Source organism: Nomia melanderi, unplaced genomic scaffold, assembly GCF_051020985.1.
Source record: "Nomia melanderi isolate GNS246 unplaced genomic scaffold, iyNomMela1 scaffold0030, whole genome shotgun sequence".
In the NCBI taxonomy this organism is placed as follows: Eukaryota; Metazoa; Arthropoda; class Insecta; order Hymenoptera; family Halictidae; genus Nomia; species Nomia melanderi.
The window spans coordinates 395,977-468,065 of record NW_027475145.1 but is presented as its reverse complement, the minus strand read 5'-3'; positions in this window follow the sequence as shown (position 1 = coordinate 468,065).

Below are 72,089 nucleotides of genomic sequence, written 5' to 3'. Positions count from 1 at the left end.
GTGCTATTACAGATAGCGCAATAAACCAAAGTGCATTGTCTGTAGGAGGCCCAGGCGAATGAATCTGTGCACCGGGAACGACCTCGGACCACCAGGTACCGAGAAAATTACAGATATTCGGAATCCGTCACCCAAGGTCATGTAAAAATCCAGCAAATATCTGGTGATATCTCGGGTGCTATTAGAGATAGCGCAATAAACCAAAGTGCATTGTCTGTAGGAGGCCCTGGCGCATGAATGCGGTCAGCGGGAACGACCTCGGACCACCAGGGGCCGAGAAAACCACAGTCTCATGGGGCCGGACACTCAGGGTCAGGGAAAAATCCAATATATATCTGGTGATATCTCGGGTGCTATTAGAGATGGCGCAATAAACCAAAGTTAGTTATCTGCAGGAGGCCCTGGCGCATGAATCTGTGCAGCGGGAACGACCTCGGACCACCAGGGGCCGAAAAAACCACCGTCTCATGGGGCCGGACACTCAGGGTCAGGGAAAAATCAAATATATATCTGGTGAAATCACGGGTGCTATTAGAGATAGCGCAATAAACCAAAGTGAATTATTTGCAGGAGGCCCTGGCGCATGCATCTGTGCAGCGGGAACGACCTCCGACCACCAGGGGACGAGAAAACCACCATTTCATGGGGCCGGACACTCAGGGTCAGGGAAAAATCAAATATATATCTGGTGATATCTCGGGTGCTATTACAGATAGCGCAATAAATCAAAGTGCATTGTCTGCAGGAGGCCCTTGCGAATGAATCTGTGCAGCGGGAACGACCTCGGATCAACAGGGGCCGAGAAAACCACCGACACATGGGGCCGGACACTCAGGGTCAGGGAAAAATCCAATATAAATCTGGTGATATCTCGGGTGCTATTAGAGATAGCGCAATAAACCAAAGTGAATTATCTGCAGCAGGCCCTGGCGCATGAATCTGTGCAGCGGGAACGACCTCGGATCACCAGGGTCCGAGAAAACCACCGTCTCATGGGGCCGGACACTCAGGGTCGGGGAAAAATCCAATATATATCTGGTGATATCTCGGGTGCTATTACAGATAGCGCAATATATCAAAGTGCATTGTCTGTAGGAGGCCCAGGCGAATGAATCTGGGCAGCGGGAACGACCTCGGACCACCAGGGTCCGAGAAAACCACCGTCTCATGGGGCCGGACACCCAGGGTCGGGGAAAAATCCAATATATATCTGGTAATATCTCGGGTGCTATTACAGATAGCGCAATAAATCAAAGTGCATTGTCTGTAGGAGGCCCAGGCGCATGAATCTGGGCAGCGGGAACGACCTCGGACCACCAGGGGCCGAGAAAACCACCGTCTCATGGGGCCGGACATTCAGGGTCAGGGGAAAATCTAATATATATCTGGTGATATCTCGGGTGCTATTAGAGATACCGCAATAAACCAAAGTGAATTATCTGCAGGAGGCCCTCGCGCATGAATCTGTGCAGCGGGAACGACCTCGGATCACCAGGGTCCGAGAAAACCACCGTCTTATGGGGCCGGACACTCAGGGTCGGGGAAAAATCCAATATATATCTGGTGATATCTCGGGTGCTATTAGGGATACCGCAATAAACCAAAGTGAATTATCTGCAGGAGGCCCTGGCGCATGACTCTGTGCAGCGGGAACGACCTCGGACCACCAGGGGCCGAGAAAACCACAGTCTCATGGGGCAGGACACTCAGGGTCAGGGGAAAATCCAATATATATCTGGTGATATCTCGGGTGCTATTACAGATAGCGCAATAAACCAAAGTGCATTGTCTGTAGGAGGCCCTTGCGAATGAATCTGTACCGCAGGAACGACCTCGGACCACCAGTGGCCGAGAAAATTACAGATATTCGGAATCCGTCACCCAAGGTCATGTAAAAATCCAGCAAATATCTGGTGATATCTCGGGTGCTATTAGAGATAGCGCAATAAACCAAAGTGTATTGTCTGTAGGAGGCCCTAGCGCATGAATCTGGGCAGCGGGAACGACCTAGGACCACCAGGGGCCGAGAAAACCACCGACTCACGGGGCCGGACACTCAGGGTTACGGGAAAATCCAATATATATCTGGTGATATCTCGGGTGCTATTAGAGATAGCGCAATAAACCAAAGTGAATTATCTGCAGGAGGCCCTGGCGCATGCATCTGTGCAGCGGGAACGACCTCGGACCACCAGGGGCCAAGAAAACCACCGTCTCATGGCGCCGGACAGTCAGGGTCAGGGAAAAATCCAATATATATCTGGTGATATCTCGGGTGCTATTAGAGATAGCGCACTAAATCAAAGTGCATTGTCTGTAGGAGGCCCAGGCGCATGAATCTGGCCAGCGGGAACGACCTCGGACCACCAGGGGCCGAGAAAACCACAGTCTCATGTGGCCGGACACTCAGGGTCAGGGGAAAATCCAATATATATCTGGTGATATCTCGGGTGCTATTACAGATAACGCAATAAATCAAAGTGCATTGTCTGTAGGAGGCCCAGGCGAATGAATCTGTGCAGCGGGAAGGACCTCAGACCACCAGGGGCCGAGAAAATCACCGTCTCATGGAGCCGGACACTCAGGGTCAGGGAAAAATCCAATATATATCTGGTGATATCTCGGGTGCTATTACAGATAGCGCAATAAACCAAAGTGCATTGTCTGTAGGAGGCCCTTGCGAATGAATCTGTGCAGCGGGAACGACCTCGGATCAACAGGGGCCGAGAAAACCACCGACACATAGGGCCGGACACTCAGGGTCAGGGAAAAATCCAATATAAATCTGGTGATATCTCGGGTGCTATTAGAGATAGCGCAATAAACCAAAGTGAATTATCTGCAGGAGGCCCTGGCGCATGAATCTGTGCAGCGGGAACGACCTCGGATCACCAGGGTCCGAGAAAACCACCGTCTTATGGGGCCGGACACTCAGGGTCGGGGAAAAATCTAATATATATCTGGTGATATCTCGGGTGCTATTAGAGATACCGCAATAAACCAAAGTGAATTATCTGCAGGAGGCCCTGGCGCATGACTCTGGGCAGCGGGAACGACCTCGGACCACCAGGGTCCGAGAAAACCACCGTCTCATGGGGCCGGACACCCAGGGTCGGGGAAAAATCCAATATATATCTGGTAATATCTCGGGTGCTATTACAGATAGCGCAATAAATCAAAGTGCATTGTCTGTAGGAGGCCCAGGCGCATGAATCTGGGCAGCGGGAACGACCTCGGACCACCAGGGGCCGCGAAAACCACCGTCTCATGGGGCCGGACATTCAGGGTCAGGGGAAAATCTAATATATATCTGGTGATATCTCGGGTGCTATTAGAGATACCGCAATAAACCAAAGTGAATTATCTGTAGGAGGCCCTCGCGCATGAATCTGTGCAGCGGGAACGACCTCGGATCACCAGGGTCCGAGAAAACCACCGTCTTATGGGGCCGGACACTCAGGGTCGGGGAAAAATCCAATATATATCTGGTGATATCTCGGGTGCTATTAGGGATACCGCAATATACCAAAGTGAATTATCTGCAGGAGGCCCTGGCGCATGACTCTGTGCAGCGGGAACGACCTCGGACCACCAGGGGCCGAGAAAACCACAGTCTCATGGGGCAGGACATTCAGGGTCAGGGGAAAATCTAATATATATCTGGTGATATCTCGGGTGCTATTAGAGATACCGCAATAAACCAAAGTGAATTGTCTGCAGGAGGCCCTGGCGCATGAATCTGTGCAGCGGGAACGACCTCGGATCACCAGGGTCCGAGAAAACCACCGTCTTATGGGGCCGGACACTCAGGGTCGGGGAAAAATCCAATATATATCTGGTAATATCTCGGGTGCTATTAGAGATACCGCAATAAACCAAAGTGAATTATCTGCAGGAGGCCCTGGCGCATGACTCTGTGCAGCGGGAACGACCTCGGACCACCAGGGGCCGAGAAAACCACCGTCTCATGGGGCAGGACACTCAGGGTCAGGGGAAAATCCAATATATATCTGGTGATATCTCGGGTGCTATTACAGATAGCGCAATAAACCAAAGTGCATTGTCTGTAGGAGGCCCAGGCGAATGAATCTGTGCAGCGGGAACGACCTCGGACCACCAGGTACCGAGAAAATTACAGATATTCGGAATCCGTCACCCAAGGTCATGTAAAAATCCAGCAAATATCTGGTGATATCTCGGGTGCTATTAGAGATAGCGCAATAAACCAAAGTGCATTGTCTGTAGGAGGCCCTGGCGCATGAATGCGGGCAGCGGGAACGACCTCGGACCACCAGGGGCCGAGAAAACCACAGTCTCATGGGGCCGGACACTCAGGGTCAGGGGAAAATCCAATATATATCTGGTGATATCTCGGGTGCTATTAGAGATAGCGCAATAAACCAAAGTGAATTATCTGCAGGAGGCCCTGGCGCATGAATCTGTGCACCGGGAACGACCTCGGGCCACCGGGGGCCGAGAAGACCACCGTCTCATGGGGCCGGACACTCAGGGTCAGGGAAAAATCCAATATATATCTGGTGATATCTCGGGTGCTATTAGAGATGGCGCAATAAACCAAAGTTAGTTATCTGCAGGAGGCCCTGGCGCATGAATCTGTGCAGCGGGAACGACCTCGGACCACCAGGGGCCGAAAAAACCACCGTCTCATGGGGCCGGACACTCAGGGTCAGGGAAAAATCAAATATATATCTGGTGAAATCACGGGTGCTATTAGAGATAGCGCAATAAACCAAAGTGAATTATTTGCAGGAGGCCCTGGCGCATGCATCTGTGCAGCGGGAACGACCTCGGACCACCAGGGGACGAGAAAACCACCATTTCATGGGGCCGGACACTCAGGGTCAGGGAAAAATCAAATATATATCTGGTGATATCTCGGGTGCTATTACAGATAGCGCAATAAATCAAAGTGCATTATCTGCAGGAGGCCCTGGCGCATGCATCTGTGCAGCGGGAACGACCTCGGACCACCAGGGGCCAAGAAAACCACCGTCTCATGGCGCCGGACACTCAGGGTCAGGGAAAAATCCAATATATATCTGGTGATATCTCGGGTGCTATTAGAGATAGCGCACTAAATCAAAGTGCATTGTCTGTAGGAGGCCCAGGCGCATGAATCTGGCCAGCGGGAACGACCTCGGACCACCAGGGGCCGAGAAAACCACAGTCTCATGTGGCCGGACACTCAGGGTCAGGGGAAAATCCAATATATATCTGGTGATATCTCGGGTGCTATTACAGATAGCGCAATAAATCAAAGTGCATTGTCTGTAGGAGGCCCAGGCGAATGAATCTGTGCAGCGGGAAGGACCTCAGACCACCAGGGGCCGAGAAAATCACCGTCTCATGGAGCCGGACACTCAGGGTCAGGGAAAAATCCAATATATATCTGGTGAAATCACGGGTGCTATTAGAGATAGCGCAATAAACCAAAGTGAATTATTTGCAGGAGGCCCTGGCGCATGCATCTGTGCAGCGGGAACGACCTCCGACCACCAGGGGACGAGAAAACCACCATTTCATGGGGCCGGACACTCAGGGTCAGGGAAAAATCAAATATATATCTGGTGATATCTCGGGTGCTATTACAGATAGCGCAATAAATCAAAGTGCATTGTCTGCAGGAGGCCCTTGCGAATGAATCTGTGCAGCGGGAACGACCTCGGATCAACAGGGGCCGAGAAAACCACCGACACATGGGGCCGGACACTCAGGGTCAGGGAAAAATCCAATATAAATCTGGTGATATCTCGGGTGCTATTAGAGATAGCGCAATAAACCAAAGTGAATTATCTGCAGCAGGCCCTGGCGCATGAATCTGTGCAGCGGGAACGACCTCGGATCACCAGGGTCCGAGAAAACCACCGTCTCATGGGGCCGGACACTCAGGGTCGGGGAAAAATCCAATATATATCTGGTGATATCTCGGGTGCTATTACAGATAGCGCAATATATCAAAGTGCATTGTCTGTAGGAGGCCCAGGCGAATGAATCTGGGCAGCGGGAACGACCTCGGGCCACCAGGGTCCGAGAAAACCACCGTCTCATGGGGCCGGACACCCAGGGTCGGGGAAAAATCCAATATATATCTGGTAATATCTCGGGTGCTATTACAGATAGCGCAATAAATCAAAGTGCATTGTCTGTAGGAGGCCCAGGCGCATGAATCTGGGCAGCGGGAACGACCTCGGACCACCAGGGGCCGAGAAAACCACCGTCTCATGGGGCCGGACATTCAGGGTCAGGGGAAAATCTAATATATATCTGGTGATATCTCGGGTGCTATTAGAGATACCGCAATAAACCAAAGTGAATTATCTGCAGGAGGCCCTCGCGCATGAATCTGTGCAGCGGGAACGACCTCGGATCACCAGGGTCCGAGAAAACCACCGTCTTATGGGGCCGGACACTCAGGGTCGGGGAAAAATCCAATATATATCTGGTGATATCTCGGGTGCTATTAGGGATACCGCAATAAACCAAAGTGAATTATCTGCAGGAGGCCCTGGCGCATGACTCTGTGCAGCGGGAACGACCTCGGACCACCAGGGGCCGAGAAAACCACAGTCTCATGGGGCAGGACACTCAGGGTCAGGGGAAAATCCAATATATATCTGGTGATATCTCGGGTGCTATTACAGATAGCGCAATAAACCAAAGTGCATTGTCTGTAGGAGGCCCTTGCGAATGAATCTGTACCGCAGGAACGACCTCGGACCACCAGTGGCCGAGAAAATTACAGATATTCGGAATCCGTCACCCAAGGTCATGTAAAAATCCAGCAAATATCTGGTGATATCTCGGGTGCTATTAGAGATAGCGCAATAAACCAAAGTGTATTGTCTGTAGGAGGCCCTAGCGCATGAATCTGGGCAGCGGGAACGACCTAGGACCACCAGGGGCCGAGAAAACCACCGACTCACGGGGCCGGACACTCAGGGTCACGGGAAAATCCAATATATATCTGGTGATATCTCGGGTGCTATTAGAGATAGCGCATTAAACCAAAGTGAATTATCTGCAGGAGGCCCTGGCGCATGCATCTGTGCAGCGGGAACGACCTCGGACCACCAGGGGCCAAGAAAACCACCGTCTCATGGCGCCGGACACTCAGGGTCAGGGAAAAATCCTATATATATCTGGTGATATCTCGGGTGCTATTACAGATAGCGCAATAAATCAAAGTGCATTGTCTGCAGGAGGCCCAGGCGCATGAATCTGGCCAGCGGGAACGACCTCGGACCACCAGGGGCCGAGAAAACCACAGTCTCATGTGGCCGGACACTCAGGGTCAGGGGAAAATCCAATATATATCTGGTGATATCTCGGGTGCTATTACAGATAGCGCAATAAATCAAAGTGCATTGTCTGTAGGAGGCCCAGGCGAATGAATCTGGGCAGCGGGAACGACCTCGGACCACCAGGGGCCGTGAAAACCACCGTCTCATGGGGCCGGACATTCAGGGTCAGGGGAAAATCTAATATATATCTGGTGATATCTCGGGTGCTATTAGAGATACCGCAATAAACCAAAGTGAATTATCTGCAGGAGGCCCTGGCGCATGAATCTGTGCAGCGGGAACGACCTCGGATCACCAGGGTCCGAGAAAACCACCGTCTTATGGGGCCGGACACTCAGGGTCGGGGAAAAATCCAATATATATCTGGTAATATCTCGGGTGCTATTAGAGATACCGCAATAAACCAAAGTGAATTATCTGCAGGAGGCCCTGACGCATGACTCTGTGCAGCGGGAACGACCTCGGACCACCAGGGGCCGAGAAAACCACAGTCTCATGGGGCAGGACACTCAGGGTCAGGGGAAAATCCAATATATATCTGGTGATATCTCGGGTGCTATTACAGATAGCGCAATAAACCAAAGTGCATTGTCTGTAGGAGGCCCAGGCGAATGAATCTGTGCAGCGGGAACGACCTCGGACCACCAGGTACCGAGAAAATTACAGATATTCGGAATCCGTCACCCAAGGTCATGTAAAAATCCAGCAAATATCTGGTGATATCTCGGGTGCTATTAGAGATAGCGCAATAAACCAAAGTGCATTGTCTGTAGGAGGCCCTGGCGCATGAATGCGGGCAGCGGGAACGACCTCGGACCACCAGGGGCCGAGAAAACCACAGTCTCATGGGGCCGGACACTCAGGGTCAGGGGAAAATCCAATATATATCTGGTGATATCTCGGGTGCTATTAGAGATAGCGCAATAAACCAAAGTGAATTATCTGCAGGAGGCCCTGGCGCATGAATCTATGCACCGGGAACGACCTCGGGCCACCGGGGGCCGAGAAGACCACCGTCTCATGGGGCCGGACACTCAGGGTCAGGGAAAAATCCAATATATATCTGGTGATATCTCGGGTGCTATTAGAGATGGCGCAATAAACCAAAGTTAGTTATCTGCAGGAGGCCCTGGCGCATGAATCTGTGCAGCGGGAACGACCTCGGACCACCAGGGGCCGAAAAAACCACCGTCTCATGGGGCCGGACACTCAGGGTCAGGGAAAAATCAAATATATATCTGGTGAAATCACGGGTGCTATTAGAGATAGCGCAATAAACCAAAGTGAATTATTTGCAGGAGGCCCTGGCGCATGCATCTGTGCAGCGGGAACGACCTCGGACCACCAGGGGACGAGAAAACCACCATTTCATGGGGCCGGACACTCAGGGTCAGGGAAAAATCAAATATATATCTGGTGATATCTCGGGTGCTATTACAGATAGCGCAATAAATCAAAGTGCATTATCTGCAGGAGGCCCTGGCGCATGCATCTGTGCAGCGGGAACGACCTCGGACCACCAGGGGCCAAGAAAACCACCGTCTCATGGCGCCGGACACTCAGGGTCAGGGAAAAATCCAATATATATCTGGTGATATCTCGGGTGCTATTAGAGATAGCGCACTAAATCAAAGTGCATTGTCTGTAGGAGGCCCAGGCGCATGAATCTGGCCATCGGGAACGACCTCGGACCACCAGGGGCCGAGAAAACCACAGTCTCATGTGGCCGGACACTCAGGGTCAGGGGAAAATCCAATATATATCTGGTGATATCTCGGGTGCTATTACAGATAGCGCAATAAATCAAAGTGCATTGTCTGTAGGAGGCCCAGGCGAATGAATCTGTGCAGCGGGAAGGACCTCAGACCACCAGGGGCCGAGAAAATCACCGTCTCATGGAGCCGGACACTCAGGGTCAGGGAAAAATCCAATATATATCTGGTGATATCTCGGGTGCTATTACAGATAGCGCAATAAACCAAAGTGCATTGTCTGTAGGAGGCCCTTGCGAATGAATCTGTGCAGCGGGAACGACCTCGGATCAACAGGGGCCGAGAAAACCACCGACACATAGGGCCGGACACTCAGGGTCAGGGAAAAATCCAATATAAATCTGGTGATATCTCGGGTGCTATTAGAGATAGCGCAATAAACCAAAGTGAATTATCTGCAGCAGGCCCTGGCGCATGAATCTGTGCAGCGGGAACGACCTCGGATCACCAGGGTCCGAGAAAACCACCGTCTCATGGGGCCGGACACTCAGGGTCGGGGAAAAATCCAATATATATCTGGTGATATCTCGGGTGCTATTAGAGATAGCGCAATAAACCAAAGTGCATTGTCTGTAGGAGGCCCTGGCGCATGAATCTGTGCACCGGGAACGACCTCGGGCCACCGGGGGCCGAGAAGACCACCGTCTCATGGGGCCGGACACTCAGGGTCAGGGAAAAATCCAATATATATCTGGTGATATCTCGGGTGCTATTAGAGATGGCGCAATAAACCAAAGTTAGTTATCTGCAGGAGGCCCTGGCGCATGAATCTGTGCAGCGGGAACGACCTCGGACCACCAGGGGCCGAAAAAACCACCGTCTCATGGGGCCGGACACTCAGGGTCAGGGAAAAATCAAATATATATCTGGTGAAATCACGGGTGCTATTAGAGATAGCGCAATAAACCAAAGTGAATTATTTGCAGGAGGCCCTGGCGCATGCATCTGTGCAGCGGGAACGACCTCGGACCACCAGGGGACGAGAAAACCACCATTTCATGGGGCCGGACACTCAGGGTCAGGGAAAAATCCAATATATATCTGGTCATATCTCGGGTGCTATTACAGATAGCGCAATAAATCAAAGTGCATTGTCTGTAGGAGGCCCAGGCGCATGAATCTGGGCAGCGGGAACGACCTCGGACCACCAGGGGCCGAGAAAACCACCGTCTCATGGGGCCGGACATTCAGGGTCAGGGGAAAATCTAATATATATCTGGTGATATCTCGGGTGCTATTAGAGATACCGCAATAAACCAAAGTGAGTTATCTGCAGGAGGCCCTCGCGCATGAATCTGTGCAGCGGGAACGACCTCGGATCACCAGGGTCCGAGAAAACCACCGTCTTATGGGGCCGGACACTCAGGGTCGGGGAAAAATCCAATATATATCTGGTGATATCTCGGGTGCTATTAGAGATACCGCAATAAACCAAAGTGAATTATCTGCAGGAGGCCCTGGCGCATGACTCTGTGCAGCGGGAACGACCTCGGACCACCAGGGGCCGAGAAAACCACAGTCTCATGGGGCAGGACACTCAGGGTCAGGGGAAAATCCAATATATATCTGGTGATATCTCGGGTGCTATTACAGATAGCGCAATAAACCAAAGTGCATTGTCTGTAGGAGGCCCTTGCGAATGAATCTGTACCGCAGGAACGACCTCGGACCACCAGTGGCCGAGAAAATTACAGATATTCGGAATCCGTCACCCAAGGTCATGTAAAAATCCAGCAAATATCTGGTGATATCTCGGGTGCTATTAGAGATAGCGCAATAAACCAAAGTGTATTGTCTGTAGGAGGCCCTAGCGCATGAATCTGGGCAGCGGGAACGACCTTGGACCACCAGGGGCCGAGAAAACCACCGACTCACGGGGCCGGACACTCAGGGTCACGGGAAAATCCAATATATATCTGGTGATATCTCGGGTGCTATTAGAGATAGCGCAATAAACCAAAGTGAATTATCTGCAGGAGGCCCTGGCGCATGCATCTGTGCAGCGGGAACGACCTCGGACCACCAGGGGCCAAGAAAACCACCGTCTCATGGCGCCGGACACTCAGGGTCAGGGAAAAATCCAATATATATCTGGTGATATCTTGGGTGCTATTACAGATAGCGCAATAAACCAAAGTGAATTATCTGCAGGAGGCCCTGGCGCATGCATCTGTGCAGCGGGAACGACCTCCGACCACCAGGGGCCGAGACAACCACCGTCTCATGGGGCCGGACACTCAGGGTCAGGGAAAAATCCAATATGTATCTGGTGATATCTCGGGTGCTATTACAGATAGCCCAATAAATCAAAGTGCATTGTCTGTAGAAGGCCCTGGCGCATGAATCTGTGCAGCGGGAACGACCTCGGACCACCAGGGGCCGAGAAAACCACAGTCTCATGGGGCCGGACACTCAGGGTCAGGGGAAAATTCAATATATATCTGGTGATATCTCGGGTGCTATTAGAGATAGCGCAATAAACCAAAGTGAATTATCTGCAGGAGGCCCTGGCGCATGAATCTGTGCAGCTTGAACGACCTCGGACCACCAGGGGCCGAGACAACCACCGTCTCATGGGGCCGGACACTCAGGGTCAGGGAAAAATCCAATATGTATCTGGTGATATCTCGGGTGCTATTACAGATTGCCCAATAAATCTACGTGCATTTTCTGTAGGAGGCCCTGGCGCATGAATTTGTGCAGCGGGAACGACCTCGGACCACCAGGGGCCGAGAAAACCACAGTCTCATGGGGCCGGACACTCAGGGTCTGGGGAAAATTCAATATATATCTGCTGATATCTCGGGTGCTATTAGAGATAGCCCAATAAACCAGAGTGAATTATCTGCAGGAGGCTGTGGCGCATGAATCTGTGCAGCGGGAACGACCTCGGACCACCAGGGGCCGAGAAAACCACCGTCTCATGGGGCCGGACACTCAGGGTCAGGGAAAAATCCAATATATATCTGGTGATATCTCGGGTGCTATTACAGATAGCGCAACAAATCAAAGTTCATTGTCTGTAGGAGGCCCTGGCGCATGAATCTGGGCAGCGGGAACGTCCTCGGACCACCAGGGGCCGAGAAAACCACCGACACATGGCGCCGGACACCCAAGGTCATGTAAATACCCAGGATGTATCTGATGATATCTCCGGTGCTATTAGAGATAGCCCAATAAATCAAAGTGCATTGTCTGTAGGAGGCCCTGGCGCATGAATCTGTGCAGCGGGAAGAACCTCGGACCACCAGGGGCCGAGAAAATTACAGATATTCGGAATCCGTCACCCAAGGTCATGTAAAAATCCAGCATATATCTGGTGATATCTCGGGTGCTATTACAGATAGCCTAATAACCCAAAGTGCATTGTCTGTAGGAGGCCCTGGCGCATGAATCTGGGCAGCGGGAACGACCTCGGACCACCAGGGACCGAGAAAATCACCGTCTCATGGAGCCGGACACTCAGGGTCAGGGAAAAATCCAATATATATCTGGTGATATCTCGGGTGCTATTAGAGATGGCGCAATAAACCAAAGTTAGTTATCTGCAGGAGGCCCTGCCGCATGCGTCTGTGCAGCGGGAACGACCTCGGACCACCAGGGGCCGCGAAAACCACCGTCTTATGGGAACGGACACTCAGGGTCGGGGAAATATCCAACATATATCTGGTGATATCTCGGGTGCTATTACAGATAGCGCAATAAACCAAAGTGAATTATCTGCAGGAGGCCCTGGCGCATGAATCTGTGCAGCTGGAACGGCCTCGCACCACCAGGGGCCGAGAAAACCACCGTCTCATGGGGCCGGACACTCAGGGTCAGGGGAAAATCCAATATATATCTGGTGATATCTCTGGTGCTATTAGAGATAGCGCAATAAACCAAAGTGAATTATTTGCAGGAGGCCCTGGCGCATGAATCTGTGCAGCGGGAACGACCTCGGATCAACAGGGGCCGTGAAAACCACCGACACATGGGGCGGGACACTCAGGGTCAGGGAAAAATCCAATATATATCTGGTGATATCTCGGGTGCTATTACAGATAGCGCAATAAATCAAAGTGCATTGTCTGTAGGAGGCCCAGGCGAATGAATCTGGGCAGCGGGAACGACCTCGGACCACCAGGGGCCGAGAAAACCACCGTCTCATGGGGCCGGACATTCAGGGTCAGGGGAAAATCTAATATACATCTAGTGATATCTCGGGTGCTATTAGAGATACCGCAATAAACCAAAGTGAATTATCTGCAGGAGGCCCTGGCGCATGAATCTGTGCAGCGGGAACGACCTCGGATCACCAGGGTCCGAGAAAACCACCGTCATATGGGGACGGACACTCAGGGTCAGGGAAAAATCCAATATATATCTGGTGATATCTCGGGTGCTATTACAGATAGCGCAATAAACCAAAGTGAATTATCTGCAGGAGGCCCTGGCGCATGAATCTGTGCAGCTGGAACGGCCTCGCACCACCAGGGGCCGAGAAAACCACCGTCTCATGGGGCCGGACACTCAGGGTCAGGGGAAAATCCAATATATATATGGTGATATCTCTGGTGCTATTACAGATAGCGCAATAAACCAAAGTGAATTATCTGCAGGAGGCCCTGGCGCATGAATCTGTGCAGCTGGAACGGCCTCGCACCACCAGGGGCCGAGAAAACCACCGTCTCATGGGGCCGGACACTCAGGGTCAGGGGAAAATCCAATATATATCTGGTGATATCTCTGGTGCTATTAGAGATAGCGCAATAAACCAAAGTGAATTATTTGCAGGAGGCCCTGGCGCATGAATCTGTGCAGCGGGAACGACCTCGGATCAACAGGGGCCGTGAAAACCACCGACACATGGGGCGGGACACTCAGGGTCAGGAAAAAATCCAATATATATCTGGTGATATCTCGGGTGCTATTACAGATAGCGCAATAAATCAAAGTGCATTGTCTGTAGGAGGCCCAGGCGAATGAATCTGGGCAGCGCGAACGACCTCGGACCACCAGGGGCCGAGAAAACCACCGTCTCATGGGGCCGGACATTCAGGGTCAGGGGAAAATCTAATATACATCTAGTGATATCTCGGGTGCTATTAGAGATACCGCAATAAACCAAAGTGAATTATCTGCAGGAGGCCCTGGCGCATGAATCTGTGCAGCGGGAACGACCTCGGATCACCAGGGTAAGAGAAAACTACCGTCATATGGGGCCGGACACTCAGGGTCAGGGAAAAATCCAATATATATCTGGTGATATCTCGGGTGCTATTACAGATAGCGCAATAAACCAAAGTGAATTATCTGCAGGAGGCCCTGGCGCATGAATCTGTGCAGCTGGAACGGCCTCGCACCACCAGGGGCCGAGAAAACCACCGTCTCATGGGGCCGGACACTCAGGGTCAGGGGAAAATCCAATATATATCTGGTGATATCTCTGGTGCTATTAGAGATAGCGCAATAAACCAAAGTGAATTATCTGCAGGAGGCCCTGGCGCATGAATCTGTGCAGCGGGAACGACCTCGGGCCACCGGGGGCCGAGAAGACCACCGTCTCATGGGGCCGGACACTCAGGGTCAGGGAAAAATCCAATATATATCTGGTGATATCTCGGGTGCTATTAGAAATGGCGCAATAAACCAAAGTTAGTTATCTGCAGGAGGCCCTGGCGCATGAATCTGTGCGGCGGGAACGACCTCGGACCACCAGGGGCCGAAAAAACCACCGTCTCATGGGGCCGGACACTCAGGGTCAGGGAAAAATCAAATATATATCTGGTGAAATCACGGGTGCTATTAGAGATAGCGCAATAAACCAAAGTGAATTATTTGCAGGAGGCCCTGGCGCATGCATCTGTGCAGCGGGAACGACCTCGGACCACCAGGGGACGAGAAAACCACCATCTCATGGGGCCGGACACTCAGGGTCAGGGAAAAATCCAATATATATCTGGTGATATCTCGGGTGCTATTACAGATAGCGCAATAAATCAAAGTGCATTGTCTGCAGGAGGCCCTTGCGAATGAATCTGTGCAGCTTGAACGACCTCGGACCACCAGGGGCCGAGAAAACCACCGTCTCATGGGGCCGGACTCTCAGGGACAGGGAAAAATACAATATATATCTGGTGATATCTTGGGTGCTATTACAGGTGGCGCAATAAATCAAAGTGCATTGTCTGTAGGAGGCCCTGGCGCATGAATCTGTGCAGCGGGAACGACCTCGCACAACCAGGGGCCGAGGAAACCACCGTCTCATGGGGCCGGACACTCAGGGTCAGGGGAAAATCCAATATATATCTGGTGATATCTCGGGTGCTATTACAGATAGCCCAATAAATCAAAGTATATTGTCTGTAGGAGGCCCTGGCGCATGAATCTGTGAAGCGGGAACGTCCTCGGACCACCAGGGGCCGAGAAAACCACCGTCTCATGGGGCCGGACACTCAGGGTCAGGGAAAAATCCAATATATATCTGGTGATATCTCGGGTGCTATTAGAGATAGCGCAATAAACCAAGTGAGTTATCTGCAGGAGGCCCTGGCGCCAGAATCTGGGAAGCGGGAACGTCCTCGGACCACCAGGGGCCGAGAAAACCACCGTCTCATGGGGCCGGACACCCAGAGTCAGGGGAAAATCCAATATATATCTGGTGATATCTCGGGTGCTATTACAGATAGCGCAATAAACCAAAGTGAATTATCTGCAGGAGGCCCTGGCGCATGAATCTGTGCAGCTTGAACGACCTCGGACCACCAGGGGCCGAGAAAACCACCGTCTCATGGGGCCGGACTCTCAGGGACAGGGAAAAATCCAATATATATCTGGTGATATCTTGGGTGCTATTACAGGTAGCGCAATAAATCAAAGTGCATTGTCTGTAGGAGGCCCTGGCGCATGAATCTGTGCAGCGGGAACGACCGCGCACCACCGGGGGCAGAGGAAACCACCGTCTCATGGGGCCGGACACTCAGGGTCAGGGGAAAATCCAATATATATCTGGTGATATCTCAGTTGCTATTAGAGATAGCGCAATAAACGAAAGTGAATTATCTGCAGGAGGCCCTGGCGCATGAATCTGTACAGCGGGAACGACCTCGGACCACCAGGGGCCGAGAAAACCACCGTCTCATGGGGCCGGTCTCTCAGGGTCAGGGAAAAATCCAATATATATCTGGTGATATCTTGGGTGCTATTACAGATAGCGCAATAAACCAAAGTGAATTATCTGCAGGAGGCCCTGGCGCATGCATCTGTGCAGCGGGAACGACCTCCGACCACCAGGGGCCGAGACAACCACCGTCTCATGGGGCCGGACACTCAGGGTCAGGGAAAAATCCAATATGTATCTGGTGATATCTCGGGTGCTATTACAGATAGCCCAATAAATCAAAGTGCATTGTCTGTAGAAGGCCCTGGCGCATGAATCTGTGCAGCGGGAACGACCTCGGACCACCAGGGGCCGAGAAAACCACAGTCTCATGGGGCCGGACACTCAGGGTCAGGGGAAAATTCAATATATATCTGGTGATATCTCGGGTGCTATTAGAGATAGCGCAATAAACCAAAGTGAATTATCTGCAGGAGGCCCTGGCGCATGAATCTGTGCAACTTGAACGACCTCGGACCACCAGGGGCCGAGACAACCACCGTCTCATGGGGCCGGACACTCAGGGTCAGGGAAAAAACCAATATGTATCTGGTGATATCTCGGGTGCTATTACAGATTGCCCAATAAATCTACGTGCATTTTCTGTAGGAGGCCCTGGCGCATGAATTTGTGCAGCGGGAAGAACCTCGTGCCACCAGGGGCCGAGAAAATTACAGATATTCGGAATCCGTCACCCAAGGTCATGTAAAAATCCAGCATATATCTGGTGATATCTCGGGTGCTATTACAGATAGCCTAATAACCCAAAGTGCATTGTCTGTAGGAGGCCCTGGCGCATGAATCTGGGCAGCGGGAACGACCTCGGACCACCAGGGACCGAGAAAATCACCGTCTCATGGAGCCGGACACTCAGGGTCAGGGGAAAATCCAATATATATCTGGTGATATCTCTGGTGCTATTAGAGATAGCGCAATAAACCAAAGTGAATTATTTGCAGGAGGCCCTTGCGAATGAATCTGTGCAGCGGGAACGACCTCGGATCAACAGGGGCCGTGAAAACCACCGACACATGGGGCGGGACACTCAGGGTCAGGGAAAAATCCAATATATATCTGGTGATATCTCGGGTGCTATTACAGATAGCGCAATAAAACAAAGTGCATTGTCTGTAGGAGGCCCAGGCGAATGAATCTGGGCAGCGGGAACGACCTCGGACCACCAGGGGCCGAGAAAACCACCGTCTCATGGGGCCGGACATTCAGGGTCAGGGGAAAATCTAATATACATCTAGTGATATCTCGGGTGCTATTAGAGATACCGCAATAAACCAAAGTGAATTATCTGCAGGAGGCCCTGGCGCATGAATCTGTGCAGCGGGAACGACCTCGGATCACCAGGGTCCGAGAAAACCACCGTCATATGGGGCCGGACACTCAGGGTCAGGGAAAAATCCAATATATATCTGGTGATATCTCGGGTGCTATTACAGATAGCGCAATAAACCAAAGTGAATTATCTGCAGGAGGCCCTGGCGCATGAATCTGTGCAGCTGGAACGGCCTCGCACCACCAGGGGCCGAGAAAACCACCGTCTCATGGGGCCGGACACTCAGGGTCAGGGGAAAATCCAATATATATCTGGTGATATCTCTGGTGCTATTAGAGATAGCGCAATAAACCAAAGTGAATTATCTGCAGGAGGCCCTGGCGCATGAATCTGTGCAGCGGGAACGACCTCGGGCCACCGGGGGCCGAGAAGACCACCGTCTCATGGGGCCGGACACTCAGGGTCAGGGAAAAATCCAATATATATCTGGTGATATCTCGGGTGCTATTAGAAATGGCGCAATAAACCAAAGTTAGTTGTCTGCAGGAGGCCCTGGCGCATGAATCTGTGCGGCGGGAACGACCTCGGACCACCAGGGGCCGAAAAAACCACCGTCTCATGGGGCCGGACACTCAGGGTCAGGGAAAAATCAAATATATATCTGGTGAAATCACGGGTGCTATTAGAGATAGCGCAATAAACCAAAGTGAATTATTTGCAGGAGGCCCTGGCGCATGCATCTGTGCAGCGGGAACGACCTCGGACCACCAGGGGACGAGAAAACCACCATGTCATGGGGCCGGACACTCAGGGTCAGGGAAAAATCCAATATATATCTGGTGATATCTCGGGTGCTATTACAGATAGCGCAATAAATCAAAGTGCATTGTCTGCAGGAGGCCCTTGCGAATGAATCTGTGCAGCGGGAACGACCTCGGATCAACAGGGGCCGAGAAAACCACCGACACATGGGGCCGGACACTCAGGGTCAGGGAAAAAGCCAATATAAATCTGGTGATATCTCGGGTGCTATTAGAGATAGCGCAATAAACCAAAGTGAATTATCTGCAGCAGGCCCTGGCGCATGAATCTGTGCAGCGGGAACGACCTCGGACCACCAGGGGCCGAGTAAACCACCGTCTCATGGGGCCGGACATTCAGGGTCAGGGGAAAATCTAATATATATCTGGTGATATCTCGGGTGCTATTAGAGATACCGCAATAAACCAAAGTGAATTATCTGCAGGAGGCCCTGGCGCATGACTCTGTGCAGCGGGAACGACCTCGGACCACCAGGGTCCGAGAAAACCACCGTCTTATGGGGCCGGACACTCAGGGTCGGGGAAAAATCCAATATATATCTGGTGATATCTCGGGTGCTATTACAGATAGCGCAATAAACCAAAGTGAATTATCTGCAGAAGGCCCTGGCGCATGAATCTGTGCAGCTGGAACGACCTCGCAACACCAGGGGCCGAGAAAACCACCGTCTCATGGGGCCGGACACTCAGGGTCAGGGGAAAATCCAATATATATCTGGTGATATCTCGGGTGCTATTACAGATAGCGCAATAAACCAAAGTGCATTGTCTGTAGGAGGCCCAGGCGAATGAATCTGTGCAGTGGGAACGACCTCGGACCACCAGGGGCCGAGAAAACCACAGTCTCATGGGGCCTGACACTCAGGGTCAGGGGAAAATCCAATATATATCTGGTGATATCTCGGGTGCTATTACAGATAGCGCAATAAACCAAAGTGCATTGTCTGTAGGAGGCCCTTGCGAATGAATCTGTACCGCAGGAACGACCTCGGACCACCAGTGGCCGAGAAAATTACAGATATTCGGAATCCGTCACCCAAGGTCATGTAAAAATCCAGCAAATATCTGGTGATATCTCGGGTGCTATTACAGATAGCGCAATAAATCAAAGTGCATTGTCTGTAGGAGGCCCAGGCGAATGAATCTGTGCAGCGGGAAGGACCTCGGACCACCAGGGGCCGAGAAAATCACCGTCTCATGGAGCCGGACACTCAGGGTCAGGGAAAAATCAAATATATATCTGGTGATATCTCGGGTGCTATTACAGATAGCGCAATAAATCAAAGTGCATTGTCTGCAGGAGGCCCTTGCGAATGAATCTGTGCAGCGGGAACGACCTCGGATCAACAGGGGCCGAGAAAACCACCGACACATGGGGCCGGACACTCAGGGTCAGGGGAAAATCCAATATATATCTGGTGATATCTCGGGTGCTATTAAAGATAGCGCAATAAACCAAAGTGCATTGTCTGTAGGAGGCCCAGGCGAATGAATCTGTGCAGCGGGAACGACCTCGGACCACCAGGGGCCGAGAAAACCACAGTCTCATGGGGCCGGACACTCAGGGTCAGGGGAAAATCCAATATATATCTGGTGATATCTCGGGTGCTATTACAGATAGCGCAATAAACCAAAGTGCATTGTCTGTAGGAGGCCCTTGCGAATGAATCTGTACCGCAGGAACGACCTCGGACCACCAGTGGCCGAGAAACTTACAGATATTCGGAATCCGTCACCCAAGGTCATGTAAAAATCCAGCAAATATCTGGTGATATCTCGGGTGCTATTAGAGATAGCGCAATAAACCAAAGTGTATTGTCTGTAGGAGGCCCTAGCGCATGAATCTGGGCAGCGGGAACGACCTAGGACCACCAGGGGCCGAGAAAACCACCGACTCACGGGGCCGGACACTCAGGGTCAGGGGAAAATCCAATATATATCTGGTGATATCTCGGGTGCTATTACAGATAGCGCAATAAATCAAAGTGCATTGTCTGTAGGAGGCCCAGGCGAATGAATCTGTGCAGCGGGAAGGACCTCGGACCACCAGGGGCCGAGAAAATCACCGTCTCATGGAGCCGGACACTCAGGGTCAGGGAAAAATCCAATATATATCTGGTGATATCTCGGGTGCTATTACAGATAGCGCAAAAAACCAAAGTGCATTGTCTGTAGGAGGCCCTTGCGAATGAATCTGTGCCGCAGGAACGACCTCGGACCACCAGTGGCCGAGAAAATTACAGATATTCGGAATCCGTCACCCAAGGTCATGTAAAAATCCAGCAAATATCTGGTGATATCTCGGGTGCTATTAGAGATAGCGCAATAAACCAAAGTGTATTGTCTGTAGGAGGCCCTAGCGCATGAATCTGGGCAGCGGGAACGACCTCGGACCACCAGGGGCCAAGAAAACCACCGTCTCATGGCGCCGGACACTCAGGGTCAGGGAAAAATCCAATATATATCTGGTTATATCTCGGGTGCTATTAGAGATAGCGCACTAAATCAAAGTGCATTGTCTGTAGGAGGCCCAGGCGCATGAATCTGGCCAGCGGGAACGACTTCGGACCACCAGGGGCCGAGAAAACCACAGTCTCATGGGGCCGGACACTCAGGGTCAGGGAAAAATCCAATATATATCTGGTGATATCTCGGGTGCTATTAGAGATGGCGCAATAAACCAAAGTTAGTTATCTGCAGGAGGCCCTGGCGCATGAATCTGTGCAGCGGGAACGACCTCGGACCACCAGGGGCCGAAAAAACCACCGTCTCATGGGGCCGGACACTCAGGGTCAGGGAAAAATCAAATATATATCTGGTGAAATCACGGGTGCTATTAGAGATAGCGCAATAAACCAAAGTGAATTATCTGCAGCAGGCCCTGGCGCATGAATCTGTGCAGCGGGAACGACCTCGGATCACCAGGGTCCGAGAAAACCACCGTCTCATGGGGCCGGACACTCAGGGTCGGGGAAAAATCCAATATATATCTGGTGATATCTCGGGTGCTATTAGAGATAGCGCAATATATCAAAGTGCATTGTCTGTAGGAGGCCCAGGCGAATGAATCTGGGCAGCGGGAACGACCTCGGACCACCAGGGTCCGAGAAAACCACCGTCTCATGGGGCCGGACACCCAGGGTCGGGGAAAAATCCAATATATATCTGGTAATATCTCGGGTGCTATTACAGATAGCGCAATAAATCAAAGTGCATTGTCTATAGGAGGCCCAGGCGCATGAATCTGGGCAGCGGGAACGACCTCGGACCACCAGGGGCCGAGAAAACCACCGTCTCATGGGGCCGGACATTCAGGGTCAGGGGAAAATCTAATATATATCTGGTGATATCTCGGGTGCTATTAGAGATACCGCAATAAACCAAAGTGAATTATCTGCAGGAGGCCCTCGCGCATGAATCTGTGCAGCGGGAACGACCTCGGATCACCAGGGTCCGAGAAAACCACCGTCTTATGGGGCCGGACACTCAGGGTCGGGGAAAAATCCAATATATATCTGGTGATATCTCGGGTGCTATTAGAGATACTGCAATAAACCAACGTGAATTATCTGCAGGAGGCCCTGGCGCATGACTCTGTGCAGCGGGAACGACCTCGGACCACCAGGGGCCGAGAAAACCACAGTCTCATGGGGCAGGACACTCAGGGTCAGGGGAAAATCCAATATATATCTGATGATATCTCGGGTGCTATTACAGATAGCGCAATAAACCAAAGTGCATTGTCTGTAGGAGGCCCTTGCGAATGAATCTGTACCGCAGGAACGACCTCGGACCACCAGTGGCCGAGAAAATTACAGATATTCGGAATCCGTCACCCAAGGTCATGTAAAAATCCAGCAAATATCTGGTGATATCTCGGGTGCTATTAGAGATAGCGCAATAAACCAAAGTGTATTGTCTGTAGGAGGCCCTAGCGCATGAATCTGGGCAGCGGGAACGACCTAGGACCACCAGGGGCCGAGAAAACCACCGACTCACGGGGCCGGACACTCAGGGTCACGGGAAAATCCAATATATATCTGGTGATATCTCGGGTGCTATTAGAGATAGCGCAATAAACCAAAGTGAATTATCTGCAGGAGGCCCTGGCGCATGAATCTGTGCAGCGGCAACGACCTCGGATCACCAGGGTCCGAGAAAACCACCGTCTCATGGGGCCGGACACTCAGGGTCGGGGAAAAATCCAATATATATCTGGTGATATCTCGGGTGCTATTACAGATAGCGCAATAAATCAAAGTGCATTGTCTGTAGGAGGCCCAGGCGAAAGAATCTGGGCAGCGGGAACGACCTCGGACCACCAGGGGCCGAGAAAATCACCGTCTCATGGGGCCGGACATTCAGGTTCAGGGAAAAATCCAATATATATCTGGTGATATCTCGGGTGCTATTAGAGATAGCGCAATAAACCAAAGTGAATTATCTGCAGGAGGCCCTGGCGCATGACTCTGTGCAGCGGAAACGACCTCGGACCACCAGGGGCCGAGAAAACCACAGTCTCATGGGGCAGGACACTCAGGGTCAGGGGAAAATCCAATATATATCTGGTGATATCTCGGGTGCTATTACAGATAGCGCAATAAACCAAAGTGCATTGCCTGTAGGAGGCCCTTGCGAATGAATCTGTACCGCAGGAACGACCTCGGACCACCAGTGGCCGAGAAAATTACAGATATTCGGAATCCGTCACCCAAGGTCATGTAAAAATCCAGCAAATATCTGGTGATATCTCGGGTGCTATTAGAGATAGCGCAATAAACCAAAGTGTATTGTCTGTAGGAGGCCCTAGCGCATGAATCTGGGCAGCGGGAACGACCTAGGACCACCAGGGGCCGAGAAAACCACCGACTCACGGGGCCGGACACTCAGGGTCACGGGAAAATCCAATATATATCTGGTGATATCTCGGGTGCTATTAGAGATAGCGCAATAAACCAAAGTGAATTATCTGCAGGAGGCCCTGGCGCATGCATCTGTGCAGCGGGAAGGACCTCGGACCACCAGGGGCCGAGAAAATCACCGTCTCATGGAGCCGGACACTCAGGGTCAGGGAAAAATCCAATATATATCTGGTGATATCTCGGGTGCTATTACAGATAGCGCAAAAAACCAAAGTGCATTGTCTGTAGGAGGCCCTTGCGAATGAATCTGTGCCGCAGGAACGACCTCGGACCACCAGTGGCCGAGAAAATTACAGATATTCGGAATCCGTCACCCAAGGTCATGTAAAAATCCAGCAAATATCTGGTGATATCTCGGGTGCTATTAGAGATAGCGCAATAAACGAAAGTGTATTGTCTGTAGGAGGCCCTAGCGCATGAATCTGGGCAGCGGGAACGACCTCGGACCACCAGGGGCCAAGAAAACCACCGTCTCATGGCGCCGGACACTCAGGGTCAGGGAAAAATCCAATATATATCTGGTTATGTCTCGGGTGCTATTAGAGATAGCGCACTAAATCAAAGTGCATTGTCTGTAGGAGGCCCAGGCGCATGAATCTGGCCAGCGGGAACGACTTCGGACCACCAGGGGCCGAGAAAACCACAGTCTCATGGGGCCGGACACTCAGGGTCAGGGAAAAATCCAATATATATCTGGTGATATCTCGGGTGCTATTAGAGATGGCGCAATAAACCAAAGTTAGTTATCTGCAGGAGGCCCTGGCGCATGCATCTGTGCAGCGGGAACGACCTCCGACCACCAGGGGACGAGAAAACCACCATTTCATGGGGCCGGACACTCAGGGTCAGGGAAAAATCAAATATATATCTGGTGATATCTCGGGTGCTATTACAGATAGCGCAATAAATCAAAGTGCATTGTCTGCAGGAGGCCCTTGCGAATGAATCTGTGCAGCGGGAACGACCTCGGATCAACAGGGGCCGAGAAAACCACCGACACATGGGGCCGGACACTCAGGGTCAGGGAAAAATCCAATATAAATCTGGTGATATCTCGGGTGCTATTAGAGATAGCGCAATAAACCAAAGTGAATTATCTGCAGCAGGCCCTGGCGCATGAATCTGTGCAGCGGGAACGACCTCGGATCACCAGGGTCCGAGAAAACCACCGTCTCATGGGGCCGGACACTCAGGGTCGGGGAAAAATCCAATATATATCTGGTGATATCTCGGGTGCTATTAGAGATAGCGCAATATATCAAAGTGCATTGTCTGTAGGAGGCCCAGGCGAATGAATCTGGGCAGCGGGAACGACCTCGGACCACCAGGGGCCGAGAAAACCACCGTGTCATGGGGCCGGACATTCAGGGTCAGGGGAAAATCTAATATATATCTGGTGATATCTCGGGTGCTATTAGACATACCGCAATAAACCAAAGTGAATTATCTGCAGGAGGCCCTCGCGCATGAATCTGTGCAGCGGGAACGACCTCGGATCACCAGGGTCCGAGAAAACCACCGTCTTATGGGGCCGGACACTCAGGGTCGGGGAAAAATCCAATATATATCTGGTGATATCTCGGGTGCTATTAGAGATACTGCAATAAACCAAAGTGAATTATCTGCAGGTGGCCCTGGCGCATGACTCTGTGCAGCGGGAACGACCTCGGACCACCAGGGGCCGAGAAAACCACAGTCTCATGGGGCAGGACACTCAGGGTCAGGGGAAAATCCAATATATATCTGGTGATATCTCGGGTGCTATTACAGATAGCGCAATAAACCAAAGTGCATTGTCTGTAGGAGGCCCTTGCGAATGAATCTGTACCGCAGGAACGACCTCGGACCACCAGTGGCCGAGAAAATTACAGATATTCGGAATCCGTCACCCAAGGTCATGTAAAAATCCAGCAAATATCTGGTGATATCTCGGGTGCTATTAGAGATAGCGCAATAAACCAAAGTGTATTGTCTATAGGAGGCCCTAGCGCATGAATCTGGGCAGCGGGAACGACGTAGGACCACCAGGGGCCGAGAAAACCACCGACTCACGGGGCCGGACACTCAGGGTCACGGGAAAATCCAATATATATCTGGTGATATCTCGGGTGCTATTAGAGATAGCGCAATAAACCAAAGTGAATTATCTGCAGGAGGCCCTGGCGCATGAATCTGTGCAGCGGCAACGACCTCGGATCACCAGGGTCCGAGAAAACCACCGTCTCATGGGGCCGGACACTCAGGGTCGGGGAAAAATCCAATATATATCTGGTGATATCTCGGGTGCTATTACAGATAGCGCAATAAATCAAAGTGCATTGTCTGTAGGAGGCCCAGGCGAAAGAATCTGGGCAGCGGGAACGACCTCGGACCACCAGGGGCCGAGAAAATTACAGATATTCGGAATCCGTCACCCAAGGTCATGTAAAAATCCAGCAAATATCTGGTGAGATCTCGGGTGCTATTAGAGATAGCGCAATAAACCAAAGTGCATTGTCTGTAGGAGGCCCTGGCGCATGAATGCGGGCAGCGGGAACGACCTCGGACCACCAGGGGCCGAGAAAACCACAGTCTCATGGGGCCGGACACTCAGGGTCAGGGGAAAATCCAATATATATCTGGTGATATCTCGGGTGCTATTAGAGATAGCGCAATAAACCAAAGTGAATTATCTGAAGGAGGCCCTGGCGCATGAATCTGTGCACCGGGAACGACCTCGGGCCACCGGGGGCCGAGAAGACCACCGTCTCATGGGGCCGGACACTCTGGGTCAGGGAAAAATCCAATATATATCTGGTGATATCTCGGGTGCTATTAGAGATGGCGCAATAAACCAAAGTTAGTTATCTGCAGGAGGCCCTGGCGCATGAATCTGTGCAGCGGGAACGACCTCGGACCACCAGGGGCCGAAAAAACCACCGTCTCATGGGGCCGGACACTCAGGGTCAGGGAAAAATCAAATATATATCTGGTGAAATCACGGGTGCTATTAGAGATAGCGCAATAAACCAAAGTGAATTATTTGCAGGAGGCCCTGGCGCATGCATCTGTGCAGCGGGAACGACCTCGGACCACCAGGGGACGAGAAAACCACCATTTCATGGGGCCGGACACTCAGGGTCAGGGAAAAATCAAATATATATCTGGTGATATCTCGGGTGCTATTACAGATAGCGCAATAAATCAAAGTGCATTGTCTGCAGGAGGCCCTTGCGAATGAATCTGTGCAGCGGGAACGACCTCGGAGCAACAGGGGCCGAGAAAACCACCGACACATGGGGCCGGACACTCAGGGTCAGGGAAAAATCCACTATAAATCTGGTGATATCTCGGGTGCTATTAGAGATAGCGCAATAAACCAAAGTGAATTATCTGCAGCAGGCCCTGGCGCATGAATCTGTGCAGCGGGAACGACCTCGGATCACCAGGGTCCGAGAAATCCACCGTCTCATGGGGCCGGACACTCAGGGTCGGGGAAAAATCCAATATATATCTGGTGATATCTCGGGTGCTATTACAGATAGCGCAATATATCAAAGTGCATTGTCTGTAGGAGGCCCAGGGGAATGAATCTGGGCAGCGGGAACGACCTCGGACCACCAGGGTCCGAGAAAACCACCGTCTCATGGGGCCGGACACCCAGGGTCGGGGAAAAATCCAATATATATCTGGTAATATCTCGGTTGCTATTACAGATAGCGCAATAAATCAAAGTGCATTGTCTGTAGGAGGCCCAGGCGCATGAATCTGGGCAGCGGGAACGACCTCGGACCACCAGGGGCCGAGAAAACCACCGTCTCATGGGGCCGGACATTCAGGGTCAGGGGAAAATCTAATATATATCTGGTGATATCTCGGGTGCTATTAGAGATACCGCAATAAACCAAAGTGAATTATCTGCAGGAGGCCCTCGCGCATGAATCTGTGCAGCGGGAACGACCTCGGATCACCAGGGTCCGAGAAAACCACCCGTCTTATGGGGCCGGACACTCAGGGTCGGGGAAAAATCCAATATATATCTGGTGATATCTCGGGTGCTATTAGAGATACCGCAATAAACCAAAGTGAATTATCTGCAGGAGGCCCTGGCGCATGACTCTGTGCAGCGGGAACGACCTCGGACCACCAGGGGCCGAGAAAACCACAGTCTCATGGGGCAGGACACTCAGGGTCAGGGGAAAATCCAATATATATCTGGTGATATCTCGGGTGCTATTACAGATAGCGCAATAAATCAAAGTGCATTGTCTGTAGGAGGCCCTTGCGAATGAATCTGGACCGCAGGAACGACCTCGGACCACCAGTGGCCGAGAAAATTACAGATATTCGGAATCCGTCACCCAAGGTCATGTAAAAATCCAGCAAATATCTGGTGATATCTCGGGTGCTATTAGAGATAGCGCAATAAACCAAAGTGTATTGTCTGTAGGAGGCCCTAGCGCATGAATCTGGGCAGCGGGAACGACCTTGGACCACCAGGGGCCGAGAAAACCACCGACTCACGGGGCCGGACACTCAGGATCACGGGAAAATCCAATATATATCTGGTGATATCTCGGGTGCTATTAGAGATAGCGCAATAAACCAAAGTGAATTATCTGCAGGAGGCCCTGGCGCATGCATCTGTGCAGCGGGAACGACCTCGGACCACCAGGGGCCGAGAAAACCACAGTCTCATGTGGCCGGACACTCAGGGTCAGGGGAAAATCCAATATATATCTGGTGATATCTCGGGTGCTATTACAGATAGCGCAATATATCAAAGTGCATTGTCTGTAGGAGGCCCAGTCGAATGAATCTGGGCAGCGGGAACGACCTCGGACCACCAGGGTCCGAGAAAACCACCGTCTCATGGGGCCGGACACCCAGGGTCGGGGAAAAATCCAATATATATCTGGTAATATCTCGGGTGCTATTACAGATAGCGCAATAAATCAAAGTGCATTGTCTGTAGGAGGCCCAGGCGCATGAATCTGGGCAGCGGGAACGACCTCGGATCACCAGGGTCCGAGAAAACCACCGTCTTATGGGGCCGGACACTCAGGGTCGGGGAAAAATCCAATATATATCTGGTGATATCTCGGGTGCTATTAGAGATACCGCAATAAACCAAAGTGAATTATCTGCAGGAGGCCCTGGCGCATGACTCTGTGCAGCGGGAACGACCTCGGACCACCAGGGGCCGAGAAAACCACAGTCTCATGGGGCAGGACACTCAGGGTCAGGGGAAAATCCAATATATATCTGGTGATATCTCGGGTGCTATTACAGATAGCGCAATAAACCAAAGTGCATTGTCTGTAGGAGGCCCTTGCGAATGAATCTGTACCGCAGGAACGACCTCGGACCACCAGTGGCCGAGAAAATTACAGATATTCGGAATCCGTCACCCAAGGTCATGTAAAAATCCAGCAAATATCTGGTGATATCTCGGGTGCTATTAGAGATAGCGCAATAAACCAAAGTGTATTGTCTGTAGGAGGCCCTAGCGCATGAATCTGGGCAGCGGGAACGACCTTGGACCACCAGGGGCCGAGAAAACCACCGACTCACGGGGCCGGACACTCAGGATCACGGGAAAATCCAATATATATCTGGTGATATCTCGGGTGCTATTAGAGATAGCGCAATAAACCAAAGTGAATTATCTGCAGGAGGCCCTGGCGCATGCATCTGTGCAGCGGGAACGACCTCGGACCACCAAGGGCCAAGAAAACCACCGTCTCATGGCGCCGGACACTCAGGGTCAGGGAAAAATCCAATATATATCTGGTGATATCTCGGGTGCTATTAGAGATAGCGCACTAAATCAAAGTGCATTGTCTGTAGGAGGCCCAGGCGCATGAATCTGGCCAGCGGGAACGACCTCGGACCACCAGGGGCCGAGAAAACCACAGTCTCATGTGGCCGGACACTCAGGGTCAGGGGAAAATCCAATATATATCTGGTGATATCTCGGGTGCTATTACAGATAGCGCAATAAATCAAAGTGCATTGTCTGTAGGAGGCCCAGGCGAATGAATCTGTGCAGCGGGAAGGACCTCAGACCACCAGGGGCCGAGAAAATCACCGTCTCATGGAGCCGGACACTCAGGGTCAGGGAAAAATCCAATATATATCTGGTGATATCTCGGGTGCTATTACAGATAGCGCAATAAACCAAAGTGCATTGTCTGTAGGAGGCCCTTGCGAATGAATCTGTGCAGCGGGAACGACCTCGGATCAACAGGGGCCGAGAAAACCACCGACACATAGGGCCGGACACTCAGGGTCAGGGAAAAATCCAATATAAATCTGCTGATATCTCGGGTGCTATTAGAGATAGCGCAATAAACCAAAGTGAATTATCTGCAGCAGGCCCTGGCGCATGAATCTGTGCAGCGGGAACGACCTCGGATCACCAGGGTCCGAGAAAACCACCGTCTCATGGGGCCGGACACCCAGGGTCGGGGAAAAATCCAATATATATCTGGTAATATCTCGGGTGCTATTACAGATAGCGCAATAAATCAAAGTGCATTGTCTGTAGCAGGCCCAGGCGAATGAATCTGGGCAGCGGGAACGACCTCGGACCACCAGGGGCCGAGAAAACCACCGTCTCATGGAGCCGGACATTCAGGGTCAGGGGAAAATCTAATATATATCTGGTGATATCTCGGGTGCTATTAGAGATACCGCAATAAACCAAAGTGAATTATCTGCAGGAGGCCCTGGCGCATGAATCTGTGCAGCGGGAACGACCTCGGATCACCAGGGTCCGAGAAAACCACCGTCTTATGGGGCCGGACACTCAGGGTCGGGGAAATATCCAATATATATCTGGTAATATCTCGGGTGCTATTAGAGATACCGCAATAAACCAAAGTGAATTATCTGCAGGAGGCCCTGGCGCATGACTCTGTGCAGCGGGAACGACCTCGGACCACCAGGGGCCGAGAAAACCACAGTCTCATGGGGCAGGACACTCAGGGTCAGGGGAAAATCCAATATATATCTGGTGATATCTCGGGTGCTATTACAGATAGCGCAATAAACCAAAGTGCATTGTCTGTAGGAGGCCCTTGCGAATGAATCTGTACCGCAGGAACGACCTCGGACCACCAGTGGCCGAGAAAATTACAGATATTCGGAATCCGTCACCCAAGGTCATGTAAAAATCCAGCAAATATCTGGTGATATCTCGGGTGCTATTAGAGATAGCGCAATAAACCAAAGTGTATTGTCTGTAGGAGGCCCTAGCGCATGAATCTGGGCAGCGGGAACGACCTAGGACCACCAGGGGCCGAGAAAACCACCGACTCACGGGGCCGGACACTCAGGGTCAGGGGAAAATCCAATATATATCTGGTGATATCTCGGGTGCTATTAGAGATAGCGCAATAAACCAAAGTGCATTGTCTGTAGGAGGCCCTGGCGCATGAATCTGGGCAGCGGGAACGACCTCGGACCACCAGGGGCCGAGAAAACCACCGACTCACGGGGCCGGACACTCAGGGTCAGGGGAAAATCCAATATATATCTGGTGATATCTCGGGTGCTATTAGAGATAGCGCACTAAACCAAAGTGAATTATCTGCAGGAGGCCGTGGCGCATGAATCCTCGGGCCACCGGGGGCCGAGAAGACCACCGTCTCATGGGGCCGGACACTCAGGGTCAGGGAAAAATCAAATATATATCTGGTGAAATCACGGGTGCTATTAGAGATAGCGCAATAAACCAAAGTGAATTATTTGCAGGAGGCCCTGGCGCATGCATCTGTGCAGCGGGAACGACCTCGGACCACCAGGGGACGAGAAAACCACCATCTCATGGGGCCGGACACTCAGGGTCAGGGAAAAATCAAATATATATCTGGTGATATCTAGGGTGCTATTACAGATAGCGCAATAAATCAAAGTGCATTGTCTGCAGGAGGCCCTTGCGAATGAATCTGTGCAGCGGGAACGACCTCGGATCAACGATGGGCCGAGAAAACCACCGACACATGGGGCCGGACACTCAGGGTCAGGGAAAAATCCAATATAAATCTGGTGATATCTCGGGTGCTATTACAGATAGCGCAATAAATCAAAGTGCATTGTCTGTAGGAGGCCCTGGCGCATGAATCTGTGCAGCTCGAACGACCTCGGACCACCAGGGGCCGAGAAAACCACCGTCTCATGGGGCCGGACACTCAGGGTCAGGGAAAAATCAAATATATATCTGGTGATATCTCGGGTGCTATTACAGATAGCGCAATAAATCAAAGTGCATTGTCTGTAGGAGGCCCTGGCGCATGAATCTGTGCAGCGGGGACGACCTCGGACCACCAGGGGCCGAGAAAACCACCGTCTCATGGGGCCGGACACTCAGGGTCAGGGAAAAATCAAATATATATCTGGTGATATCTCGGGTGCTATTACAGATAGCGCAATATACCAAAGTGCATTGTCTGTAGGAGGCCCTTGCGAATGAATCTGTGCAGCGGGAACGACCTCGGACCACCAGGGGCCGTGAAAATTACAGATATTCGGAATCCGTCACCCAAGGTCATGTAAAAATCCAATATATATCTGGTGATATCTCGGGTGCTATTACAGATAGCGCAATAAACCAAAGTGCATTGTCTCTAGGAGGCCCTTGCGAATGAATCTGTGCCGCAGGAACGACCTCGGACCACCAGTGGCCGAGAAAATTACAGATATTCGGAATCCGTCACCGAAGGTCATGTAAAAATCCAGCAAATATCTGGTGATATCTCGGGTGCTATTACAGATAGCGCAATAAATCAAAGTGCATTGTCTGTAGGAGGCCCAGGCGAATGAATCTGGCCAGCGGGAACGACCTCCGACTACCAGGGGCCGAGTAAACCACCGTCTCATGGGGCCGGGCACTCAGGGTCAGGGAAAAATCCAATATATATCTGGTGATATCTCGGGTGCTATTACAGATAGCGCAATAAATCAAAGTTCATTATCTGCAGGAGGCCCTGGCGCATGCATCTGTGCAGCGGGAACGACCTCCGACCACCAGGGGCCGAGTAAACCAACGTCTCATGGGGCCGGACACTCAGGGTCAGGGAAAAATCCAAATATATCTGGTGATACCTCGGGTGCTATTACAGATAGCGCAATAAATCAAAGTGCATTGTCTGTAGGAGGCCCTTGCGAATGAATCTGTGCCGCAGGAACGACCGCGGACCACCAGGGGCCGAGAAAATTACAGATATACGGAATCCGTCACCCAAGGTCATGTAAAAATCCAGCAAATATCTGGTGATATCTCGGGTGCAATTACAGATAGCGCAATAAATCAAAGTGCATTGTCTGTAGGAGGCCCTGGCGCTTGAATCTGGGCAGCGGGAACGACCTCGGACCACCAGGGGCCGAGAAAACCACCGACTCACGGGACCGGACACACCGGGTCAGGGGAAAATCCAATATATATCTGGTGATATCTCGGGTGCTATTACAGATAGCGCAATAAATCAAAGTGCATTGTCTGTAGGAGGCCATGGCGCATGAATCTGGCCAGCGGGAACGACCTCGGACCACCAGGGGCCAAGAAAACCACAGTCTCATGGGGCCGGACACTGAGGGTCAAGGAAAAATCCAATATATATCTGGTGATATCTCGGGTGCTATTACAGATAGCGCAATAAATCAAAGTGCATTGTCTGTAGGAGGCCCTGGCGCATGAATCTGTGCAGCTCGAACGACCTCGGACCACCAGGGGCCGAGAAAACCACCGCCTCATGGGGCCGGACACACAGGGGCAAGGCAAAATCCAATATATATCTGGTGATATCTCGGGTGCTATTAGAGATAGCGCAATAAACCAAAGTGAATTATCTGCAGGAGGCCCTGGCGCATGCATCTGTGCAGCAGGAACGACTTCCGACCACCAGGGGCCGAGTAAACCAACGTCTCATGGGGCCGGACACTCAGGGTCAGGGAAAAATCCAATATATAGCTGGTGATTTCTCGGGTGCTATTACAGATAGCGCAATAAATCAAAGTGCATTGTCTGTAGGAGGCCCAGGCGAATGAATCTGTACAGCGGGAACGACCTCGGACCACCAGGGGCCGAGAAAACCACCATCTCATGGGTCCGGGCACTCAGGGTCAGGGGAAAATCCAATATATATCTGGTGATATCTCGGGTGCTATTACAGATAGCGCAATAAATCAAAGTTCATTATCTGCAGGAGGCCCTGGCGCATGCATCTGTGCAGCGGGAACGACCTCCGACCGCCAGGGGCCGAGTAAACCAACGTCTCATGGGGCCGGACACTCAGGGTCAGGGAAAAATCCAAATATATCTGGTGATATCTCGGGTGCTATTACAGATAGCGCAATAAATCAAAGTGCATTGTCTGTAGGAGGCACTGGCGAATGAATCTGTGCCGCAGGAACGACCTCGGGCCACCAGTGGCCGAGAAAATTACAGATATACGGAATCCGTCACCCAAGGTCATGTAAAAATCCAGCATATATCTGGTGATATCTCGGGTGCTATTACAGATAGCGCAATAAACCAAAGTGCATTGTCTGTAGGAGGCCCTGGCGCATGAAACTGGGCAGCGGGAACGACCTCGGACCACCAGGGGCCGAGAAAACCACCGACACATGGGGCCGGACACTCAGGGTCAGGGAAAAATCCAATATAAATCTGGTGATATCTCGGGTGCTATTACAGATAGCGCAATAAATCAAAGTGCATTGTCTGTAGGAGGCCCTGGCGCATGAATCTGTGCAGCGGGGATGACCTCGGACCACCAGGGGCCGAGAAAACCACCGTCTCATGGGGCCGGACACTCAGGGTCAGGGAAAAATCAAATATATATCTGGTGATATCTCGGGTGCTATTAGAGATAGCGCAATAAACCAAAGTGTATTGTCTGTAGGAGGCCCTAGCGCATGAATCTGGGCAGCGGGAACGACCTCAGACCACCAGGGGCCGAGAAAATCACCGTCTCATGGAGCCGGACACTCAGGGTCAGGGAAAAATCCAATATATATCTGGTGATATCTCGGGTGCTATTACAGATAGCGCAATAAACCAAAGTGCATTGTCTGTAGGAGGCCCCTGCGAATGAATCTGTGCAGCGGGAACGACCTCGGACCACCAGTGGCCGAGAAAATTACAGATATTCGGAATCCGTCACCCAAGGTCATGTAAAAATCCAGCAAATATCTGGTGATATCTCGGGTGCTATTAGAGATAGCGCAATAAACCAAAGTGCATTGTCTGTAGGAGGCCCTGGCACATGAATCTGGGCAGCGGGAACGACCTCGGACCACCAGAGGCCGAGAAAACCACCGACTCACGGGGCCGGACACTCAGGGTCAGGGGAAAATCCAATATATATCTGGTGATATCTCGGGTGCTATTAGAGATAGCGCAATAAACCAAAGTGAATTAGCTGCAGGAGGCCCTGGCGCATGAATCCTCGGGCCACCGGGCGCCGAGAAGACCACCGTCTCATGGGGCCGGACACTCAGGGTCAGGGAAAAATCCAATATATATCTGGTGATATCTCGGGTGCTATTAGAGATGGCGCAATAAACCAGAGTTAGTTATCTGCAGGAGGCCCTGGCGCATGAATCTGTGCAGCGGGAACGACCTCGGACCATCAGGGGCCGAAAAAACCACCGTCTCATGGGGCCGGACACTCAGGGTCAGGGAAAAATCAAATATATATCTGGTGAAATCACGGGTGCTGTTAGAGATAGCGCAATAAACCAAAGTGAATTATTTGCAGGAGGCCCTGGCGCATGCATCTGTGCAGCGGGAACGACCTCGGACCACCAGGGGACGAGAAAACCACCATCTCATGGGGCCGGACACTCAGGGTCAGGGAAAAATCAAATATATATCTGGTGATATCTAGGGTGCTATTACAGATAGCGCAATAAATCAAAGTGCATTGTCTGCAGGAGGCCCTTGCGAATGAATCTGTGCAGCGGGAACGACCTCGGATCAACGATGGGCCGAGAAAACCACCGACACATGGGGCCGGACACTCAGGGTCAGGGAAAAATCCAATATAAATCTGGTGATATCTCGGGTGCTATTACAGATAGCGCAATAAATCAAAGTGCATTGTCTGTAGGAGGCCCTGGCGCATGAATCTGTGCAGCGGGAACGACCTCGGACCACCAGGGGCCGAGAAAACCACAGTCTCATGGGGCAGGACACTCAGGGTCAGGTAAAAATCAAATATATATCTGGTGATATCAAGGGTGCTATTACAGATAGCGCAATATACCAAAGTGCATTGTCTGTAGGAGGCCCTGGCGCATGAATCTGGGCAGCGGGAACGACCTCGGACCACCAGGGGCCGAGAAAACCACCGTCTCATGGGTCCGGACACTCAGGGTCAGGGGAAAATCCAATATATATCTGGTGATATCTCGGGTGCTATTACAGATAGCGCAATAAATCAAAGTGCATTGTCTGTAGGAGGCCCAGGCGAATGAATCTGTGCAGCGGGAACGACCTCGGACCACCAGGGGCCGAGAAAACCACCGTCTCATGGGTCCGGACACTCAGGGTCAGGGGAAAATCCAATATATATCTGGTGATATCTCGGGTGCTATTTGAGGTAGCGCAATAAATCAAAGTGCATTGCCTGTAGGAGGCCCAGGCGCATGAATCTGGCCAGCGGGAACGACCTCGGACCACCAGGGGCCGAGAAAACCACAGTCTCATGGGGCCGGACACTCAGGGTCAGGGGAAAATCCAATATATATCTGGTGATATCTCGGGTGCTATTACAGATAGCGCAATAAACCAAAGTGCATTGTCTGCAGGAGGCCCTTGCGAATGAATCTGTGCCGCAGGAACGACCTCGGACCACCAGTGGCCGAGAAAATTACAGATATTCGGAATCCGTCACCGAAGGTCATGTAAAAATCCAGCAAATATCTGGTGATATCTCGGGTGCTATTACAGATAGCGCAATAAATCAAAGTGCATTGTCTCTAGGAGGCCCAGGCGAATGAATCTGGCCAGCGGGAACGACCTCCGACTACCAGGGGCCGAGTAAACCACCGTCTCATGGGGCCGGGCACTCAGGGTCAGGGAAAAATCCAATATATATCTGGTGATATCTCGGGTGCTATTACAGATAGCGCAATAAATCTAAGTTCATTATCTGCAGGAGGCCCTGGCGCATGCATCTGTGCAGCGGGAACGACCTCCGACCACCAGGGGCCGAGTAAACCAACGTCTCATGGGGCCGGACACTCAGGGTCAGGGAAAAATCCAAATATATCTGGTGATATCTCGGGTGCTATTACAGATAGCGCAATAAATCAAAGTGCATTGTCTGTAGGAGGCCCTTGCGAATGAATCTGTGCCGCAGGAACGACCGCGGACCAGCAGGGGCCGAGAAAATTACAGATATACGGAATCCGTCACCCAAGGTCATGTAAAAATCCAGCAAATATCTGGTGATATCTCGGGTGCAATTACAGATAGCGCAATAAATCAAAGTGCATTGTCTGTAGGAGGCCCTGGCGCATGAATCTGGGCAGCGGGAACGACCTCGGACCACCAGGGGCCGAGAAAACCACCGACTCACGGGACCGGACACACCGGGTCAGGGGAAAATCCAATATATATCTGGTGATATCTCGGGTGCTATTACAGATAGCGCAATAAATCAAAGTGCATTGTCTGTAGGAGGCCATGGCGCATGAATCTGGCCAGCGGGAACGACCTCGGACTACCAGGGGCCAAGAAAACCACAGTCTCATGGGGCCGGACACTGAGGGTCAAGGAAAAATCCAATATATATCTGGTGATATCTCGGGTGCTATTACAGATAGCGCAATAAATCAAAGTGCATTGTCTGTAGGAGGCCCTGGCGCATGAATCTGTGCAGCTCGAACGACCTCGGACCACCAGGGGCCGAGAAAACCACCGCCTCATGGGGCCGGACACACAGGGGCAAGGCAAAATCCAATATATATCTGGTGATATCTCGGGTGCTATTAGAGATAGCGCAATAAACCAAAGTGAATTATCTGCAGGAGGCCCTGGCGCATGCATCTGTGCAGCAGGAACGACCTCCGACCACCAGGGGCCGAGTAAACCAACGTCTCATGGGGCCGGACACTCAGGGTCAGGGAAAAATCCAATATATAGCTGGTGATTTCTCTGGTGCTATTACAGATAGCGCAATAAATCAAAGTGCATTGTCTGTAGGAGGCCCAGGCGAATGAATCTGTACAGCGGGAACGACCTCGGACCACCAGGGGCCGAGAAAACCACCATCTCATGGGTCCGGGCACTCAGGGTCAGGGGAAAATCCAATATATATCTGGTGATATCTCGGGTGCTATTACAGATAGCGCAATAAATCAAAGTTCATTATCTGCAGGAGGCCCTGGCGCATGCATCTGTGCAGCGGGAACGACCTCCGACCACCAGGGGCCGAGTAAACCAACGTCTCATGGGGCCGGACACTCAGGGTCAGGGAAAAATCCAAATATATCTGGTGATATCTCGGGTGCTATTACAGATAGCGCAATAAATCAAAGTGCATTGTCTGTAGGAGGCACTGGCGAATGAATCTGTGCCGCAGGAACGACCTCGGGCCACCAGTGGCCGAGAAAATTACAGATATACGGAATCCGTCACCCAAGGTCATGTAAAAATCCAGCATATATCTGGTGATATCTCGGGTGCTATTACAGATAGCGCAATAAACCAAAGTGCATTGTCTGTAGGAGGCCCTGGCGCATGAAACTGGGCAGCGGGAACGACCTCGGACCACCAGGGGCCGAGAAAATCACCGTCTCATGGAGCCGGACACTCAGGGTCAGGGAAAACTTCCTATATATATCTGGTGATATCTCGGGTGCTATTACAGATAGCGCAATAAATCAAAGTGCATTGTCTGCAGGAGGCCCTGGCGCATGAATCTGTGCAGCTCGAACGACCTCGGACCACCAGGGGCCGAGAAAACCACCGTCTCATGGGGCCGGACACTCAGGGTCAGGGGAAAATCCAATATATATCTGGTGATATCTCGGGTGCTATTAGAGATAGCGCAATAAACCAAAGTGAATTATCTGCAGGAGGCCCTGGCGAATGCATCTGTGCAGCGGGAACGACCTCCGACCACCAGGGGCCAAGTAAACCAACGTCTCATGGGGCCGGACACTCAGGGTCAGGGAAAAATCCAATATATATCTGGTGATATCTCGGGTGCTATTACAGATAGCGCAATAAATCAAAGTGCATTGTCTGTAGGAGGCCCTGGCGCATGAATCTGGGCAGCGCGAACGACCTCGGACCACCAGGGGCCGAGAAAACCACCGACTCACGGGCCCGGACACTCAGGGTCAGGGGAAAATCCAATATATATCTGGTGATATCTCGGGCGCTATTAGAGATAGCCCAATAAACCAAAGTGAATTATCTGCAGGAGACCCTGGCGCATGCATCTGTGCAACGGGAACGACCTCGGACCACCAGGGGCCAAGAAAACAACCGTCTCATGGGGCCGGACACTCAGGGTCAGGGAAAAATCCAATATATATCTGGTGATATCTCGGGTGCTATTACAGATAGTGCAATAAATCAAAGTGCATTGTCTGTAGGAGGCCCAGGCGAATGAATCTGTGCAGCGGGAACGACCTGGGACCACCAGGGGCCGAGAAAATTACAGACATTCGGAATCCGTCACCCAAGGTCATGTTAAAATCCAGCATATATCTGGTGATATCTCGGGTGCTATTACAGATAGCGCAATAAACCAAAGTGCATTGTCTGTAGGAGGCCCTGGCGCATGAATCTGGGCAGCGGGAACGACCTCGGACCACCAGGGGCCGAGAAAACCACCGACTCACGGGCCGGACACTCAGGGTCAGGGAAAAATCCAATATATATCTGGTGATATCTCGGGTGCTATTAGAGATAGCGCAATAAACCAAAGTGAATTATCTGCAGGAGGCCCTGGCGCATGCATCTGTGCAGCGGGAACGACCTTCGACCACCAGGGGCCGAGTAAACCAACGTCTCATGGGGCCGGACACTCAGGGTCAGGGAAAAATCCAATATATATCTGGTGATATCTCGGGTGCTATTACAGATAGCGCAATAAATCAAAGTGCATTGTCTGTAGGAGGCACTGGCGAATGAATCTGTGCCGCAGGAACGATCTCGGACCACCAGTGGCCGAGAAAATTACAGATATTCGTAATCCGTCACCGAAGGTCATGTAAAAATCCAGCAAATATCTGGTGATATCTCGGGTGCTATTAGAGATAGCGCAATAAACCAAAGTGAATTATCTGCAGGAGGCCCTGGCGCATGAAACTGGGCAGCGGGAACGACCTCGGACCACCAGGGGCCAAGAAAACCACAATCTCATGGGGCCGGACACTCAGGGTCAGGGAAAAATCCAATATATATCTGGTTATATCTCCGCTGCTATTAGAGATAGCGCAATAAATCAAAGTGCATCGTCTGTAGGAGGCCATGGCGCATGAATCTGGCCAGCGGGAACGACCTCGGACAACCAGGGGCCCAGAAAACCACAGTCTCATGGGGCCGGACACTCAGGGTCAGGGGAAAATCCAATATATATCTGGTGATATCTCGGGTGCTATTACAGATAGCGTAATAAATCAAAGTGCATTGTCTGTAGGAGGCCCAGGCGAATGAATCTGTGCAGCGGGAACGACCTCGGACCACCAGGGGCCGAGAAAATTACAGATATTCGGAATCCGTCACCCAAGGTCATGTAAAAATCCAGCATATATCTGGTGATATCTCGGGTGCTATTACAGATAGCGCAATAAACCAAAGTGCATTGTCTGTAGGAGGCCCTGGCGCATGAATCTGTGCAGCGGAAACGTGCTCGCACCACCAGGGGCCGAGAAAACCACCGTCTCATGGGGCCGGACACTCAGGGTCAGGAAAAAATCCAATATATATCTGGTGATATCTCGGGTGCGAATACAGACAGCGCAATAAATCAAATTGTATTGTCTGTAGGAGGCCCTGACGCATGAATCTGGGCAGCGGGAACGACCTCGGACCAGCAGGGTCCGAGAAAACCACAGTCACATGGGGCCGGACACTCAGGGTCAGGCGAAAATCCAATATATATCTGGTGATATCTCGGGTGCTATTAGAGATAGCGCAATAAACCAAAGTGAATTATCTGCAGGAGGCCCTGGCGCATGAATCTGTGCAACGGGAACGACCTCGGACAACCAGGGGCCAAGAAAACCACCGTCTCATGGGGCCGGACACTCAGGGTCAGGGAAAAATCCAATATATATCTGGTGATATCTCGGGTGCTATTACAGATAGTGCAATAAATCAAAGTGCATTGTCTGTAGGAGGCCCAGGCGAATGAATCTGTGCAGCGGGAACGACCTGGGACCACCAGGGGCCGAGAAAATTACAGACATTCGGAATCCGTCACCCAAGGTCATGTAAAAATCCAGCATATATCTGGTGATATCTCGGGTGCTATTACAGATAGCGCAAGAAACCAAAGTGCATTGTCTGTAGGAGGCCCTGGCGCATGAATCTGGGCAGCGGGAACGACGTCGGACCACCAGGGGCCGAGAAAATCACCGTCACATGGAGCCGGACACTCAGGGTCAGGGAAAAATCCAATATATATCTGGTGATATCTCGGGTGCTATTACAGATAGCGCAATAAACCAAAGTGCATTGTCTGTAGGAGGCCCTTGCGAATGAATCTGTGCCGCAGGAACGACCTCGGACCACCAGTGGCCGAGAAAATTACAGATATTCGGAATCCGTCACCCAAGGTCATGTAAAAATCCAGCAAATATCTGGTGATATCTCGGGCGCTATTAGAGATAGCGCAAGAAACCAAAGTGCATTGTCTGTAGGAGGCCCTGGCGCATGAATCTGGGCAGCGGGAACGACGTCGGACCACCAGGGGCCGAGAAAATCACCGTCACATGGAGCCGGACACTCAGGGTCAGGGAAAAATCCAATATATATCTGGTGATATCTCGGGTGCTATTACAGATAGCGCAATAAACCAAAGTGCATTGTCTGTAGGAGGCCCTTGCGAATGAATCTGTGCCGCAGGAACGACCTCGGACCACCAGTGGCCGAGAAAATTACAGATATTCGGAATCCGTCACCCAAGGTCATGTAAAAATCCAGCAAATATCTGGTGATATCTCGGGCGCTATTAGAGATAGCGCAATAAACCAAAGTGCATTGTCTGTAGGAGGCCCTGGCGCATGAATCTGGGCAGCGGGAACGACGTCGGACCACCAGGGGCCGAGAAAACCACCGACTCACGGGGCCGGACACTCAGGGTCAGGGAAAAATCCAATATATATCTGGTTATATCTCCGCTGCTTTTAGAGATAGCGCAATAAACCAAAGTGCATTGTCTGTAGGAGGCCCTTGCGAATGAATCTGTGCCGCAGGAACGACCTCGGACCACCAGGGGCCGAGAAAATTACAGATATTCGGAATCCGTCACCCAAGGTCATGTAAAAATCCAGCAAATATCTGGTGATATCTCGGGTGCTATTACAGATAGCGCAATAAATCAAAGTGCATTGTCTGTAGGAGGCCCTGGCGCATGAATCTGGGCAGCGGGAACGACCTCGGACCACCAGGGGCCGAGAAAACCACCGACTCACGGGGCCGGACACTCAGGGTCAGGGGAAAATCCAATATATATCTGGTGATATCTCGGGTGCTATTACAGATAGCGCAATAAATCAAAGTGCATTGTCTGTAGGAGGCCCTGGCGCATGAATCTGTGCAGCTCGAACGACCTCGGACCACCAGGGGCCGAGAAAACCACCGCCTCATGGGGCCGGACACACAGGGGCAGGGCAAAATTCAATATATATCTGGTGATATCTCGGGTGCTATTAGAGATAGCGCAATAAACCAAAGTGAATTATCTGCAGGAGGCCCTGGCGCATGCATCTGTGCAGCGGGAACGACCTCCGACCACCAGGGGACGAGTAAACCAACGTCTTATGGGGCCGGACACTCAGGGTCAGGGAAAAATCCAATATATATCTGGTGATATCTCGGGTGCTATTACAGATAGCGCAATAAATCAAAGTGCATTGTCTGTAGGAGGCCCAGCCGAATGAATCTGTACAGCGGGAACGACCTCGGACCACCAGGGGCCGAGAAAACCACCATCTCATGGGTCCGGACACTCAGGGTCTGGGGAAAATCCAATATATATCTGGTGATATCTCGGGTGCTATTACAGATAGCGCAATAAATCAAAGTGCATTGTCTGTAGGAGGCCCAGGCGAATGAATCTGGCCAGCGGGAACGACCTCCGACCACCGGGGGCCGAGTAAACCACCGTCTCATGGGGCCGGACACTCAGGGTCAGGGAAAAATCCATTATATATCTGGTGATATCTTGGGTGCTATTACAGATAGCGCAATAAACCAAAGTGAATTATCTGCAGGAGGCCCTGATGCATGCATCTGTGCAGCGGGAACGACCTCCGACCACGAGGGGCCGAGGCAACCACCGTCTCATGGGGCCGGACACTCAGGGTCAGGGAAAAATTCAATATATATCTGGTGATATCTCGGGTGCTATTACAGATAGCCCAATAAATCAATGTGCATTTTCTGTAGGAGGCCCTGGCGCATGAATCTGGGCAGCGGGAACGACCTCGGACCACCAGGGGCCGAGAAAATCACCGTCACATGGAGCCGGACACTCAGGGTCAGGGAAAAATCCAATATATATCTGGTGATATCTCGGGTGCTATTACAGATAGCGCAATAAACCAAAGTGCATTGTCTGTAGGAGGCCCTTGCGATTGAATCTGTGCCGCAGGAACGACCTCGGACCACCAGTGGCCGAGAAAATTACAGATATTCGGAATCCGTCACCCAAGGTCATGTAAAAATCCAGCAAATATCTGGTGATATCTCGGGTGCTAGTAGAGATAGCGCAATAAACCAAAGTGCATTGTCTGTAGGAGGCCCTGGCGCATGAATCTGGGCAGCGGGAACGACGTCGGACAACCAGGGGCCGAGAAAACCACCGACTCACGGGGCCGGACACTCAGGGTCAGGGGAAAATCCAATATATATCTGGTGATATCTCGGGTGCTATTAGAGATAGCGCAATAAAACAAAGTGAATTATCTGCAGGAGGCCCTGGCGCATGCATCAGTGCAGCGGGAACGACCTCGGACCACCAGGGGCCAAGAAAACCACAATCTCATGGGGCCGGACACTCAGGGTCAGGGAAAAATCCAATATATATCTGGTTATATCTCCGCTGCTATTAGAGATAGCGCAATAAATCAAAGTGCATCGTCTGTAGGAGGCCATGGCGCATGAATCTGGCCAGCGGGAACGACCTCGGACAACCAGGGGCCGAGAAAACCACCGACTCACGGGGCCGGACACTCAGGGTCAGGGGAAAATCCAATATATATCTGGTGATATCTCGGGTGCTATTAGAGATAGCGCAATAAAACAAAGTGAATTATCTGCAGGAGGCCCTGGCGCATGCATCAGTGCAGCGGGAACGACCTCGGACCACCAGGGGCAAAGAAAACCACAATCTCATGGGGCCGGACACTCAGGGTCAGGGAAAAATCCAATATATATCTGGTTATATCTCCGCTGCTATTAGAGATAGCGCAATAAATCAAAGTGCATCGTCTGTAGGAGGCCATGGCGCATGAATCTGGCCAGCGGGAACGACCTCGGACAACCAGGGGCCGAGAAAACCACCGACTCACGGGGCCGGACACTCAGGGTCAGGGGAAAATCCAATATATATCTGGTGATATCTCGGGTGCTATTAGAGATAGCGCAATAAATCAAATTGTATTGTCTGTAGGAGGCCCTGACGCATGAATCTGGGCAGCGGGAACGACCTCGGACCACCAGGGGCCAAGAAAACCACAATCTCATGGGGCCGGACGCTCAGGGTCAGGGAAAAATCCAATATATATCTGGTAATATCTTGGGTGCTATTACAGGTAGCGCAATAAATCAAAGTGCATTGTCTGTAGGAGGCCCTGGCGCAGGAATCTGTGCAGCGGGAACGACCTCGCACCACCAGGGGCCGAGGAAACCACCGCCTCATGGGGCCGGACACTCAGGGTCATGGAAAAATTCAATATATATCTGGTGATATCTCGGGTGCGATTACAGACAGCGCAATAAATCAAATTGTATTGTCTGTAGGAGGCCCTGACGCATGAATCTGGGCAGCGGGAACGACCTCGGACCAGCAGGGTCCGAGAAAACCACAGTCACATGGGGCCGGACACTCAGGGTCAGGCGAAAATCCAATATATATCTGGTGATATCTCGGGTGCTATTAGAGATAGCGCAATAAACCAAAGTGAATTATCTGCAGGAGGCCCTGGCGCATGAATCTGTGCAGCGGGAAAGACCTCGGATCACCAGGGGCCGAGAAAACCACCGTCCCATGGGGCCGGACAGTCAGGGTCAGGGAAAAATCCAATATATATGTGGTGATATCTCGGGCGCTATTACAGATAGCGCAATAAATCAAAGCGCATTCTCTGTAGGAAGCCCTGGCGCATGAATCTGGCCCGCGGGAACGACCTCGGACCACCAGGGGCCGAGAAAACCACCGTCTCATGGGGCCGGACACTCAGGGTCAGGGAAAAATCCAATATATATCTGGTGATATCTCGGGTGCTATTAGAGATAGCGCAATAAATCAAAGTGCATTGTCTGTAGGAGGCCCTGGCGCATGAATCTGGCCAGCGGGAACGACCTCGGACCACCAGGGGCCGAGAAAACCACCGTCTCATGGGGCCGGACACTCAGGGTCAGGGGAAAATCAAATATATATCTGGTGATATCTTGGGTGCTATTACAGATAGCGCAATAAACCAAAGTGAATTATCTGCAGGAGGCCCTGGCGCATGCATCTGTGCAGCGGGAACGACCTCGGACCACCAGGGGCCGAGAAAACCACCGGGTCATGGGGCCGGACACTCCGGGTCGGGGGAAAATCCAATATATATCTGGTGATATCTCGGGTGCTATTAGAGATAGCGCAATAAACCAAAGTGAATTATCTGAAGGAGGCCCTGGCCCATGCATCTGTGCAGCGGGAACGACCTCGGACCACCAGGGGCCGAGAAAACCACCGTCTCATGGGGCCGGACACTCAGGGTCAGGGGAAAATCCAATATATATCTGGTGATATCTCGGGTGCTATTAGAGATAGCGCAATAAACCAAAGTGAATTATCTGCAGGAGGCCCTGGCGCATGAATCTGTACAGCGGGAACGACCTCGGACCACCAGGGGCCGAGAAAACCACCGTCTCATGGGGCCGGACATTCAGGTTCAGTGAAAAATCCAATATATATCTGGTGATATCTCGGGTGCTATTAGAGATAGCGCAATAAATCAAAGTGCATTGTCTGTAGGAGGCCCTTGCGAATGAATCTGTGCCGCAGGAACGACCGCGGACCACCAGGGGCCGAGAAAATTACAGATATACGGAATCCGTCACCCAAGGTCATGAAAAATCGAGCAAATATCTGGTGATATCTCGGGTGCAATTACAGATAGCGCAATAAATCAAAGTGCATTGTCTGTAGGAGGCCCTGGCGCATGAATCTGGGCAGCGGGAACGACCTCGGACCACCAGGGGCCGAGAAAACCACCGACTCACGGGACCGGACACTCAGGGTCAGGGGAAAATCCAATATATATCTGGTGATATCTCGGGTGCTATTACAGATAGCGCAATAAATCAAAGTGCATTGTCTGTAGGAGGCCATGGCGCATGAATCTGGCCAGCGGGAACGACCTCGGACCACCAGGGGCCGAGAAAACCACCGACTCACGGGGCCGGACACTCAGGGTCAGGGGAAAATCCAATATATATCTGGTGATATCTCGGGTGCTATTACAGATAGCGCAATAAATCAAAGTGCATTGTCTGTAGGAGGCCATGGCGCATGAATCTGGCCAGCGGGAACGACCTCGGACCACCAGGGGCCAAGAAAACCACAGTCTCATGGGGCCGGACACTGAGGGTCAAGGAAAAATCCAATATATATCTGGTGATATCTCGGGTGCTATTACAGATAGCGCAATAAATCAAAGTGCATTGTCTGTAGGAGGCCCTGGCGCATGAATCTGTGCAGCTCGAACGACCTCGGACCACCAGGGGCCGAGAAAACCACCGCCTCATGGGGCCGGACACACAGGGGCAGGGCAAAATCCAATATATATCTGGTGATATCTCGGGTGCTATTAGAGATAGCGCAATAAACCAAAGTGAATTATCTGCAGGAGGCCCTGGCGCATGCATCTGTGCAGCGGGAACGACCTCCGACCACCAGGGGCCGAGTAAACCAACGTCTCATGGGGCCGGACACTCAGGGTCAGGGAAAAATCCAATATATATCTGGTGATTTCTCGGGTGCTATTACAGATAGCGCAATAAATCAAAGTGCATTGTCTGTAGGAGGCACTGGCGAATGAATCTGTGTCGCAGGAACGACCTCGGGCCACCAGTGGCCGAGAAAATTACAGATATACGGAATCCGTCACCCAAGGTCATGTAAAAATCCAGCATATATCTGGTGATATCTCGGGTGCTATTACAGATAGCGCAATAAACCAAAGTGCATTGTCTGTAGGAGGCCCTGGCGCATGAAACTGGGCAGCGGGAACGACCTCGGACGACCAGGGGCCGAGAAAATCACCGTCTCATGGAGCCGGACACTCAGGGTCAGGGAAAACTTCCTATATATATCTGGTGATATCTCGGGTGCTATTACAGATAGCGCAATAAATCAAAGTGCATTGTCTGCAGGAGGCCCTGGCGCATGAATCTGTGCAGCTCGAACGACCTCGGACCACCAGGGGCCGAGAAAACCACCGTCTCATGGGGCCGGACACTCATGGTCAGGGGAAAATCCAATATATATCTGGTGATATCTCGGGTGCTATTAGAGATAGCGCAATAAACCAAAGTGAATTATCTGCAGGAGGCCCTGGCGAATGCATCTGTGCAGCGGGAACGACCTCCGACCACCAGGGGCCAAGTAAACCAACGTCTCATGGGGCCGGACACTCAGGGTCAGGGAAAAATCCAATATATATCTGGTGATATCTCGGGTGCTATTACAGATAGCGCAATAAATCAAAGTGCATTGTCTGTAGGAGGCCCTGGCGCATGAATCTGGGCAGCGGGAACGACCTCGGACCACCAGGGGCCGAGAAAACCACCGACTCACGGGGCCGGACACTCAGGGTCAGGGGAAAATCCAATATATATCTGGTGATATCTCGGGCGCTATTAGAGATAGCCCAATAAACAAAAGTGAATTATCTGCAGGAGACCCTGGCGCATGCATCTGTGCAACGGGAACGACCTCGGACCACCAGGGGCCAAGAAAACCACCGTCTCATGGGGCCGGACACTCAGGGTCAGGGAAAAATCCAAATATATCTGGTGATATCTCGGGTGCTATTACAGATAGCGCAATAAATCAAAGTGCATTGTCTGTAGGAGGAACTGGCGAATGAATCTGTGCCGCAGGAACGACCTCGGGCCACCAGTGGCCGAGAAAATTACAGATATTCGGAATCCGTCACCCAAGGTCATGTAAAAATCCAGCATATATCTGGTGATATCTCGGGTGCTATTACAGATAGCGCAATAAATCAAAGTGCATTGTCTGTAGGAGGCCCTGGCGCATGAATCTGGGCAGCGGGAACGACCTCGGACCACCAGGGTCCGAGAAAACCACCGTCTCATGGGGCCGGACGCTCAGGGTCAGGGAAGAATCCAATATATATCTGGTGATATCTCGGGTGCTATTACAGATAGCGCAATAAATCAAAGTGCATTGTCTGTAGGAGACCCTGGCGCATGAACCTGTGCAGCGGGAACGACCTCGGACCACCAGGGGCCGAGAAAACGACCGTATCATGGGGCCGGACGCTCAGGGTCAGTGAAAAATCCAATATATATCTGGTGATATCTCGGGTGCTATTACAGATAGCGCAATAAATCAAAGTGCATTGTCTGTAGGAGACCCTGGCGCATGAACCTGTGCAGCGGGAACGTTCTCGGACCTCCAGGGACCGAGAAAACCACAGTCTCATGGGGCCGGACACTCAGGGTCAGGGGAAAATCCAATATATATCTGGTGATATCTCGGGTGCTATTAGAGATAGCGCAATAAACCAAAGTGAATTATCTGCAGGAGGCCCTGGCGAATGCATCTGTGCAGCGGGAACGACCTCCGACCACCAGGGGCCAAGTAAACCAACGTCTCATGGGGCCGGACACTCAGGGTCAGGGAAAAATCCAATATATATCTGGTGATATCTCGGGTGCTATTACAGATAGCGCAATAAATCAAAGTGCATTGTCTGTAGGAGGCCATGGCGCATGAATCTGGCCAGCGGGAACGACCTCGAACCACCAGGGGCCGAGAAAACCACCGACTCACGGGGCCGGACACTCAGGGTCAGGGGAAAATCCAATATATATCTGGTGATATCTCGGGTGCTATTACAGATAGCGCAATAAATCAAAGTGCATTGTCTGTAGGAGGCCATGGCGCATGAATCTGGCCAGCGGGAACGACCTCGGACCACCAGGGGCCAAGAAAACCACAGTCTCATGGGGCCGGACACTGAGGGTCAAGGAAAAATCCAATATATATCTGGTGATATCTCGGGTGCTATTACAGATAGCGCAATAAATCAAAGTGCATTGTCTGTAGGAGGCCCTGGCGCATGAATCTGTGCAGCTCGAACGACCTCGGACCACCAGGGGCCGAGAAAACCACCGCCTCATGGGGCCGGACACACAGGGGCAGGGCAAAATCCAATATATATCTGGTGATATCTCGGGTGCTATTAGAGATAGCGCAATAAACCAAAGTGAATTATCTGCAGGAGGCCCTGGCGCATGCATCTGTGCAGCGGGAACGACCTTCGACCACCAGGGGCCGAGTAAACCAACGTCTCATGGGGCCGGACACTCAGGGTCAGGGAAAAATCCAATATATATCTGGTGATATCTCGGGTGCTATTACAGATAGCGCAATAAATCAAAGTGCATTGTCTGTAGGAGGCACTGGCGAATGAATCTGTGCCGCAGGAACGATCTCGGACCACCAGTGGCCGAGAAAATTACAGATATTCGTAATCCGTCACCGAAGGTCATGTAAAAATCCAGCAAATATCTGGTGATATCTCGGGTGCTATTAGAGATAGCGCAATAAACCAAAGTGAATTATCTGCAGGAGGCCCTGGCGCATGCATCTGTGCAGCGGGAACGACCTCCGACCACCAGGGGCCGAGTAAACCAACGTCTCATGGGGCCGGACACTCAGGGTCAGGGAAAAATCCAATATATATCTGGTGATTTCTCGGGTGCTATTACAGATAGCGCAATAAATCAAAGTGCATTGTCTGTAGTAGGCACTGGCGAATGAATCTGTGTCGCAGGAACGACCTCGGGCCACCAGTGGCCGAGAAAATTACAGATATACGGAATCCGTCACCCAAGGTCATGTAAAAATCCAGCATATATCTGGTGATATCTCGGGTGCTATTACAGATAGCGCAATAAACCAAAGTGCATTGTCTGTAGGAGGCCCTGCCGCATGAAACTGGGCAGCGGGAACGACCTCGGACCACCAGGGGCCGAGAAAATCACCGTCTCATGGAGCCGGACACTCAGGGTCAGGGAAAACTTCCTATATATATCTGGTGATATCTCGGGTGCTATTACAGATAGCGCAATAAATCAAAGTGCATTGTCTGCAGGAGGCCCTGGCGCATGAATCTGTGCAGCTCGAACGACCTCGGACCACCAGGGGCCGAGAAAACCACCGTCTCATGGGGCCGGACACTCATGGTCAGGGGAAAATCCAATATATATCTGGTGATATCTCGGGTGCTATTAGAGATAGCGCAATAAACCAAAGTGAATTATCTTCAGGAGGCCCTGGCGAATGCATCTGTGCAGCGGGAACGACCTCCGACCACCAGGGGCCAAGTAAACCAACGTCTCATGGGGCCGGACACTCAGGGTCAGGGAAAAATCCAATATATATCTGGTGATATCTCGGGTGCTATTACAGATAGCGCAATAAATCAAAGTGCATTGTCTGTAGGAGGCCCTGGCGCATGAATCTGGGCAGCGGGAACGACCTCGGACCACCAGGGGCCGAGAAAACCACCGACTCACGGGGCCGGACACTCAGGGTCAGGGGAAAATCCAATATATATCTGGTGATATCTCGGGCGCTATTAGAGATAGCCCAATAAACCAAAGTGAATTATCTGCAGGAGGCCCTGGCGAATGCATCTGTGCAGCGGGAACGACCTCCGACCACCAGGGGCCAAGTAAACCAACGTCTCATGGGGCCGGACACTCAGGGTCAGGGAAAAATCCAAATATATCTGGTGATATCTCGGGTGCTATTACAGATAGCGCAATAAATCAAAGTGCATTGTCTGTAGGAGGAACTGGCGAATGAATCTGTGCCGCAGGAACGACCTCGGGCCACCAGTGGCCGAGAAAATTACAGATATTCGGAATCCGTCACCCAAGGTCATGTAAAAATCCAGCATATATCTGGTGATATCTCGGGTGCTATTACAGATAGCGCAATAAATCAAAGTGCATTGTCTGTAGGAGGCCCTGGCGCATGAATCTGGGCAGCGGGAACGACCTCGGACCACCAGGGTCCGAGAAAACCACCGTCTCATGGGGCCGGACGCTCAGGGTCAGGGAAGAATCCAATATATATCTGGTGATATCTCGGGTGCTATTACAGATAGCGCAATAAATCAAAGTGCATTGTCTGTAGGAGACCCTGGCGCATGAACCTGTGCAGCGGGAACGACCTCGGACCACCAGGGGCCGAGAAAACGACCGTCTCATGGGGCCGGACGCTCAGGGTCAGTGAAAAATCCAATATATATCTGGTGATATCTCGGGTGCTATTACAGATAGCGCAATAAATCAAAGTGCATTGTCTGTAGGAGACCCTGGCGCATGAACCTGTGCAGCGGGAACGTTCTCGGACCTCCAGGGACCGAGAAAACCACAGTCTCATGGGGCCGGACACTCAGGGTCAGGGGAAAATCCAATATATATGTGGTGATATCTCGGGTGCTATTACAGATAGCGCAATAAATCAAAGTGCATTGTCTGTAGGAGACCCTGGCGCATGAACCTGTGCAGCGGGAACGACCTCGGACCACCAGGGGCCGAGAAAACCACAGTCTCATGGGGCCGGACACTCAGGGACAGGGGAAAATCCAATATATTTCAGGTGATATCTCGGGTGCTATTAGAGATAGCGCAATAAATCAAAGTACTTTGCCTGCGGGAGGCCCTGGCGCATGAATCTGTGCAGCGGCAACGACCTCGGACCACCAGGGGCCGAAAAAACCACCGACACATGGGGCCGGACACTCAGGGTCAGGGGAAAATCCAATATATATCTGGTGATATCTCGGGTGCTATTACAGATAGCGCAATAAATCAAAGTGCATTGTCTGTAGGAGGCCCTGGCGCATGAATCTGTGCAGCGGGAACGACCTCGGACCACCAGGGGCCGAGAAAACCACAGTCTCATGGGGCCGGACACTCAGGGTCAGGGGAAAATACAATATATATCTGGTGATATCTCGGGTGCTATTAGAGATAGCGCAATAAACCAAAGTGAATTATCTGCAGGAGGCCCTGGCGCATGAATGTGTGCAGCGGGAAAGATCTCGGACCATCAGGTGCCGAGACATCCACCGTCTCATGGGGCCGGACACTCAGGGTCAGGGAAAAATCCAATATATATCTGGTGATATCTCGGGTGCTATTACAGATAGCGCAATAAATCAAAGTGCTTTGTCTGTAGGAGGCCCTGGCGCATAAATGAGGCCAGCGGGAACGACCTCGGACCACCAGGGGCCGAGAAAACCACCGTCTCATGGGGCCGGACACTCAGGGTCAGGGGAAAATCCAATATTTATCTGGTGATATCTCGGGTGCGATTACAGATAGCGCAATAAACCAAAGTGAGTTATCTGCAGGAGGCCCTGACGCCTGAAGCTGTGCAGCGGGAACGACCTCGGACCACCAGGGGCCGAGAAAACCACCGTCTCATGGGGCCGGACACTCTGGGTCAGGGAAAAATCCAATATATATGTGGTGATATCTCGGGTGCTATTACAGATAGAGCAATAAATCAAAGTGCATTGTCTGTAGGAGGCCCTGGCGCATGAATCTGTGCAGCGGGAACGACCTCGCGCCACCAGGGGCCGAGAAAACTACAGTCTCATGGGGCCGGACAATCAGGGTCAGGGGAAAATCCAATATATATCTGGTGATATCTCGGGTGCTATTAGAGATAGCGCAATAAACCAAGGTGAATTATCTGCAGGAGGCCCTGGCGCATGAACCTGTGCAACGGGAACGACCTCGGACCACCAGGGGCCGAGAAAACGACAGTCTCAAGGTGCCGGACACTCAGGGTCAGGGGAAAATCCAATATATATCTGGTGATATCTCGGGTGCTATTACAGATAGCGCAATAAATCAAAGTGCATTGTCTGTAGGAGGCCCTGGCGCATAAATGTGGCCAGCGGGAACGACCTCGGACCACCAGGGGCCGAGAAAACCACCGTCTCATGGGGCCGGACACTCAGGGTCAGGGGAAAATCCAATATTTATCTGGTGATATCTTGGGTGCTATTACAGATAGCGCAATAAATCAAAGTGCATTGTCTGTAGGAGGCCCTGGCGCATGAATCTGTGCAAGGGGAACGACCTCGGACCACCAGGGGCCGAGAAAACCACAGTCTCATGGGGCCGGACACTCAGGGTCAGGGAAAAATCCAATATATATCTGGTGATATCTTGGGTGCTATTAGAGATAGCGCAATAAATCAAAGTGCATTGTCTGTAGGAGGCCCTGGCGCATGAATGTGTGCAGCGGGAACGACCTCGGACCACCAGGGGCCGAGAAAACCGCAGTCTCATGGGGCCGGACACTCAGTGTCAGGGAAAAATCCAATATATATCTGGTGATATCTCGGGCGCTATTAGAGATAGCCCAATAAACCAAAGTGAATTATCTGTAGGAGGCCCTGGCGCATGAATCTGTACAGCGGGAACGACCTGGGACCCATAGGGGCCGAGAAAATCACCGTCTCATGGGGCCGGACACTCAGGGTCAGTGAAAAATCCAATATATATCTGGTGATATCTCGGGTGCTATTACAGATAGCGCAATAAATCAAAGTGCATTGTGTGTAGGAGGCCCTGGCGCATGAATCTGTGCAGCGGGAACGACCGCGGACCATCAGGGGCCGAGAAAACCACAGTCTCATTGGGCCGGACACTCAGGGTCAGGGGCAAATCCAGTATATATCTCTTGATATCTCGGGTGCTATTAGAGATTGCGCAATAAACCAAAGTGAATTATCTGCAGGAGGCCCTGGCGCATGAATCTGTGCAGCGGGAACGACCTCGGACGACCAGGGGCCGAGAAAACCACAGTCTCATGGGGCCGGACACTCGGGGTCAGGGGAAAATCCAATATATATCTGGTGATATCTCGAGTGCTGGTAGAGATAGCGCAATAAACCAAAGCGAATTATCTGCAGGAGGCCCTGGCGCATGAATCTGTGCAACGGGAACGACCTCGGACCACCAGGGCCGAGAAAACCACAGTCTCATGGGGCCGGACACTCAGGGTCAGGGGAAAATCCAATATATATCTGGTGATATCTCGGGTGCTATTAGAGATGGCGCAATAAACCAAAGTGAATTATCTGCAGGAGGCCCTGGCGCATGAATCTGTGTAGCGGGAACGACCTCGGACCACCAGGGGCCGAGGAAACCACCGTCTCATGGGGCCGGACACTCAGGGTCAGGGAAAATCCAATATATATCTGGTGATATCTTGGGTGCTATTGCAGATAGGGCACTAAATCAAAGTGCATGGTCTGTAGGAGGCCCTGGCGCATGAATCTGTGCAGCGGGAACAAAGTCGGACCACCAGGTGCCGAGAAAACCACAGTCTCATGGGGCCGGACACTCAGGGTCAGGGAAAATCCAATATATATCTGGTGATATCTCGGGTGCTATTAGATATAGAGCAATAAACCAAAGTGAATTATCTGCTGGAGGCCGTGGCGCATGAATCTGTGTAGCGGGAACGACCTCGGACCACCAGGGGCCGAGGAAACCACCGTCTCATGGGGCCGGACACTCAGGGTCAGGGAAAAATCCAATATATATCTGTTGATATCTCGGGTGCTATTACCGACAGCGCAATAAATCAAAGTGCATTGTCCGAAGGAAACCCTTGCGAATGAATCTGTGCAGCGGGAACGACCTCGGTCCACCAGGGGCCGAGAAAACCACCGTCTCATGATGCTGGAGACTCAGGGTGAGGGAAATATCCAATATATATCTGGTGATATCTCGGGTGCTATTACAGATAGCGCAATAAATCAAAGTGCATTGTCAGTAGGGGGCCGTGGCGCATGAATCTGGGCAGCGGGTACGACCTCGGAACACCAGGGGCCGAGAAGACCACCGTCTCATGGGGCCGGCCACTCAGGGTCAGGGGAAAATCCAATATATATCTGGTGATATCTCGGGTGCTATTAGAGATAGCGCAATAAGCCAAAGGGAATTATCTGCAGGAGGCCCTGGCGCATGCATCTGTGCAGCGGGAACGACCTAGGACCACCAGGGGCCGAGAAAACCACCGTCTCATGGGGCCGGACGCTCAGGGTCAGTGAAAAATCCAATATATATCTGGTGATATCTCGGGTGCCATTAGAGATAGCGCAATAAACCAAAGTGAATTATCTGCAGGAGGCCCTGGCGCATGAATCTGTGCAACGGGAACGACCTCGGACCACCAGGGGCCGAGAAAACCACCGTCTCATGGGGCCGGACACTCTGGGTCAGGGAAAAATCCAATATATATGTGGTGATATCTCGGGTGCTATTACAGATAGGGCAATAAATCAAAGTGCATTGTCTGTAGGAGGCCCTGGCGCATGAATCTGTGCAACGGGAACGACCTCGGACCTCCAGGGGCCGAGAAAACCACAGTCTCATGGGGCAGGACACTCAGGGTCAGGGGAAAATCCAATATATATCTGGTGATATCTCGGGTGCTATTAGAGATAGCGCAATAAATCAAAGTGCATTGTCTGTAGGAGGCCCTGGCGCATGAATCTGTGCAGCGGGAACGACCTCGGAACACCAGGGGCCGAGAAAACCACCGTCTCATGGGGCAGGACACTCTGGGTCAGTGAAAAATCCAATATATATCTGGTGATATCTCGGGTGCTATTACAGATAGCGCAATAAATCAAAGTGCATTGTCTGTAGGAGACCCTGGCGCATGAACCTGTGCAGCGGGAACGACCTCGGACCACCAGGGGCCGAGAAAACGACCGTCTCATGGGGCCGCACACTCAGGGTCGGGGAAAAATCCAATATATATCTGGTGATACCTCGGGTGCTATTAGAGATAGCTCAATAAATCAAAGTGAATTATCTGCAGGAGGCCCTGACGCATCAATCTGTGCAGCGGGAACGATCTCGAACCATCAGGGGCCGAGACATCCACCGTCTCATGGGGCCGGACACTCAGGGTCAGGGAAAAATCCAATATATATCTGGTGATATCTCGGGTGCTATTACAGATAGCGCAATAAATCAAAGTGCATTGCCTATAGGAGGCCCTGTCGCATGAACCTGTGCAGCGGGAACGACCTCGGACCACCAGGGGCCGAGAAAACCACAGTCTCATGGGCCGGACACTCAGGGTCAGGGGAAAATCCAATATATATCTGGTGATATCTTGGGTGCTATTACAGATAGAGCAATAAATCAAAGTGCATTGTCTTTAGGAGGCCCTGGCGCATAAATCTGTGCAGCGGGAACAACCTCGGACCACCAGGAGCCGAGAAAACCACAGTCTCATGGGGCCGGACACTCAGGGTCAGTGAAAAATCCAATATATATATGGTGATATCTCGGGTGCTATTACAGATAGCGCAATAAATCAAAGTGCATTGTCTGTAGGAGACCCTGGCGCATGAACCTGTGCAGCGGGAACGACCTCGGACCACCAGGGGCCGAGAAAACGACCGTCTCATGGGGCCGGACGCTCAGGGTCGGTGAAAAATCCAATATATATCTGGTGATATCTCGGGTGCTATTACAGATAGCGCAATAAATCAAAGTGCATTGTCTGTAGGAGGCCCTGGCGCATGAATCTGTGCATGGGGAACGACCTAGGACGTCGAGGGGCCGAAAAAACCACAGTCTCATGGGGCCGGACGCTCAGGGTCGGTGAAAAATCCAATATATATCTGGTGATATCTCGGGTGCTATTACAGATAGCGCAATAAATCAAAGTGCATTGTCTGTAGGAGGCCCTGGCGCATGAATCTGTGCATGGGGAACGACCTCGGACGACGAGGGGCCGAAAAAACCACAGTCTCATGGGGCCGGACACTCAGGGTCAGGGAAAAATCCAATATATATCTGGTGATATCTCGGGTGCTATTAGAGATAGCGCAATAAACCAAAGTGAATTATCTGCAGGAGGTCCTGGCGCATGAATCTGTGCAACGGGAACGACCTCGGACCATCAGGGGCCGAGAAAACCACAGTCTCATGGGGCCGGACACTCAGGGTCAGGGGAAAATCCAATATAGATCTGGTGATGTCTCGGGTGCTATTACAGATAGCGCAATAAATCAAAGTGCATTGTCTGTAGGAGGCCCTGGCGCATGAATCTGTGCAACGGGAACGACCTCGGACCACAAGGGGCCGAGAAACCCACAGTCTCATGGGGCCGGACACTCAGGGTCAGGGAAAATCCAATATAGATCTGGTGATATCTCGGGTGCTATTACAGATAGCGCAATAAATCAAAGTGCATTGTCTGTAGGAGGCCCTGGCGCATGAACCTGTGCAGCGGGAACGACCTCGGACCACCAGGGACCGAGAAAACGACCGTCTCATGGGGCCGGACTCTCAGAGTCATGTAAAAATCCAGCATATATCCGGTGATATCTCGGGTGCTATTAGAGATAGCGAAATAAATCAAAGTGCATTGTCTGCAGGAAGCCATGGCGCATGATTCTGGGAAGCGGGAACGACCTCGGACAACCAGCGGCCGAGAAAACCACAGTCTCATGGGGCCGAGAACTCAGGGTCATGCAAAAATCCAATATATATCTGGTGATATCTCGGGTGCTATCAGAGATAGCGCAATAAACCAAAGTGAATTATCTGCAGGAGGCCCTGGCGCATGAACCTGTGCAGCGGGAACGACCTCGGATCACCGGGGGCCGAGAAAACCACCGTCTCATGGGCCGGACACTCAGGGTTGGGGAAAAATCCAATATATATCTGGTGATATCTCGGGCGCTATTAGAGATAGCGCGATAAATCAAAGTGAATTATCTGCAGGAGGCCCTGGCGCATGCATCTGTGCAGCGCGAACGACCTCGGACCACCAGGGGCCGGGAAAACCTCCGTCTCATGGGGCCGGACACTCAGGGTCAGGGAAAAATCCAATACATATCTGGTGATATCTCGGGTGCTATTAGAGATAGCGCGATAAATCAAAGTGAGTTATCTGCAGGAGGCCCTGGCGCATGCATCTGTGCAGCGGGAACGACCTCGGACCACCAGCGGCCGAGAAAACCACCGCCTCATGGGGCCGGACACTCAGGGTCGGGTAAAAATCCAATATATATCTGGTGATATCTCGGGTGCTATTAGAGATAGCGCAATAAATCAAAGTGCATTGTCAGTATAAGGCCCTTGCGCATGAATCTTTTCAGCGGGAACGACCTCGGACCACCATGGGCCGAGAAAACCACCGACTCATGGGGCCGGATACTAAGGGTCAGGGTAAAATCCAATATATATCTGGTGATATCTCGGGTGCTATTAGAGATAGCGCAATAAATCAAAGTGTATTGTCTGCAGGAGGCCCTGGCGCATGAATCTGTGCAGCGGAAACGACCTCGGACCACCAGGGGCCGAGAGAACCTCCGACTCATAGGGCCGGATACTAAGGGTCAGGGTAAAATCCAATATATAACTGGTGATATCTCGGGTCCTATTAGAGATAGCGCAATAAATCAAAGTGCATTGTCTGCAGGAGGCCCTGGCGCATGAATGTGTGCAGTAGAAACTACCTCAGACCACCAGGGGTCGAGAAAATTACAGATATTCAGAATCCGTCACCCAAGGTCATGTAAAAATCCAGCATATATCTGGTGATATCTCGGCTGCTATTACACATAGCGCAATAAATCAAAGTGCATTATCTGTAGGAGGCCCTGACGCATGAATCTGTGCAGCGGGAACGACCTCGGACCACCAGGGGCCGAGAAAACCACCGTCTCATGGGGCCGGACGCTCAGGGTCGGGTAAAAATCCAATATATATCTGGTGATATCTCGGGTGCTATTAGAGATAGGGCAATAAATAAAAGTGCATTGTCTGTAGGAAGCCCTCGCGCATGAATCTGGCCAGCTGGATCGACCTCGGACCACCAGGGGCCGAGAAAACCACCGTCTCATGGGGCCGGACACTCAGGGTCAGGGGAAAATCCAATATATATCTGGTGATATCTCGGGTGCTATTGGAGATACGCAATAACTCAAAGTGCATTGTCTGCAGGAAGCCCTGACGCTTGAATCTGTGCAGCGGGAACGACCTCGGACCACCAGGGGCCGAGAAAACCACCGTCTCATGGGGCCGGACACTCAGGGTCAGGGGAAAATCCAATATATATCTGGTGATATCTCAGGTGCTATTAGAGACAGCGCAATAAACCAAAGTGAATTATCTGCAGGAGGCCCTGGCGCATGCATCTGTGCAGCGAGAACGACCTCGGACCACCAGGGGCCGAGAAAACCGCCATCTCATGGGGCCGGACACTCAGGGTCAGGGAAAAATCCAATATATATCTGGTGATATCTTGGGTGCTATTAGAGATAGCGCAATAAATCAAAGTGAATTATCTGCAGGAGGCCCTGACGCATCAATCTGTGCAGCGGGAACGATCTCGAACCATCAGGGGCCGAGACATCCACCGTCTCATGGGGCCGGACACTCAGGGTCAGGGAAAAATCCAATATATATCTGGTGATATCTCGGGTGCTATTACAGATAGCGCAATAAATCAAAGTGCATTATCTGTAGAAGGCCCTGTCGCATGAACCTGTGCAGCGGGAACGACCTCGGACCACCAGGGGCCGAGAAAACCACAGTCTCATGGGCCGGACACTCAGGGTCAGGGGAAAATCCAATATATATCTGGTGATATCTTGGGTGCTATTACAGATAGAGCAATAAATCAAAGTGCATTGTCTTTAGGAGGCCCTGGCGCATAAATCTGTGCAGCGGGAACAACCTCGGACCACCAGGAGCCGAGAAAACCACAGTCTCATGGGGCCGGACACTCAGGGTCAGTGAAAAATCCAATATATATATGGAGATATCTCGGGTGCTATTACAGATAGCGCAATAAATCAAAGTGCATTGTCTGTAGGAGACCCTGGCGCATGAACCTGTGCAGCGGGAACGACCTCGGACCACCAGGGGCCGAGAAAACGACCGTCTCATGGGGCCGGACGCTCAGGGTCGGTGAAAAATCCAATATATATCTGGTGATATCTCGGGTGCTATTACAGATAGCGCAATAAATCAAAGTGCATTGTCTGTAGGAGGCCCTGGCGCATGAATCTGTGCATGGGGAACGACCTCGGACGACGAGGGGCCGAAAAAACCACAGTCTCATGGGGCCGGACACTCAGGGTCAGGGAAAAATCCAATATATATCTGGTGATATCTCGGGTGCTATTAGAGATAGCGCAATAAACCAAAGTGAATTATCTGCAGGAGGTCCTGGCGCATGAATCTGTGCAACGGGAACGACCTCGGACCATCAGGGGCCGAGAAAACCACAGTCTCATGGGGCCGGACACTCAGGGTCAGGGGAAAATCCAATATAGATCAGGTGATGTCTCGGGTGCTATTACAGATAGCGCAATAAATCAAAGTGCATTGTCTGTAGGAGGCCCTGGCGCATGAATCTGTGCAACGGGAACGACCTCGGACCACAAGGGGCCGAGAAACCCACAGTCTCATGGGGCCGGACACTCAGGGTCAGGGAAAATCCAATATAGATCTGGTGATATCTCGGGTGCTATTACTGATAGCGCAATAAATCAAAGTGCATTGTCTGCAGGAGGCCCTGGCGCATGAATCTGTGCAGCGGGAACGTCCTCGGACCACCATGGGCCGAGAAAACCACCGTCTCATGGGGTCGGACACTCAGGGTCAGGGAAAAATCCAATATATATCTGGTGATATCTCGGGTGCTATTACAGATGGCGCAATAAATCAAGGTGCATTGTCTGCAGGAGGCCCTGGCGCATGAATCTGTGCTGCGGGAACGACATCGGACCACCAGGGGCCGAGAAAACCACCGTCTCATGGGGCCGGACACTCAGGGTCAGGGGAAAATCCAATATATATCTGGTGATATCTCGGGTGCTATTAGAGATACGCAATAACTCAAAGTGCATTGTCTGCAGGAAGCCCTGACGCTTGAATCTGTGCAGCGGGAACGACCTCGGACCACCAGGGGCCGAGAAAACCACCGTCTCATGGGGCCGGACACTCAGGGTCAGGGGAAAATCCAATATATATATCTGGTGATATCTCAGGTGCTATTAGAGACAGCGCAATAAACCAAAGTGAATTATCTGCAGGAGGCCCTGGCGCATGCATCTGTGCAGCGAGAACGACCTCGGACCACCAGGGGCCGAGAAAACCGCCATCTCATGGGGTCGGACACTCGGGGTCAGGGAAAAATCCAATATATATCTGGTGATATCTCGGGTGCTATTAGACATAGCGCGATAAATCAAAGTGCATCGTCTGTAGGAGGCCCTGGCGCATGAACCTGTGCAGCGGGTACGACCTCGGACCACCGGGGGCCGAGAAAACCAGCGTCTCATGGGCCGGACACTCAGGGTTGGGGAAAAATCCAATATATATCTGGTGATATCTCGGGTGCTATTAGACATAGCGCGATAAATCAAAGTGCACTGTCTGCTGGAGGCCCTGGCCCATGAATCTGTGCAGCGGGAACGACCTCGGATCACCAGGGGCCGAGAAAACCACCATCTCATGGGGTCGGACACTCGGGGTCAGGGAAAAATCCAATATATATCTGGTGATATCTCGGGTGCTATTAGAGATAGCACGATAAATCAAAGTGAGTTATCTGCAGGAGGCCCTGGCGCATGCATCTGTACAGCGGGAACGACCTCGGACCACCAGCGTCCGAGAAAACCACCGTCTCATGGGGCCGGTCACTCAGGGTCGGGGAAAAATCCAATATATATCTGGTGATATCTCGGGTGCTATTACAGATAGCGCAATAAATCAAAGTGCAACGTCTGTAGGAGGCCCTGGCGCATGCATCTGTGCAGCGGGAACGACCTCGGACCACCAGCGGCCGAGAAAACCACCGTCTCATGGGGCCGGTCACTCAGGGTCGGGGAAAAATCCAATATATATCTGGTGATATCTCGGGTGCTATTACAGATAGCGCAATAAATCAAAGTGCATTGTCTGTAGGTGGCCGTGGCGCATGAATCTGTGCAGCGGGACCGACCTGGGAGCACCAGGGGCCGAGAAAATCAATGTCTCATGGGGCCGGACTGTCAGGGTCAGGGAAAAATCCAATATATATCTGGTGATATCTCGGGTGCTATTAGAGATAGCGCAATACATCAAAGTGCATTGTCTGCAGGAGGCCCTTGCGCATGAATCTGTGCAGCGGGAACGACCTCGGAACACCCGGGGCCGAGAAAACTAACGTCTCATGGGGTCGGACACTCAGGGTCAGGGACAAATCCAATATATATCTGGTGGTATCTCGGGTGCTGTTAGAGATAGCGCAATAAATCAAAGTTCATTGTCTGTAGGAGGCCTTGGCGCATGAATCTTTGCAGCGGGATCGACCTCGGACCACGAGAGGCCGAGAAAACCACCGGCACATGGGGTCGGACACTCAGGGTCAGGGAAAAATCCAATATAAATCTGGTGATATCTCGGGTGCTATTACTGATAGCGCAATAAATCAAAGTGCATTGTCTGCAGGAGGCCCTGGCGCATGAATCTGTGCAGCGGGAACGTCCTCGGACCACCATGGGCCGAGAAAACCACCGTCTCATGGGGTCGGACACTCAGGGTCAGGGAAAAATCCAATATATATCTGGTGATATCTCGGGTGCTATTACAGATGGCTTAATAAATCAAGGTGTATTGTCTGCAGGAGGCCCTGGCGCATGAATCTGTGCTGCGGGAACGACATCGGACCACCAGGGGCCGAGAAAACCACCGTCTCATGGGGCCAGACTGTCAGGCTCAGGGAAAAATCCAATATATATCTGGTGACATCTCGGGTGCTATTAGAGATAGCGCAATAAATCAAAGTGCATTGTCTGCTGGAGGCCCTGGCGCATGAATCTGTGCAGCGGGACCGACCTGGGAGCACCAGGGGCCGAGAAAATCAATGTCTCATGGGGCCGGACTGTCAGGGTCAGGGAAAAATCCAATATATATCTGGTGATATCTCGGGTGCTATTAGAGATAGCGCAATAAATCAAAGTGCATTGTCTGCAGGAGGCCCTTGCGCATGAATCTGTGCAGCGGGAACGACCTCGGAACACCCGGGGCCGAGAAAACTAACGTCTCATGGGGTCGGACACTCAGGGTCAGGGACAAATCCAATATATATCTGGTGGTATCTCGGGTGCTATTAGACATAGCGCGATAAATCAAAGTGCATCGTCTGTAGGAGGCCCTGGCGCATGAACCTGTGCAGCGGGTACGACCTCGGACCACCGGGGGCCGAGAAAACCAGCGTCTCATGGGCCGGACACTCAGGGTTGGGGAAAAATCCAATATATATCTGGTGATATCTCGGGTGCTATTAGACATAGCGCGATAAATCAAAGTGCATCGTCTGTAGGAGGCCCTGGCGCATGAACCTGTGCAGCGGGTACGACCTCGGACCACCGGGGGCCGAGAAAACCAGCGTCTCATGGGCCGGACACTCAGGTTCGGGGAAAAATCCAATATATATCTGGTGATATCTCGGATGCTATTACAGATAGCGCAATAAATCAGAGTGCATTATCTGCAGGGGGCCCTGGCGCATGAATGTGTGCAGCGGTATCTACCTCGGTCCACCAGGGTCCGAGAAAATCACCGACACATGGGGCCGGGCACCCAGGGTCAGGGAAAAATCCAATATATATCTGGTGATATCTCGGGTGCTATTACAGATAGCGCAATAAATCAAAGTGCATTGTCTGTAGGAGGCCCTGGCGCATGAATCTGAGCAGCGGGAACGACCTCTGACCACCAGGTGCCGAGAAAACCACCGCCTCATGGAGCCGGACACTCAGGGTCGGGGAAAAATCCAATATATGTCTGGTGATATCGCAGGTGCTATTACAGATAGCGCAATAAATCAAAGTGCAACGTCTGCAGGAGGCCCTGGCGCACGAATCTGGGCAGCGGGAACGACCTCTTACCACCAGGGGCCGAGAAAACCACCGTCTCATGGGTCCGGACACTCAGGGTCGGGGAAAAATCCAATATATATATGGTGATATCTCGGGTGCTATTAGAGATAGCGCGATAAATCAAAGTGAATTATCTGCAGGAGGCCCTGGCGCATGCATCTGTGCAGCGGGAACGACCTCGGACCACCAGGGGCCGAGAAAACCACCGTCTCATGGGGCCGGACACTCAGGGTTGGGGAAAAATCCAATATTTATCTGGTGATATCTCGGGTGCTATTACAGATAGCGCAATAAATCAAAGTGCATTATCTGTAGGAGGGCCTGGCGCATGAATCTGTGCAGCGGTATCTACCTCGGATCACCAGGGCCCGAGAAAACCACCGTCTCATGGGGCCGGACACTCAGGGTCAGGGAATAATCCAATATATATCTCGTGATATCTCGGGTGCTATTAGAGATAGCGCTATAAACCAAAGTGAATTATCTGCAGGAGGCCGTGGCGCATGAGTCTGTGCAGCGGGAACGACATCGGACCACCAGGGGCCGAGAAAACCACAGTCTCATGGGGCCGGACACTCAGGGTCAGGGAAAAATCCAATATATATCTGGTGGTATCTCGGGTGCTAATACAGATAGCGCAATAAAACAAAGTGCATTGTTTGTAGGGGGCCCTGACGCATGAATCTGTGCAGCGGGAACGACCTCGGACCACCAGGGGCCGAGATAACCACCGTCTCATGGGGCCGGACGCTCAGGGTCGGGTAAAAATCCAATATATATCTGGTGATATCTCGGGTGCTATTAGAGATAGCGCAATAAATCAAAGTACTTTGTCTGCGGGAGGCCCTGGCGTATGAATCTGAGCAGCGGCAACGACCTCGGACCACCAGGGGCCGAGAAAACCACAGTCTCGTGGGGCAGAGAACTCAGGGTCAGGCAAAAATCCAATATATATCTGGTGATATCTCGGGTGCTATTAGAGATAGCGCAATAAATAAAAGTGCATTGTCTGTAGGAAGCCCTCGCGCATGAATCTGGCCAGCTGGAACGACCTCGGACCACCAGGGGCCGAGAAAACCACCGTCTCATGGGGCCGGACACTCAGGGTCAGGGGAAAATCCAATATATATCTGGTGATATCTCGGGTGCTATTACAGATGGCGCAATAAATCAAAGTGCATTGTCTGCAGGAGGCCCTGGCGCATGAATCTGTGCTGCGGGAACGACATCGGACCACCAGGGGCCGAGAAAACCACCATCTCATGGGGTCGGACACTCAGGGTCAGGGAAAAATCCAATATATATCTGGTGATATCTCGGGTGCTATTGGAGATAACGCAATAAACCTAAGCGCATTGTCTGCAGCAGGCCCTGGCGCATGAATCTGTGCAGCGGGAACGACCTCGGACCACCAGGGGCCGAGAAAATCACCGTCTCATGTGCCCGGACTGTCAGGGTCGGGGAAAAATCCAATATATATCTGGTGATATCTCGGATGCTATTAGAGATAGGGCAATGAACCAAAGCGCTTTGTCTGCGGGAGGCCCTGGCGCATGAATCTGTGCAGCGGGAACGTCCTCGGACCACCATGGGCCGAGAAAACCACCGTCTCATGGGGTCGGACACTCAGGGTGAGGGAAAAATCCAATATATATCTGGTGATATCTCGGGTGCTATTACAGATGGCGCAATAAATCAAAGTGCATTGTCTGCAGGAGGCCCTGGCGCATGAATCTGTGCTGCGGGAACGACATCGGACCACCAGGGGCCGAGAAAACCACCGTCTCATGGGGCCAGACTGTCAGGCTCAGGGAAAAATCCAATATATATCTGGTGACATCTCGGGTGCTATTAGAGATAGCGCAATAAATCAAAGTGCATTGTCTGCTGGAGGCCCTGGCGCATGAATCTGTGCAGCGGGAACGACCTCGGACCACCAGGGGCCGAGAAAACCACCGTCTCATGGGGCCGGACACTCAGGGTCAGGGAAAAATCCAATATATATCTGGTGATACCTCGGGTGCTATTAGAGATAGCGCAATAAATCAAAGTGCATCGTCTGTAGGAGGCCCTGGCGCATGAACCTGTGCAGCGGGTACGACCTCGGACCACCGGGGGCCGAGAAAACCAGCGTCTCATGGGCCGGACACTCAGGGTTGGGGAAAAATCCAATATATATCTGGTGATATCTCGGGTGCTATTAGACATAGCGCGATAAATCAAAGTGCATCGTCTGTAGGAGGCCCTGGCGCATGAACCTGTGCAGCGGGTACGACCTCGGACCACCGGGGGCCGAGAAAACCAGCGTCTCATGGGCCGGACACTCAGGGTCGGGGAAAAATCCAATATATATCTGGTGATATCTCGGATGCTATTACAGATAGCGCAATAAATCAGAGTGCATTATCTGCAGGGGGCCCTGGCGCATGAATGTGTGCAGCGGTATCTACCTCGGTCCACCAGGGTCCGAGAAAATCACCGACACATGGGGCCGGGCACCCAGGGTCAGGGAAAAATCCAATATATATCTGGTGATATCTCGGGTGCTATTACAGATAGCGCAATAAATCAAAGTGCATTGTCTGTAGGAGGCCCTGGCGCATGAATCTGAGCAGCGGGAACGACCTCTGACCACCAGGTGCCGAGAAAACCACCGCCTCATGGAGCCGGACACTCAGGGTCGGGGAAAAATCCAATATATATCTGGTGATATCGCAGGTGCTATTACAGATAGCGAAATAAATCAAAGTGCAACGTCTGCAGGAGGCCCTGGCGCACGAATCTGGGCAGCGGGAACGACCTCTCACCACCAGGGGCCGAGAAAACCACCGTCTCATGGGGCCGGACACTCAGGGTCGGGGAAAAATCCAATATATATATGGTGATATCTCGGGTGCTATTAGAGATAGCGCGATAAATCAAAGTGAATTATCTGCAGGAGGCCCTGGCGCATGCATCTGTGCAGCGGGAACGACCTCGGACCACCAGGGGCCGAGAAAACCACCGTCTCATGGGGCCGGACACTCAGGGTTGGGGAAAAATCCAATATTTATCTGGTGATATCTCGGGTGCTATTACAGATAGCGCAATAAATCAAAGTGCATTATCTGTAGGAGGGCCTGGCGCATGAATCTGTGCAGCGGTATCTACCTCGGATCACCAGGGCCCGAGAAAACCACCGTCTCATGGGGCCGGACACTCAGGGTCAGGGAATAATCCAATATATATCTCGTGATATCTCGGGTGCTATTAGAGATAGCGCTATAAACCAAAGTGAATTATCTGCAGGAGACCGTGGCGCATGAGTCTGTGCAGCGGGAACGACATCGGACCACCAGGGGCCGAGAAAACCACAGTCTCATGGGGCCGGACACTCAGGGTCAGGGAAAAATCCAATATATATCTGGTGGTATCTCGGGTTCTATTACAGATAGCGCGATAAATCAAAGTATATTGTCTGCAGGAGGACCTGGCGCATTAATCTGTGCCGCGGGAACGACCTCGGACCTCCAGGGACCGAGAAAACCACAGTCTCATGGGGCCGGACACGCAGGGTCAGGGTAAAATCCAATATATATCTGGTGATATCTCGGGTGCTATTAGAGGTAGCGCAATAAACCAAAGTGAATTATCTGCAGGAGGCCCTAGCGCATGAATCTGTGCAGCGGAATCGACCTCGGACCCCCAGGGGCCGAGAATACCACAGACACATGGGGCCGAGCACTCAGGGTCAGGGAAAAATCCTATATATATCTGGTGATATCTCGGGTGCTATTACAGATAGCGCGATAAATCAAAGTGCATTGCCTGCAGGAAGCCCTGGCGCATGAATCTGTGCAGCGGCAACGACCTCGGACCACCAGGAGCCGAGAAAACCACCGTCTCATGGGGCCGGACACTCAGGGTCAGGGAAAAATCCAATATATATCTGGTGATATCTCAGATGCAATTAGAGATAGCGCAATAAGCCAAAGTGAATTATCTGCAGGGGCCCTGGCGCATGAATCTATGCAGCGGGAACGACCTCGGACCACCAGGGGCCGAGAAAACCACCGTCTCATGGGGTCGGACACTCAGGGTCCGGGAAAAATCCAATATATATCTGGTGATATCTCGGGTTCTATTACAGATAGCGCGAAAAATCAAAGTGCACTGTCTGCAGGATGCCCTAGCGCATGCATCTGTGGAGCGGGAACGACCTCGGACCACCAGGGGCCGAGAAAACCACAGTCACATGGGGCCGGACACTCAGAGTCAGGGGAAAACCCAATATATATCTGGTGATATCTCGGGTGCTATTAGAGATAGCGCAATAAACCAAAGTGAATTATCTGCAGGAGGCCCTGGCGCATGAATCTGTGCAGCGGGAACGACCTCGGACCACCAGGGGCCGAGAAAACCACAGTCTCATGGGGCCGGACACTCAGTGTCAGAGGAAAATCCAATATATATCTGGTGATATCTCGGGTGCTATTACACATAGCGCAATAAATCAAAGTGCATTATCTGTAGGAGGCCCTGGCGCATGAATCTGTGCAGCGGGAACGACCTCGGACCACCAGGGGCCGAGAAAACCACAGTCTCATGGTGCCGGACTGTCAGGGTCAGGGGAAAATCCAATATATATCTGGTGATATCTCGGGTGCTAATACAGATAGCGCAATAAAACAAAGTGCATTGTTTGTAGGGGGCCCTGACGCATGAATCTGTGCAGCGGGAACGACCTCGGACCACCAGGGGCCGAGATAACCACCGTCTCATGGGGCCGGACGCTCAGGGTCGGGTAAAAATCCAATATATATCTGGTGATATCTCGGGTGCTATTAGAGATAGCGCAATAAATCAAAGTACTTTGTCTGCGGGAGGCCCTGGCGCATGAATCTGAGCAGCGGCAACGACCTCGGACCACCAGGGGCCGAGAAAACCACAGTCTCGTGGGGCAGAGAACTCAGGGTCAGGCAAAAATCCAATATATATCTGGTGATATCTCGGGTGCTATTAGAGATAGCGCAATAAATAAAAGTGCATTGTCTGTAGGAAGCCCTCGCGCATGAATCTGGCCAGCTGGAACGACCTCGGACCACCAGGGGCCGAGAAAACCACCGTCTCATGGGGCCGGACACTCAGGGTCAGGGAAAAATCCAATATATATCTGGTGATATCTCGGGTTCTATTACAGATAGCGCGAAAAATCAAAGTGCACTGTCTGCAGGATGCCCTAGCGCATGCATCTGTGGAGCGGGAACGACCTCGGACCACCAGGGGCCGAGAAAACCACCGTCTCATGGGGCCGGACACTCAGGGTCAGGGAAAAATCCAATATATATCTGGTTATATCTCGGATGCAATTAGAGATAGCGCAATAAGCCAAAGTGAATTATCTGCAGGGGTCCCTGGCGCATGAATCTGTGCAGCGGGAACGACCTCGGACCACCAGATGCGAGAAAACCACCGTCTCATGGGGCCGGAAACTCAGGGTCACGGAAAAATCCAATATATATCTGGTGATATCTCGGGTGCTATTACAGATAGCGCAATAAATCAAAGTGCAACGTCTGTAGGAGGCCCTGGCGCATGAACCTGTGCAGCGGGTACGACCTCGGACCACCGGGGGCCGAGAAAACCACCGTCTCATTGGCCGGACACTCAGGGTTGGGGAAAAATCCAATATATATCTGGTGATATCTCGGGCGCTATTATAGATAGCGCGATAAATCAAAGTGAATTATCTGCAGGAGGCCCTGGCGCATGCATCTGTGCAGCGGGAACGACCTCGGACCACCAGGGGCCGGGAAAACCTCCGTCTCATGGGGCCGGACACTCAGGGTCAGGGAAAAATACAATACATATCTGGTGATATCTCGGGTGCTATTAGAGATAGCGCGATAAATCAAAGTGCATTGTCTGCAGGAGGCCCTGGCGCATGAATCTGTGCAGCGGAAACGACCTCTGACCACCAGGGGCCGAGAAAACCACCGACTCATAGGGCCGGATACTAAGGGTCAGGGTAAAATCCAATATATAACTGGTGATATCTCGGTTCCTATTAGAGATAGCGCAATAAATCAAAGTGCATTGTCTGCAGGAGGCCCTGGCGCATGAATGTGTGCAGCAGAAACTACCTCGGACCACCAGGGGTCGAGAAAATTACAGATATTCAGAATCCGTCACCCAAGGTCATGTAAAAATCCAGCATATATCTGGTGATATCTCGGGTGCTATTACAGATAGCGCAATAAACCAAAGTGTATTGTCTGCAGGAAACCCTGTCTCATGAATCTGTTCAGCGGGATCGAACTCGGACCACCAGGGGCCGAGAAAACCACAGTCACATGGGGCCGGACACTCAGAGTCAGGGGAAAACCCAATATATATCTGGTGATATCTCGGGTGCTATTAGAGATAGCGCAATAAACCAAAGTGAATTATCTGCAGGAGGCCCTGGCGCATGAATCTGTGCAGCGGGAACGACCTCGGACCACCAGGGGCCGAGAAAACCACAGTCTCATGGGGCCGGACACTCAGTGTCAGAGGAAAATCCAATATATATCTGGTGATATCTCGGGTGCTATTACACATAGCGCAATAAATCAAAGTGCATTATCTGTAGGAGGCCCTGGCGCATGAATCTGTGCAGCGGGAACGACCTCGGACCACCAGGGGCCGAGAAAACCACAGTCTCATGGTGCCGGACTGTCAGGGTCAGGGGAAAATCCAATATATATCTGGTGATATCTCGGGTGCTAATACAGATAGCGCAATAAAACAAAGTGCATTGTTTGTAGGGGGCCCTGACGCATGAATCTGTGCAGCGGGAACGACCTCGGACCACCAGGGGCCGAGATAACCACCGTCTCATGGGGCCGGACGCTCAGGGTCGGGTAAAAATCCAATATATATCTGGTGATATCTCGGGTGCTATTAGAGATAGCGCAATAAATCAAAGTACTTTGTCTGCGGGAGGCCCTGGCGCATGAATCTGAGCAGCGGCAACGACCTCGGACCACCAGGGGCCGAGAAAACCACAGTCTCGTGGGGCAGAGAACTCAGGGTCAGGCAAAAATCCAATATATATCTGGTGATATCTCGGGTGCTATTAGAGATAGCGCAATAAATAAAAGTGCATTGTCTGTAGGAAGCCCTCGCGCATGAATCTGGCCAGCTGGAACGACCTCGGACAACCAGGGGCCGAGAAAACCACCGTCTCATGGGGCCGGACACTCAGGGTCAGGGGAAAATCCAATATATATCTGGTGATATCTCGGGTGCTATTAGAGATACGCAATAACTCAAAGTGCATTGTCTGCAGGAAGCCCTGACGCTTGAATCTGTGCAGCGGGAACGACCTCGGACCACCAGGGGCCGAGAAAACCACCGTCTCATGGGGCCGGACACTCAGGGTCAGGGGAAAATCCAATATATATCTGGTGATATCTCGGGTGCTATTAGAGATAGCGCAATAAATCAAAGGGCATCGTCTGCTGGAGGCCCTGACTCATGAATCTGTGCAGCGGGAACGACCTCGGACCACCAGGGGCCGAGAAAACCACCGTCTCATGGGGCCGGACTGTCAGTGTCAGGGAAAAAACCAATATATATCTGGTGATATCTCGGGTGCTATTACAGATAGCGCAATAAATCAAAGTGCATTGTCTGTAGGAGGCACTGGCGCATGAATCTGTGAGGCGGGAACGATCTCGGACCGCCAGGGGCCGAGAAAACCACAGTCTTATGGGCCCGGACACTCAGGGTCATGGGAAAATCCAATATATATCTGGTGATATCTCGGGTGCTATTAGAGATAGCGCAATAAACCAAAGTGAATTATCTGCAGGAGGCCCTGGCGCATGAATCTGTGCAGCGGGATCGACCTCGGACCACCAGGGGCCGAGAAAATCACCGTCTCATGTGCCCGGACTGTCAGGGTCGGGGAAAAATCCAATATATATCTGGTGATATCTCGGATGCTATTAGAGATAGGGCAATAAACCAAAGCGCTTTGTCTGCGGGAGGCCCTGGCGCATGAATCTGAGCAGCGGCAACGACCTCGGACCACCAGGGGCCGAGAAAACCACAGTCTCGTGGGGCAGAGAACTCAGGGTCAGGCAAAAATCCAATATATATCTGGTGATATCTCGGGTGCTATTAGAGATAGCGCAATAAACCAAAGCGCATTGTCTGC